This window comes from Urtica dioica, chromosome 1, assembly GCF_054948205.1.
Source record: "Urtica dioica subsp. dioica isolate 48M chromosome 1, U.dioica_male_clone48M_v1_H2, whole genome shotgun sequence".
NCBI lineage: Eukaryota > Viridiplantae > Streptophyta > Magnoliopsida > Rosales > Urticaceae > Urtica > Urtica dioica.
This window is the reverse complement of record NC_142756.1, coordinates 10,548,762-10,609,709: the sequence shown is the minus strand read 5'-3', so window position 1 is coordinate 10,609,709 and position 60,948 is coordinate 10,548,762. Positions and strand designations below refer to the sequence as shown.

Sequence of the window (60,948 nt, the reverse complement as noted above, 5' to 3'; positions counted from 1 at the left end):
AAATAAAAAAAAATTTAAAAAAAATACAGGGATGATAGCTAGAGAGAGAGAATGAGATTTAGAGAGAGAAAGAGAATTCTCATTAACTAACTCTGATCAAATGCAGAGTATATATCAGTTATCAGTTACAACTGATTATCAAAGCGTAATTACAAATATGCCCTTAGGCTATTCTATCATTCCCCCTCAATTTGAGCGTCTCCAGATTCTCGACCCTGAGCCTTGACCGCCAGTCAACGAACTGACTGCTTGGAACAGCTTTCGTCAGGACATCAGCAACTTGAGCATGGGCAGGGACGTGACGAACATCAACCTCCTTGCGTGTCACCTTTTCCCGGACAAAAAACAAGTCAAGTTCAATATGCTTGGTGCGAGCATGTAGAACAGGATTGGCTGAGATGAGGACAGTGCTCAGATTATCACACCACACGACAGGGGTACGAGTCAGTGGCAGGCGAATCTCAGAGAGCAGAGACTTCAGCCAAGCCAATTCAACGACGGTGACAGCCAAGCTACGATATTCAGCTTCAGTGCTTGACCTTGACACAGTTGGTTGCTTCTTCGAGTGCCAGGAAATGAGATTATCACCAAGAAAAATACAGACCCCTGACGTAGAGCGTCCATCATCAGGATCATTTCCCCAATCAGCATCACAGAAGGCTGTTAAATTCAGATCAGTGCAACGACGGAGATGAAGACCACTCTTGATAGTGCCTTTCAGGTACCGAAGTATCCTCTTGACAGCCTTCCAATGCTCTTCAGTTGGAGCTTGCATATACTGACACACCTTGTTGACAGAGTAAGAGAGCTCAGGGCGTGTGATCGTGACATATTGAAGAGCCCCCACAGTACTCCGATAAGCTTGAGGATTTTCCAGTAGTCGACCACCGTGCTTTGAGAGCCTGTGATTACTAATCATTGGTGTGTGCATACTTTTAGCAGTGAACATGTTAGTTTTCTTGAGTAGGTCCGTGATATACTTGGACTGTGTAAGCAACAAACCCTCATGAGTTTTAGTAACTTGTATGCCAAGAAAGAAGTCAAGCTCGCCTAGATCCTTGAGAGCAAATGACTTGTGGAGATTCTGAATAAGAGCTTTAACTTCTTCAGCACTTGTGCCTGTGATCAAGATATCATCAACATACACCAAGATATAGAGAGCCGAAGACTTGGTGTGTTTGATGAAGAGAGATTTGTCAGACTTGGCACTTTCAAAACCAAGGGAACGAAGTGCTGCATAGAGAGTTTCAAACCAAGCACGTGGGGCTTGTTTGAGGCCATATAAAGCCTTGTGCAGCTTACACACTTTGTGTTCCAAACCAGGTACTTCAAAGCCAAGTGGCTGATGCATATACACTTCCTCAGTAAGAATGTCATTCAAAAAGGCATTATTGATGTCAAGCTGATCTATACGCCACCCTTTTGAGAGAGCAAGAGTGAGGATAATGCATATGGTGGCCGACTTGATAACTGGACTAAATGTCTCGTTGAAATCAAAACCTGCAGTTTGATTAAACCCTTTTGCCACCAATCGAGCTTTAAGCTTGTTGAGTGAGCCATCAGCATGTTCTTTAACACGATACACCCACTTACAGCCAATGACACTCCTGTCAGAGGGAACATCAACAAGAGACCAGGTCTTGTTGAGCATTAGAGCGTTGTACTCCTCATGCATGGCTGTGGACCAGCCAAGATCAGCAAGAGCCTTAACTACAGTGTCAGGCTCATGAACAGCGGCCAAAAGGACTCTGTGCTTGTGAATACCTGCCTTTGCCCTGGTGCACATTGGGTGAGCATTGACAGGAGGAGCAATGGCTTGCTGAGGCCGCAGACCAACCTCCAAGTTAATACCAGGTGGTGAATGAGCTGAGGAGTCTGAGCTGGGGGCAGCCAGAGTTGGAGAAGAGGGACCTAAAATCTGGTTTGATACTGATGTGCTGGAAGTAGGGTGAGGAATTCTGACATCAGGGGAGCCAGCTGGTGGAGAGGCAGCAAATAAAGGCCTTGGAATTAGAGCTGGAGGTAAGGAATTGTCTTGGGCATGAGACTGAGTTGCAGAGTCTGAGAGAAGTAGTTGTGTGTATGGAAAGGTACTCTCATCAAACAAGACATTCCTCGAGATGAAGATCTTGCCAGTAGAGTCAAGGCACTTGTAACCTCTGTGATTATAACTATAACCAAGGAAGACACACATCTTTGACCTGAAATCCAACTTGTGAGCATTGAAAGGTCTCAGGTTTGGAAAACAGGCACAACCAAAACACCTGAGAGAACTATAGTCTGGTTTGGCTTTGAACAAGACCTCCAATGGTGACTTAAGTTTGAGAACATGTGTTGGCAACCTGTTTATTAGAAACACTGCAGTTCTGAAAGCCTCATCCCAATAATCAAGTGACATCTGTGCACGAGCTAGTAAAGTCAAACCAGTTTCAACAATGTGCCTATGTTTCCTCTCAGCCAACCCATTATGCTGATGAGAATGGGGACAGGACACCCTGTGTTCAATGCCTTGTTCAGTAAGATAGCCAGTGAATGCTCTAAATTTACCACCCCAGTCTGACTGAATAGCTTTGATCTTAGTGCCTAGTTGCAGTTCAACACGTGCTTTGAAGTGCAGAAAAGTAGCAAAGGCTTCACCCTTGTTATGCAGCATATAGATCCAGGTAAACCTGGAGAAATGATCCACAAAGTGAATGTAATACCGGTATCCACTGGCAGAACAGGCTGGTGATGGACCCTATAGATCCGTGTGAACAAGCTGCAATAGATTAGTGTATTGAGTTGTACTAAGTGGATACGGAAGATTATGAATTTTGCCAATGCTGCAGGAAGTACAGAATTCAAAGCTCTCTTTATTCAAAATAGGAGACAGTTTGTTACAGCTAGCCATGACAGACTTTACAATGGGAAATGCAGGATGACCAAGACGATCATGCCAAAGAGAGAGAACTCTGGTAGAGTCCTGATCTGAGGGTCCTGAATTCGGTGCAGAAGTCTGGGCTGCTGAGTTGACATGGCACATGAGAGCTGTTGAGGAAAGCACTTGTTGAGCAGAGAAAAGACTGGGATCCCTGAGCAGTTTGGTTGCCTCAGTAGGAAAGCAGTAGAGACCATTGATGACTCGTCCCTCAAGAAGAACATCATGCGTTCTCAGATCCTTGACAAAACACACAGTCGGATGAAACTCAAAAAACACTTGGTTGTCCCTAGTAAACTTTGACACACTAAGTAGATTCTTAGTTATGTCTGGCACATGTAGTATATTATCCAGTTTCAATAGCTTAGTTTGGCCTCGAGACATGAAATTTGAATTTCCAGTAATAGATATAGAAAGAGCTGTACCATTACCAACAAAAACCTTGTCTGAGCCTGTGTACTGATTCTGATTGACCACATTTGAGGCTGAGGGCGTAATATGAGTAGTTGCACCAGAATCAGGATACCACATCGGGTCATAGGTCACCTCAGGAGTGGCTAGATAGGTTTGTGACCAAGGTAACTGGGAGTTGGAGGGTCCAGTACCAGTATAGAAAGCTTGAGGAGCCGGAGAGTGACCGAAAGCATTCTGATGTGGTTGAGAGTGACCAGCGTACACCGAAGGAGATTGAGATTGACCAAAGTACACCTGAGGCACCTGAGATTGACTCGGCAGTGAAATTCCACGACCAGTGCCAGGTGTTTGTGAAAAGTCCTGTACATTTCCGGTGAAGTTTTGATCAAATCTGTACCAGCAACGCATAACTAGATGGCCTAGCCGGCCACAGAGCTGACATTGAGGACGATTTGAGCTGTTGTTGTTGAAACCACGGCCACGGCCACGAGATTGACTCCGACCACCTCGATAGCCACCACGAGTGTTGTTGTTGCCAGGGAACTGTTGAATCTGAGGCGATTGAGATTGAGATCGTTGCTGAGAGGATTGAATTGTTGCTGCATTCGCTGAGTGTTTGTTAGAGTCAAGATTGCTGTTGTGTTTGGCGACTCGACGCTCTTGAGCTAAGAGGAGAGCTTCAACCTCAGAGACAGAGTAAGGTTCCATTCGTGTTTCAACAGACGTGACAAAGGAATCATATTCTGAACTGAGGCCTTCAAAGATTGCATCAATGTGAGCGGAAGTAGAAATTTCTTCACCAATGGAGCCAAGTAGATCAACGATGTTCTTGATCTTCAGTAAATACTCATTCATGGACAGATTTGCTTTGGTTGTTGCAGATAGCTGACTCCTGAGCTGTTTAATTCGAGCTTTCGTCGTAACTGTGAAGTATTGTTCAAATTTTGACCAGATCTTGCTTGATTCATCACATCCGATCATCCTCGTGAGAAGATTTTCGGACATCGACGAAAGAAGCCAAGAAAGGAGAAGCTGATCTTGTTGCTCCCAATCCACGAACTCCGGATTGACTTTTCCAAGAGCTTTGTCTGTGTCTGAAAGAAATTCGACAGGTTTCGACGCGTTCTTGATAAAGTGCATCAGACGATGACCTTTGATTGCTGCGAGAACTTGATGACTCCATAGCAGGAAATTGTCGTTGGTGAGCTTTACTGACAAAGAATGCGTGAAGAAGACCGGTCCAGATCGTGAAATCGAAGAAGAGGAGGCTCCGATTGTCGCCGGTGAGGAATTCTCCATTGCCGACGCATCGTGCTCTGATACCATGATAGCTAGAGAGAGAAAATGAGATTTAGAGAGAGAAAGAGAATTCTCATTAACTAACTCTGATCAAATGCATAGTATATATCAGTTATCAGTTACAACTGATTATCAAAGCGTAATTACAAATATGCCCTTAGGCTATTCTATTAAGGGAAACCATCAAAATACTTGAGAATCTTTTCGTTCAAGCTTCAAAGTACATGATAAGTGAGCATGAATTGCATTTATCCTATTAAAAGAAATTGTAGCTAAAATTACCATACTAGATCATTGATTTTTATTTATTTTTTAACGAAAATTTAGAAAGATAGGAAAAAAAAAAAAGATAAAAAAGACCCTTGAGTCCTCAAAAGAAAATTAAGAGATATATTTAAGGCATGCTTTAGTACCAGTGTAAATTCTATACCCAACAAGTCTACAGTTCCTAGGTTATTGTTAATCAACTAAGTCATATATGATAACAAATAACAATTATTCATATTGACTAAAACATAAACCTTTATCAGATCTCAAACATCCCAAAACATATATGGAGAATATACTTCAATATTTTCATCATGAATATTGAATCAGTCAAGAACAAAGTTGGGGAAAGATGGACCACAGAGTCTCAGCTTTTTTCAATTTGAATTCGTTTTTCATGAAGCAAATTGTCTCCAGGTAGCTGTACATATATATATACTGATTTATATTCTGATGGGACCATATATATTCTATGCTGATCATCTATCAAAGTTTAGAGTCTTTATATTATATACTAATATATATACCATAACTTTCGTTGGCACTGAATGTTATCTATAACAGGTTGGATTAGTAGGAGGAATAATGATAAAACCGACCAGAAAAGGAAAAAAATAGAAAAGGTAGAGAAAAGTAGCATAGAAGCAACTAAACCCACAAATAATAACTGTCCCAATAGAGCATTTTTTAAATGAAGAAATGAATAACCACATTTTAATGTCATAAAAATAAACCAAATAACATTGACTGAAACATTTAAATGAAATTTACCAAAATGAACAACACTGTTTCTTTTTTTACCCCAATGATCTAATTTAGATGACGCTATGCTTATTATTGTGAGGTCGCGCGACTTTTATGTGAGGGCTGATGGAGAATTTCCAAGGAAAATTCACACAAAGCAAGTGCAAGTGTCATCAAGTAATACTTATCAAGGGCTTGAATTTAATCCCCAAATCAGTAAAATCTCTTCATTAATTGTGTTAAAATATTCAATGTAATCGATATACGTGTGTGATATGAACAATAAATAAATAGTAAAAAAAACACATTGGCTTTTGTGCCATAACTTCTAATTAACCATGTTTTGAAAAGAAAAATCCATTGTGCTTTCCTAGTTTTGTTTGACTTGAGAAAATTAAGAGAGAAATTGATTTTCACACAAAGAATTTTGATATTCCCATGTTCATTTTCCTTCTCTACCCTTTTTCATTTTCCTTCAAATTTTCACTTTCTCCCATATTTTATGGGTTCAAAGTGATAAACGGTTTCCATATAAAGAAAAAAGTGTGCCTTGTCGGTCTGTTGATTCTTCTTGGACTTGGGATTGGGACTGAGAATTGGAGCGGTGATGGCTTTTGGCTCTCAATGTCCTTCACCGGCTCCGGTGAAGGATAATAAAGAAAGATTTTGTATTATGGATGACAAATTCATGCGGATGGAGGAATAAAGGTAGTGGCGTTGTGTAGCGGCATTGTCGATAAGAAAATGTGGGCGAAATTCTTTGTCGGTGATGGTGTGTCGGTGTCATGGCCGGTGGTGCAACGTGTTTTTCCGCTTCATTCGTTGTTGATAGTATCAAACTCGATGGTTTGGGATTTAATAACGGGTAGCATGGGCAGAGCTCCGAAGGTAGCGGGACGCTCATAGTCGTCGAGCTCTCGTCTTTATGGCAGTTTATGTCATTGTCTACGATACTTTCGGCACAATAAGTTGTCATAGTGGTGACGACCTCTGATTTTTTCCCCTTTAATTGTATGGTATCTGTTAATATTTTATTTTACCGTAGTGAGATGGTTGTTTTGTTTTAAGAGATCAAGGTAGTTATCTTCCAATATCCCGTAAAGAAAAATACACGTTATCTTCTACATCATCACGACGGACGCGTCAATTTTGGATGCTTCCATCAACTTCTATGAATAGTGAGGTACTTGTTCTCCATCATGCCAGAAGCATGTACATAATAAATAAAGGGTCCAGTGACTATTTAGCTATATGAAACGTTAGAAATTTTGAAATAGTTAATGTTTCGTTAATTTTTTGTAAATAGCCACGTAAATCTATTTACGCCATCAAAATAATAAAAAACGCAGAATAAATTTCTAAAAAATATGACTATTTACGAAATATTTACAATAGTTTTTGGCTATTTAAGAAAAATTTACAAAACATTGGCTAAAATGCAAACGCTTATGCTTATGTGGCTTATATCACTAAATTTTTTATAAATAAATATATATACTTAGATTTGAATTAATCTGGATATATGTTGTCTCTTGTGATATCTACATTTGTATTTGTGGGTGATATAGTCATATCTTAATAGAAAGTTCCGTGCAATGTTTTCAAAACAAAATATGTCGGTTTGTATATGTTCACTTAATTATCGTCATATAATACATATTATATCTACAATAATAATATGCTGACAGTGGATCGACCTTATAATCGGTGAATATTCTTACATTTAAACTTATAAGTTTTTTAATAAACTACTTTCACTATTACAAATTCACATTTCTGGTGCGAAATGATATTAGGTGCGACGTGTCGCACCTAAATGTCGTACCTAAACACATATTAGGTGCGACATGTCGCACCAGATACTCATCCACTAAATATTTCGGTAATGTTATTTTGGAAGTTTTGAATTTCATTCAATAAAAATATCGATATTTAATTCTATCATTCTTACCATAGTTTCATTCAACGTAGTCTTTTTCAATTTCATGACATTCATATAAACTTCTAAAATATGTCAAATAGTTTTTAAGATTTTAATTCATTTAATTTATATAAAATTTTTGTAAATTAAGCCCCTCGAATAAATAATAAATAGCTTAAATTTTCATCAAATCAAACTCTTAACATTTTCACATTTTTTTAAGTTAATTACCGGACGCTTGAATTCCATTTCCATACGAAACGGAGTGTGCCCCCTTCCAAAATAGGATTTATGTTATGTCCGGAAGCTTAGATTTAACTATCACCTTATGAATTACTCTATGAGTGTGTTTCTTTCTTTCCATATGAAATTATTATTGACACTTCACATACATATGCAATGTTTGAAATGCCTAGATAATTCGATGAAAAGTCGTCATAATGGCGTTTTTTTGTCACCCTCCATTCACAGTGATTTTTATTTTATATTTTATGATTATAATATTTTGTTAAAATTTCAAGTGAAACTTTTTAAGGCATCCGACGATGTTTTAACATTAATTCCATCAACATGTTAAGAATGAAATTTAAATACATTTAAAAAAAATGACGTATAAAGTTTTGGCAAGATTTTCAAACTGCTATATTATAATTTTTAATGGAATTTTTGTCACGATCCTAATGGGCTCATTTTTGGAAAATAAAATCAACGGTCAATTATGAGGGCAACAATATATTGAATCTTGTACATTCTTACAAGACACTGAATAATCTTGTATATATGCGTGTATGCTTATATCGATATGTCATCTCATCACACTATCGTATATATGACATCTCACTGAGATGATCTCAGTATATAAACTTTTAGCATGGTCAAAATGGAGGCACAAATTCTGAGAATTTGAAAGGCAAGTGCTGGTTTTACGAATTATTTTAACCTATTGCTATGCACACACAAAATTTTAAAAAAATCAGCTTTAAATATTTGATTTTTTATTTTCGAATTTTTTTGGCACTAGTGTATAAGTGTTGCTAGAAAATCATTCTCCTTTATGGGCACAAAAAAATACTGGCTTATATTAACATTATTCTTTGCTGTCACCTAGTATATAGTGGGAAGCAAAAGATAATGTAACACAGAAATAAACCTACCAAAATCCACTTTTACATTGAAAGTCTTATTTCCATCACACAATGAAATCTGACATTCCATTTTCTCTGAGAAAACACTCCATATTTTCTTTTATTGTCTATTTTTTTTTCTTTCGCATAAAAGCCCAAGAAAGAAAGAAAAAAGTATGTCAAAGATGAATGTCCCCACGACGTTGAAATTTCAATTCATTCTCAAACCCCACTTTTCCACTTACTTTATTTTACTCGAGTATAATTATTTCTTCTCCTTAGAAAAGCATCAACATCCATGCAAATTTACAATGACATAAACCAGATATTTTCTAACAATTCATATGTAAATGGTATATTTCAAAAAATCTATTCACATAATTTATTTAACTAATATATTTAAATTAATTTTCGGTACGCTTGGTATTTTTATAATATGTTTTATTTTAATATATATATATATATATATATATATGTGTGTGTGTGTGTGTGTGTGTGTGTGATCAGCTTACTGATGACATTGAATCAAAGTGAGTCCAGTAAAAACATATCAAGATTAATGTCTAAATAATTCTTAGAAAAAATATGATTTAGGGTTGTAATTAGAAAAGCAATACGACAAAAAAAGAGAAAAATTGCTTTTTAAAATAAAATCACGAGAAAGAAAAGAAACTTGGAAGAAACTGGTTGAAATAATATATAGCAAAAAAAAAAAGTTTAACCACCGTGAATGCAGTTTTCCTGTTTGAACGATGGTAAAAATAAACTACAAAACAAACTGCCTTTTCCAATAAAAACAACACTTAGATTTCGTTGGAAGCCAAATATATGCTTGAACGGAAATCGTTAAGAGAACCAATTTTTTATTACTAAATTTTAAGGAAGTCGCACTTTTTCTTTCCATTTTTCTTCATAGCGAACAAGCCTATATGCCTTTCCTTTCGGAAGAATATATATAGGATAATATATACATATATTTATATGCTTCTCTTCTCTGCTGATAACACAAAGACTGGCCATTCTGAGAGAGAGAGAGAGAGAGAGAGAGAGAGAGAGAGAGAGAGAGAGAGAGAGAGAGAGAAGGCGTGTCACTGTTTATTTCTTCACAGAAACCGAGTGTATTTAGACTTGGCTTCTTCCACGGATTCATCGACTGGAATATATATAGAGAGACATATTTTTTTTAGCAGAGAGAGAGAGAGACGGAGAGATTATATATGTATATATAGTGCAGTTGGAGAACCATAGCCGTTGGTTAAAAGACAGAGTTAGAAGAGCTTTTGGTCTCAGCTCATCAAAATCAATAGTGAGGCCAAAGAAGATCGTTTCATTGTTTGCTCAGACGAGTTTTTATTTTCTTATTCTCTTACCATTTGCCAGACCATCTCAAGATCAAACATGATGATCGACGACGGAGACAAGGTATAATTAATTATTTTTTATTTTTTTTTATCTCTAAAATTAGTATATTGTTAAGAATAAATTAACGAACGTGGACTTGGATAATTTATTTTGAATAAATGCTATTTTATTGCGTGAAATAGGTACAGATGAGTCCTAAACTGTTGTTTGAGATCACCATCCATGGATTTCTTCTGTGGCTTTCAATGGGCCTTTTGATGCCTATTGGAATCCTCACTATAAGAATGTCAAACATAGAGGAATGTGGAAAAAGACCTAAAACACTTTTTTTGATTCATGCCATTACACAGGTGGGTATTATAATTATATATATATATATATATATATGCATATATATAATTATATTATTGCATATGCATATATGGTGTGTCTGATTAGTGTTAGCTTAAAAAACAAATAGTTTTCATTTCATATATAGTTTTACTAGGCAAGGAATATCTCTACAGTAATCCTGATAAGAAAACATTTAGACTAAAATATTAAAAATTAGAAAAATAATAATTAACTCATAAAGTTCAGTTCCAACTTTCAATGATCGTGCAAGAGAAGTTAATTAGAGGGAAAAAAAATTAAAATTAAAATTAATTCATGGGCTATCGAATATTTTAATAATACTTCCCCAATCCCCACAGAAGATTGCCCATATAACTTTTCGAATATTGATTAAAGTTTTCTGATCTATAGAATTATAATGAATCTTAGAGGGCAAGTAAGGACAGCGCTTTCTCTTGCACCATTTGGAGATCCTAAAAAGTTCAATTTATCAATTAGGCTCTGTGATCTTATTTCAGTGTTAAAACAACTACAATTATGATGTTAGGTGCCAGATTATCATTATTTACTCAATTGAAAAACATATTTATCAAACAACCAATGAGTAATTTAATTTTTATTATAATAATTTTTTTTGGGGTGGATTTACAGATGCTTGCTGTAATAGTTGCAACATCAGGAGCGTTAATGTCTTTCAAAAACTTCAATAATTCTTTTGACAATAATCACCAAAGGATTGGTGTAGCTCTCTACGGCCTTATTTGGCTTCACGCACTCACTGGCTTATTCAGACCACCCAGGTAATAAATACAAAAAAAAAAAAAAAAAAAAAAAAAAAAAAAAAAATCAATTAGTCAATTTCCATCACTTTTTTTTTTTATTATTTTAATAATTTCAAAAACCATATAATATTAATTTGATTAAGCTAAAGGATGATCTCACAAAAAAAGAAAGATAACAAGGTTTATAAGGTTACTTTATATGATATTAAAAAAAAAATTAGCCAAATAAGCCATCAAAAATCTAAAAATTGCTAGATAGCCAACTTTTTTGTAAATAACCATCTCAACTTATCTACGGCACTCAAAAAGACAAAAATACCAAAAAACATTCGCGTCTATTATGGGGTTTTTTTTAATCTTTTTGAGTGCCGTAACTAAGTTGAGATGGCTATTTACAAAAAATTGACTATTATACAAAACGTTATAAATCAAATGAATATATATCCAAAGTCCGAAAAACATGGCTGTGATATCGAGTTTTCTGTACATGCCAAATCATGAATTAATCAATGCATTGAATTGTTTCAAACTTTCTCTTTTTGTTTTGGTTGAAATAGGACCAAAATTTCTGAATGAATTAATAAATGCATCGAATTGTTTGAACGTTCTCTTTTTTATTTGGGTTGGAATAGGACCAAAACTTCTAAATCATCCACAAAACCAGTCCATAAATGAATGAAAAAGTGAGATACAGGGCAGTAATAGAGTACAAAACATTCCTGCGATATCTGTGCTGAATTGGCTGATAAAAATAATGAATTGTGTTCGTACAGAGGATCGAAGAGAAGATGGACTTGGTATATCATTCACTGGATACTCGGGACAGCCGTGTCGCTGATGGGAGTGTTTAGTATATACTCAGGCCTATTGGCCTACCACGACAAGACCTCGAGAAATATTACCCTCTGGCTTTCACTTTTCACCGCCCAACTCTTCCTCTTCTGCTTCATTTACCTTCTCCAGGAGAAATGGAGTTACATCCAAACCCAGGGCTGCGATACTTCTGCCGACTCGAATACACCATTAAAACTATGTAACCAAAGAGATAACATAGCACCTTGAGAGAGTCATGCTGTTTTTTCTTTTGCTTATCTGTATCTATACTAGTACTAATTCTTTTGTTCAGCTTATTGTACTGTACTGTGTGTACTGAGATTTTGAGCCCCTTTTGCAGTGGTAGAGATGTAGAGATTTCTAGTGCTTTGAGAGAGATACTGTGATATAATTAAAGAAAAGGCTATACAGATAAACTTTACTTCGCCTAATCCAATACGACTCGACGACCATGAAATCTCGGCGAATTCATGGGAAGAGTTGGACGTATCCGGTGAGAATCGCGATGGCTAGAATGGCGATTGGCGGGAGAAGAACGAAAGCTCCGACTGTGGCAAAGAAAGCTGAGTCGTTGCGCTTCGAGACTTGGTCCATGTAGGCTTGTCTCTTGATGTTCCTCTTCTGCGAAGTGGTCAGAAACTTGGCGCTCATTCTCTTCAGGTTTTTCTGGCCCAACGCAACGCTGAAATCCCCGTCTCTGTCACCCACCAGCTGAGCTAGCTGATCGCGGATCGTCAGCTTCCAAGACCCGCCACGAACGCCTTCGCTGTCATTACCTGTTTTCCGAAATCGACTTCGTTATTTTCTTTTCACTAATAATTTGGTATGTATAATCATTGTTCATGGAAGAAATTATCTGCCATGCCATTTCTTCAACCAAAATACAATCCCATAAACACCGATTGCCAACAGTTTTTGAATCGTAGTCGGTTAAGGATTGTTTATGGTTTCAATTCAAAACCAGTATTTGTGGAAGTTTTTGGAAGTTGGTATTCTTGGGACGGGCACACAAAAACCGATATCTGTGGAATTTCCCCTTGTAATAGCTGAAATATTCTCTAATCCGTTTACTTTGTGACAATTTGGCCCCTCTGGTTGAGATCCAAATGGTAGATAGTCACTAAATACATAGAGCTAGAGACATTTTAGAAGTGACAAATAAAGATGGCTTACTGAAAGGTTATAGACTATTGTAGTTACCGATGTGAAAAGATCCATCTAAATTCGAATCAAGATAAAATGGTTAGAAAATAATGATTCGGTTTAAGCTAAAGAAAAATTTCCAACCGGAGGTTCGAATTTTATAAAACAGTGTTTCTATTCAGACTTAAGACACAATATGAATTTGTTTATAAATTATATGTAAAGTTCACATACCGTCGGAAGATGGCGAGCTTGAAGTAGAGGTGAGTTGATCTAGGAGATCCAGCTGTGCACGCGCAGATGATGATGAACCTTCAACAACAACAAAAAAAATTTAAAACAAATATGAGCATCAGAAAAGTACTTCAAGAGTCACTTCCAACACACCAATAAATTCCTTGCAAGTTTCCAGCTAATTTTTCTACATTGGCCAATCATTGAACTCATAACTTTTCTTGCTCTAAGAGAATAATCTATTGGAGAACTCTTCCTCCGTATTTGGAGTTATAGAGCTCTTCATTGGAGATTCTTTAAGGCTATCAATTCTGAGCCCTGAAAATACTTTTATTGCTCAATCAAGTCACACTATGTGCGAACAAATGATTTCCTAAATATATAAAAAAAAAAAAAGGGCTTAATCAAATAAACCATTATATTTTTTATTTGTTTATTCAAATGTGACACTGTTTTTTGCTATTTTATTTGGGCATATACAGTCCATGTGTGACATGCAGTTAGTTGTATACAGAAGCTTGTAAATAACTGATTTATGCTTACTTATTGTACAGTTATTAAGCCACAGAACCATATCAGCTGTTATTGTAAATGAATTGCGACCCCAGAAAGTAAATGAATTGCGTGCTTACCAGAAAATGAAAGAGGGGTTTCCTGGTCAGTGAGTCCAGTTTCGGTCTTCTCAGACTGTGCTAGAGTTTTAGAGGAATTAAGGTATCGCTTTGAAAGCTGTTTGTGCTTTGGAATGAGAAGTGTAGGTGTAGAAGGAACTCTGAGATTCAAGGCCATGTTTTTCTGGGTACGTTCTACTTCTTCTAACTTCCATCGCCTTCTGAGGCTATTATTCGTTTTTTTTTTTTTTTTTCCGCCGATTATTATTGGATTTGACTGCCTTTAATTATCGTGGCCACAAATAATGCAATTTGGAATGACTAACTTCCCCAAATATTCCAAACCACGAGATTTTTTATGTTTCCCTTTCGTTTTTAAAACTTTAAGGTTGTGTTTGGTAGTTAACTCAAACTGTTTTTTGTTTTCTGTTTTCTAATTTTTGTAGTTGTATTGAAAAACTGTTTTGTAGTTGTTTTCAAAAAGCTGTTTGGTATAATTTTCAATTTTGTTTTTGAAAAATTGAAAAAACTGTTTGGTACAGTTTTCACTTTTGTTTTCTAAAAAAATGAAAACGGTTTGAAACATGGAAACTATTTCTTAAAATCAATTTTTTTCTAACATAGATTTAACTACATAAAATATAAATACGACGTTGTTGTCTAAATTGAATACAATCATTTTTTTTCATCATAAAACTACTTTTCTCTATTATTATAAGTAAAATAAGTGAAAGTGTTCGGCATATGATTCTGTTTTTTTTTTCCCTCAACACATCATAAGTAAAAAAAAAAAAAATTTAAAAAAAGGCATTTTCACATAGGCATTTTCTCGAACAGGGTATGTGCACAACCTCCATACACACAACTGTACAGTTTCTTCACAATTTTTTTTTTCCAAAGTCATCAAACAAACCTCTAATTCTATTTCTCAGCATCACATATATGCATATAACTTCATAATCACTAAGAAGCTTGAGTGTAAATACTATTAATAAGATCAAAAAGATGATAAAGTGGTTCGAGAGACCAAGGCTTTGTTTGGTACGAAGGATAGAAATATGGGTGGATGGATTGTTTAGGATGGAAAAGAAAGGAAAGGAAATGAGTGGATTGTAACTTTTTTAAAAGTTGATTGGTATGATGAGAGGAAAGATTAATATCAATCCGTCATGTTGTTTGGTATGAATAGAGAAAAAAATAGAGTGATTAATTTTTAATATGGTAAAGTACAATAATACCCTTATATATTATCAAATTGATATTTAATTTGCACATATTTTATTTATATTATAAAAGCCATATGCATGCAATTACGTAGCTGAATAATTATATTATATATATAATGTTATTAAATGCAAAATTGCATATATTATAAAGTATTTAAACAAAAGTAATTGCCCTACAAAAATTATAAATATTACAACTTCTTGTATTTTTTTTTTACGTTCACAAGATTAATATTTTAACTATTAATATCCCGTCTTAATAAGCAAAATAAATTTATGGACTAGAGCAAAATAGGCAATTACTAATAATTTTTTTACAAAAAAGTGTTATATGATGTTCTAGAATCACATAAGCACAAAGTTTCACTCCTTGTTGTTTGAAGGCATCATCTTTTGAAGAAGTTCAAGACGACGCTCGCTTGGGACGGCAAAGAAAGCTCGGACTTTAGAGGAGTCCTTGATTAAAAATAGAAAAGCATCAAGTTGAATATGATCCGGAACATCAATCTTCAATAGTTCGGCATAAACTTCCTCCTCCGAATAAACTTTTGGCCTTCCTCTCTCAATTGCATCAATTCCTTTTTCGGCTATGATGTTGCTCTCTCGAATGACGAGATTACCTTCTTTCATTACATCAACAACGCCTCCTATGCTTGATTGCATAGCTTCCATATGTTTATCAAACGAATCCATCATAGTTAATTTTCTTTTTGTACCTCTAGATGAGTTTGGAGTTTGGGAGGCTTGTTGTGAAGTCTTTTGTTGGGAGATGTTAGTTTGGGTAGTCTCGTCAACCTCAAGATCAACAAATTCATTTTCTTCAACTTCATCTTGCCATTTCTTAGCCTTCTCTTTTGCACTTATTGCATGTTCCCCGGTCGCTCTATCTTTGGCAAATAACTCAAATAATTTATCATAATTTTGAGTTGCACTATATCTCCACTTGTTTGCTTTAGGATTTTTCTACACATATTCACAACAACATGACAAAAAAATAAATAAAAAAGAAGATAATAACAATAATAATAGTGATAAAAATGCAAGACCATTTAAAAATATTAACAATCTACGATTACCTCTATAAGAGCGTTCCAAACTTCGGGTTCGGCCTCAAATAACTTTGTCGTTGGGTTCCAAGCAAAGCCACTTAATCCTTTGAAAAGATCATGAATTCCATTGAAATTACTTTTCAATGTTTTGATTCTATTTTTGAGGTGGTCTTTATCAAATGGATATATCAACTCCTCTTGACAGATTTTGAGAACATTATTATATGCACTTGTTGTAAAAGTTCCATCAACCCTATTTCCATTAACATGTTGCTCCAATAAAGCATCGATAAGTACAACATCCATTTGTTCCGTCCATTTCACCGTCTCTCTCTTTGTTTGTTCAACCTCAAGTGCACTCTTTCCTTTTTTCGTCATATTGATTATATGTTCGAATATCTGCATGAATATAAATTATAAAGATGATATTATAACAAAAATAATCATAAGTCTCATTATATATATCATAAGAGTATCATAGTAGTCACTACCACAAAAGTACAAACATACAAGTAGGAAAATAATTCACATAGCATAAAACAAAATAAAAATTATTCCCTATTCATTAAGTAGTCATGCCACATGACTTGTGCTATATTATCCCTCAAGACGGCTCCTTTTCTAGCATCTTCTCCATCATTTGATATGTTATTAAACTCTTCTACTTCCGGTTCTCGGTCCATAAGTTCTCGATCTACTTGTCTAATTAATTCGTCATCCGGATCCACGCCCATTAGATAGTTATGCAAAATAAAACAAGCTAATACAATTTCCGTGAGTGTCTTGATAGGATATTGAGGCTCGGTACCACTCGATATGATTGTAAACCGTTTTTTTAACACACCAAAGGCTCTCTCTATGACATTGCGTAATGACGCGTGTCGAAGATTAAATAACTCTTCTAGATTTTCCGGACCACGTTGTGAGTACTCTTTCAAATGATAGCGCACTCCTCTATATGGGGTGATAAGCCCGCTTCGTAACATATAGCCCGCATCAACTAAATAATATTTTCCTATACAAAAGAATTTTGTGTTTAGTTAGTTATGTTAGCATAAAATTATATTTATATATATGAAAATAGTCTACTTGTCTACCTTTAGGAATCATTAGTTTATCTTCCCTTACTAAAGCATCTTTGATAATCCTTGAATCCGACGCCGTTCCTTCCCACCCGGGCAAAACATAAGTAAATTTCATATCAAATCCACATGCGGCCATTATATTTTGTGTAGGATATTCTTTTCTTCCTCGATATCGCGAAGCCTCATTTCGAGGCACTTTCACTCGGACATGAGTTCCATCAATCGCTCCAACACAATCCTGAAATTAACTTATACTTCAATTTCTAACTAAATATTCCTATCAAGTCAATTATATGAATTATATTAGTGGTAATGAATACCTTAAAATAAGGGTAGAATCTGAAGTTGTTGAGTATTTCATCGGGTATTTTTTCTCCATCGGGTTGCCTCAAAAAAGTGTCTTCTAATGATATTATTGCTCTTAACACTTCGTGGAAATGTCTACTTATTGTCTCACCACTCCGACGAAAGAAAAATGATACAAGACGATTTTTAGCACAATGTGATATTACATAGAGGAACTTAGCCACTTGTTCCTCTATTATTGAGTTTTTGTTATCCTTGAGGCGACCCGATTGTCGAAGTAGATCACACAACTTAACAAATGCAAATGGACTCATTCGTATGACATCACGGCATTTCTCGTCAACACTCATACGGTTTATAAGTTGATTCCTAATTGTTTCACTATCGACACTACTATTACGTAAGCCCGGATCTACGTAATTGGAGCAATAAAACAATTCCATCATGCAAATCATCTCCACTATGTAGCACACGAGTTGGATAGTAGCTATGCGTCTTTGTCTTTCCCATTCATTCTTGAACCTTCTAATATTTTCTTGGAATGTTACAATGACATTCTCTCCTAAATTCTCATCTCTTGAACTTATCTCCCAATCATTTGTTGAGTTTTCTTGTTCATCCATCTATGTAAAAAAAATAATTTTTAACCATATAGCAAATAAGTTGTATTACCAAATACACAAAATTCAAGCAAAGAAAAATAAATCGATATGCAAAGTGATAAAAATATTCAAACTTTTGTTCGAGTAAACAATTATTTGATCATGACAAAAGAAAAGCTAGTCATAAATTGGTGATGAAAGAACATAACCACACAATGAAAATGGAAATAAATGTACTTAATAAGCAACATAAAAAAAAAAAAAAGACTAGAATGCACATAAATTTCATATAGATATATAAAAAAGAGGAAATCAAAAGAGATAAAAATACATACCAATGAAGCAATATATTATGAAGAGATTAGAATAAGCTCAAGACCTTGATTCTAGTAACATACAAGAATTTTATTAAGCATTAGATAGTTAAAATATTTAAAATAAAAAAAACTTACTTGTGAACTCAAGTTGTCAATGGTGGAGAAACTCATTCACCAAACTCCATTGTTATGTGAGATGTGTGAGATGTAGAAGATGAAGTTATGGAAGTGAAAAAGTCATTTTTACTCTAATATATTATATAGATATTATAAGTGAAGGTTAGTTTTGTAATTTTATAAAAATTTGTTGCTCTCATTTCTTCATCCGTGCAAAATGGGGGGGGAGCATTTTTGGTGGGTCCCATGGATTTAAATCCATCCCTCCATACCTCACAACATTTCCCTCTTTAATACCAAACAACAAATAAATACAATCCATCCTCTCAAATCCATTTATTCTAATCCATCCCTCCAAAATCCTTCATACCAAACAAAGTGCAAAAGGAAGAACGACGGAGTTTGGATTTTGCTCTTCTCTGTGAACTTGAAGGAGATAGAGAGAGGAAACGAGCAGGGAACGACGGGTCCCCTGGCCGCCGGAGAGAAGCAGGACCACCAGTTTCCCGTCGGCGATCGCCTTGAGGCCGGACTTCCACCATTTTTCCCGGTCCTCGAGGCGGCGCGAGTCGACGGTGGAGACGGCGGAGTCGGGGACGGGCTCGATGGCTGCGGCGGCGGCGGAGTGGGATTTGAGAGATCGGCGGAAGATTCGGTTGATTCTGGAGACGTCGAGGGTTTGGATGTCGGAGACGAGGGCGGCCCGGTCTTCGGGGGAGAGATCGTCCCACTGAGAGAACGCGTGTTCTTGCCCGTGGTCTTTCAGTCTCTCCACCAAAGCCTGTGGCGGCCGAGACTCTCGAGATTTCACGATTTCCATTTTCGGATCTTCAATGTTGATGAATTCGGGTTTCTTTTTTTTTCAGTGTCACTACTGTAAACAAAAAATGGATCATTGATGAATTCGGATTTCTTGCCTCTGCTCTAGTGATTGTGATTTTGACGTGTACGTAATGAAAATTAAATCGACACAACTTGAAGGAGAATCGGTGAAGATTCTGATGACGACGGTGGATCGGAGGTCGGAGTCGTGGTCGGCGCCGTGGTCGGAGTCGTGGTCGGCGTCGGTGTTGACAGACAGGCCGGTGGATAGGTCAAAGGTAAAGAAATGATAGAAGAAGAAAGAGATGTCGAGAGAAATAAAATAGGAGAGAAAAAAAAAAATTGAGTGAAGAATATAGAAAACAGGTTTTTGTTGTTTTTCAAAATCCTTCGTAACAATAAAATAGAACTCAAAAAAATTTTCAATAAAATTTCTCAGTAGTAAAACAAACAGCACATTCACTTTATTTGAAAAGACATTTCAAGTTGAAAAAGTGAAAAACACTTTTTGAATTACATACCAAACAGGACCTAATATTTTTTCCTTCGAGGAAAACTATATTTTGAACATGTTTTTTGTTTTTCTTCTTCCAATTAATTATCCAATGATAACAAAATCTTAGCATTTATGGGAATATTTTAGTAAATAGTCATTTCAAGAATTAATTAGTTAGACAGATGTACAACGATGAATATATAGACTTAAGTATTTATCAACTTGATCACAAAATAAATCGGACCCATCATTAAAATTAGTGAAATTATCCGAATCATCTCATTATAAAAACCTTTTTCGATAACATTTTGTTTCTCATTCTTATTTTAAGAATGCCTCGTTAAATTCTAAAAATACTTTCTTTTTCTATAATTTTTTTCTTGTCTTTTAAAGTTTTACTAGGCTTATTTTTTGTTGTTTTAATTTTAAAAGTTCATTTCAATTTTTATTCATTGTTCATACTTTCATTAAAATATCGGTAAAATCATCTAAAAATAAAATAAAACGAGGTGTCTGAAATTTATATTCGAAATATTCATAGAATCACCATCTTCAAACAAAGTGTCTATGAAATTTTCCCATAAAATTATGTAATGGTAACAAATTATTTGAAAGAGCTTGCTCTATGCTTATTGTGCCTCTTGTGCACATTTCGACATATTATTTGTTATTGGCGTTAGTGGTAGATATTTATGATCTATGTCTCTATGTTCTTTGAATGTTTTTATGGGGGGTTACCCTCATTCACTAATATATGGCTCTGGGCCCTTTTCTCAAAATATATATATATATATATATATATATATATATATATATATATATTATGTTATAGTATATATTATATGACTTTCAAAATTTGCAAAACCCAAGCTCAATGACAAAAAAAAAAGGTTGAATCAAATTCAATTCTAAAAGAGTCTTAGCGAACATTTCGAAGTTTAGGTATGGACCAACAATCTCTTTATAATGAGCATGAAGATGAAGTATGGGAAAAAGTAATTAAGAGATGACTAATCAAATATATATTGATCATGAACTCTCAATTTTCTCTTAAGGATGAAAAGCTTGGATCTTTCAATCGCAAGCACTCAACAGCTCGACCATCCACATCTAATTATCTACATCCCCAAAATACTTATTTTATCGATATATAATTACACTGACACCCTTGAACTATACTCATTTTGTTCAACGATTGATTCATACTTTCTTTCATTATCGATATACATTCTAGTAAAAAAAATATTCCTTCCAGTAATATTCAAACTTTTGCATAACAAAAATCTTCTACAATCACTTCACGTGCATCCTTCAAAGATATCTCTATCAACACAAATATCGGGTGCCCACAAATCAAATTTTATTGGAGATCAAGAATCTACGATCACATATATTTCAATAGTGGAATATCAATATTGAACACAAAATATCAAGCACGACACCAACTCAACTGTTTGGCAAAAATCTATGGAGCTCATGATCGAACCACATAAACCAAGACAATGGAGACCTCAAGCTACATAAACTTAAATTAATCTAACAGAGACTCCACGAAAGAACTTTACAAGCTTGTTATCCTTTCATTATTAGAAATGCAAGCAAACATCACACAAAATAAAGCGCATAAATAATTGCAAATAAACTTTATAAAAATTGAATCCAACTTCCTAAGAACGATGCACTAAGAGGATAGTTAAACACGAACGGGACGACATCAATATGGACTCATGCACCAATGTCATTACAGTCATCACACCAACACCGAGGGCCGCCGGTCCTCCGAACATGCTCCCACAAACACTCGAACATCAAAAGAAGATCCACGCTCAAGGAATCACCCATAAACTACACACATTGACCAATCCTTCTAGCATTCGAACAAAATCAATCTATAGAACACGATTTTTTTAACGTTCAACGTTCTTTTAATGACATCATTGACATGTATAGTTTAATTGATAATTTCATACACACTTCTATTAGAATCTCTTCAGAGAGAATTCAAGAACAAAGAATGAAATTGAGAACTGAAAAGAATATTCTCATTACTTAACTTTGCTATCGATTACAGCTTATATACATTGAGTGATTGTTATAACCAACTCCTAACCAACTTGCCACATGGCATTACATGAGTGGTTTGCATACACATAAATACAATAAGCTGACTGTAGCCTATCCTCTGCTCTTTCTCATGCCGCGCGAGTGTGCCTTGCTATGCACGTCATCTCATACTCTAATAGTCCCCTTCAATTTGAGCGCGGTTAGATCTTCCACTCGGAGTTTGTCTCGCCACGATAGGAATTGGTTACTGGAGATAGGCTTCGTGAGGACATCTGCCACTTGTGCTGACGCCGGAATATGACGAACTTCAATCTCCTTGCGAATAACCTTCTCTCGAACAAAGAAAAGGTCCAACTCTACATGCTTTGTTCTGGCATGTAGAACTGGGTTGGCTGAGAGGAGTACTGTGCTGAGATTGTCACACCAAACCACAGGAGCACATGGCTGAAGCACACACAGCTCGGAGAGAAGTGACTTTACCCACGACAGCTCTGCAACAACTCCAGCAAGACTTCTATACTCAGCTTCCGCGCTTGATCGAGACACCGTGTGTTGTTTCTTGGACTGCCAGGCAATGAGGTTGTTGCCAAGGTATACACACCAGCCTGTGGTAGAGCGTCTGTCATCAGGATCACTGCCCCAATCAGCATCACAGAAGGCAGTGAGATTGAGAGAAGCACTACGTCGAAGATGCAGACCAAATTTTGGTGTGCCCTTGAGGTATCTGAGTATCCTCTTAACTGCTTTCCAGTGAATCTCAGTTGGAGCTTGCATAAACTGGCAGACTTTGTTCACTGAGTAAGCAAGTTCAGGGCGCGTGATGGTCACATACTGAAGTGCACCAACTACACTTCTGTAGTGATGAGGATCCTCTAGTGGTTTGCCTCCAAATTTTGAGAGTGTTTGACTACTCATCATGGGTGTGGTCATCCCTTTTGCAGAGCTCAAGTTGGCCTTTTTGAGAAGATCATTCACATACTTGGTCTGACTGAGTAGAAGTCCTTCTGAGGTGATCGTTGCTTGAATGCCAAGAAAGAAATCTAGTTCCCCTAGATCCTTAAGAGCAAACATAGCATCAAGGTTGGCAATTACAGCCTTGACCTGTGCTGGCTTGTTTCCGGTGACCAGAATATCATCAACGTATACCAGGACATACATGGTGTCTGAGTTGGATTGCCTGATGAACAGAGACTTGTCAGATCTGGAGCTTTCAAAGCCAAGAGACCGAAGTGCTGCATGTAGAGTCTCAAACCAGGCCCTGGGAGCTTGCTTGAGGCCATATATTGCTTTGTGCAGCCGACACACCTTAGATTCTGCACCAGTGACTTCAAACCCTTGAGGTTGCAGCATGTATACTTCCTCAGTGAGCTCTCCATTTAAGAAAGCATTGTTAACATCTAGCTGAGCAATTTTCCAACCTTGTGACAAGGCTAGGGTGAGAACAACTCTGACTGTGGTAGGCTTGATGACCGGACTAAAGGTCTCAGAAAAATCAAACCCAGGTGTCTGATGGAACCCCTTAGCAACTAGTCTGGCTTTTAGCTTGTTAAGGCTTCCATCTGCATTTTCCTTTACTCTGAAAACCCACTTGCAGCCAATAGCTCGTCTATCTGAGGGTAGATCAACTAATGACCAAGTGCCATTGTTGATGAGTGCTCCATACTCAGCTTGCATAGCCTTTGACCAGCCAGGATCTGATAGTGCATCTGAGACTGTGTCTGGTTCTTGCATGGTAACCAAGAAGGCCTTTGGTTTGTGAATACCAGCTTTAGAGCGTGTGCACATGGGATGAGCGTTTGTGGGGATGTTTGTGGTTGGTAGTGTGTTTGTTTGTATGGTTGTGGGTTGGCTGGGAGAAAGCTGCAGCTGGGAACTGGATGAGGTTGCTTGAGTAGGTTGTTGATACCCCTCAGTGGATAGTGTGTGACTTGATGTATGTGAATTTGGTGTGAGGGTTGATGGTGGTTGTAATTTGTGGTGTAATGGTATTAGGGATGGGGTGTTGTTGGGTAGGGTAAGGGTACAGGTATTTTCATTGGTGTTGGAGAGGAAAATGGATTTGTAGGGAAAGGTGGTTTCATCAAACAGAACATTTCTAGAGATGATTATCTTGCCATCAGACCCTAGACACTTATAGCCCTTGTGATTGATGCTATATCCCAGAAATACACATAGCTTTGAGCGAAAATCCAGTTTGTACCTGTTGAAGGGTCTCAGGTTGGGAAAGCATGCACAGCCAAAGCTACGCAGAGTGGCATAATCTGGATTGGCTTTGTACATGACTTGCAGAGGACACTTGCCACGTAGGACAGGTGTGGGCAGTCTGTTGATCAGATACACGCTTGTCCTGAAAGCCTCATCCCAGAGATCTATAGGCATTGCAGCTTTAGCCAGTAGAGTGAGTCCAGTTTCCACAATATGACGATGCTTGCGCTCAGCAAGGCCATTTTGCTGATGTGCATGAGGACAAGAGACCCTGTGATCAATGCCTTGCTCAGTGAGATAAGTGGTAAAGGCTCTGAACTCTCCTCCCCAGTCAGTTTGTAGTGCCTTTATTTTGTGTCCAGTTTGCAGCTCAACCTTGGCCTTGAAGTTGAGGAAGGTTTGAAACGCCTCTGACTTTGACCGAAGAAGGTAAATCCAAGTGAACCTGGAGTAATGGTCAATGAAATGAATATAGTAGCAGTAACCATTTGTGGACTCCATGGGTGCAGGGCCCCACAAATCTGAGTGAATTAGCTCAAGAGGTGTGCTATGAGTGGTGGTTGAGCTTGGATATGGAAGATTGTGTATTTTTCCTTTACAGCAAGCTTCACATACCAATGAGTCCTCTTTATTGATCTTTTGAGTTAGTTTATTACAGCTAGATAGTACAGACTTTACAACAGAGACAGCTGGGTGACCAAGTCTGTCATGCCATAACGAGAGAGTGTTTGGCTCAGTAATGGCTTGTTGTGACTCTGCAGTTGGCGTTGTTGTAGCTGGATCAGAGAAGGCACTGTAAACTCTTGTAGATGAGGACTGAATTTGAAGAGGCTTAGCTCCACTGGTTGGCAATGTGTAGAGTCCGTTCTTGAGCTGGCCTTCAAGAAGAACTTGCCTGGTGGCTTGGTCCTTAACATAGCACACAGTTGGGTGAAATTCAAAGAACACAGCATTATCACTTGTGAAACGTGAAACACTAAGTAAGTTCTTTTGGATAGTTGGAACATGTAGAATATTTTCTAGTCTTAGCACCTTATTAGACTGTAAGGACTGTAAGCTAGTTTGACCAGTAAAAGAGATAGGGAGTGCAGTTCCATTACCCACTACCACTTTGTCTGAACCTGTATAGGTTGTGTGATTGCCAAGATTGGACATGTCTGGGGTGATATGTGCTGTGGCACCAGAATCAGGATACCACGTAGGATCATATGCCAGTTCTGGTGTAGCATGAGCCAAGTAATTCTGATACATTTGAGCTGAAGAGGCAGTAGTGACAGCATCACCAGGTGTTGATGACGGCTGGACTTGACCGTAGTACGCCTGTGGTGCAAATCCTCTACCAGCAACATTTTGCACACCACCTGTTTGAGAAGCAGCCTGAGTCGGTCCTCCAAAGCTTTGGTCAAATCTGTGCCAGCACTGCGGGGCAAGATGACCTGTGCGGCCACACAATTGACACTGAGGTCGATTGTTGGAGCTCCAGCCACGTCCACGGCCTCTACCGTTGCGTCCACGACCTCTGGTGTTGTTGACGAAGGCCGGTGAAGGCGAGTTCGAGCGAGCTTTTCCTTGAGCAGTGTCTGTAGAAGCAAGATTTGCCATCTGTTGAGTTGCCGAATCAAGATCTTTGTTCTGCTTTGTGATCCTTCGCTCCTGGCTGAGTAGCAGAGCTTCAACCTCAGCTACGCTGTAGATCTCTTTCCTTGTCTCAATGGAGGTGACGAACGAGTTGTACTCAGGCCCTAGTCCTTCAAAAATTGCATCGATGTGCGCATCATCCTTGATATCTTCACCAATTGACGCAAGCAGATCAATTGTAGTCTTGATTTTGAGAAGATAATCATTCATCGACTTTGATCCTTTCTTCGTTGCAGCAAGATCACCACGAAGTTGTTTGATCCTTGCCTTGGTAGTGACGGTAAAGTACTGTTCCAGTTTAGACCAGACTTGGTGCGATTCATTGCAGCCAATCATCCTCGTGAGAAGATTCTCAGACATAGAGGAGAGAAGCCATGAAAGCAGTAGTTGATCTTGTTGTTCATGTTCCAAGAATTCAGGATTCATCACCTGATTTTGCCGATCTGACTCTGAAAGATACTCTGGAGGTTTGTCCGAGCTCTTGATGAACCGAAGAAGCTTGTGACCTCTGATGGCAGCCAAGATCTGGTGACTCCATAGCAGAAAGTTGTCCTGTGTGAGTTTGATTGAGAGCGAGTGCGAGAAAGCGATTGGTCCTGATCTTGTAGACGAAGATCCGATCGTTGCCGACGAGGAGTTTTCCATTGTCGGCGATGAAAGCTCTGATACCATATTAGAATCTCTTCAGAGAGAATTCAAGAACAAAGAATGAAATTGAGAACTGAAAAGAATATTCTCATTACTTAACTTTGCTATCGATTACAGCTTATATACATTGAGTGATTGTTATAACCAACTCCTAACCAACTTGCCACATGGCATTACATGAGTGGTTTGCATACACATAAATACAATAAGTTGACTGTAGCCTATCCTCTGCTCTTTCTCATGCCGCGCGAGTGTGCCTTGCTATGCACGTCATCTCATACTCTAATAACTTCTAAAATAGAAATTGTTGGTTCAATCTTCACTGACGACAAAGTTGCCTTTCAAAAAAGAAAAAAAAAATGAATCGTTAAAATGAGAGGAAAAAAAAGCTTGTGAATTCCTTCCTCGTTAAGGAAAATACCGTGATCTAGACCGTCAAACACTGATCGGACGGCCAATCAGATCGTGATGTGAAGAAGGACGCGCCTGTTAAGGTTGTTAAACTCCTTTTTGACTTTGTTGACTAATTCACAGCTAAATCCAACTCGTATTCCCCACTTGCAAGTGGACCGAACCCCTACCCTAATATTACCAAAATAGCCATCTCGTTTCTTGCGAAAAATTATCGAAAGATGAATGAAAAACCACGATTTTAAGGGCATTATGGTCATTCCTTATATCTACTAGACAACGCCACGCAAAATATATGACCGTTGGGGAGATGTAAACAAAACCAGGCGTTTTCCAAAAGCCATAATCATTAATTTTTCTATTAAATGAATTAATTAATTGAGACACTTCATAACTCTCGTAGAATCTGATACCAAATAGAAACCCAAAGCCTTTCAAATAAACCCAAAAACCTTTCCATAATCCAAACAGCTTTCATCAACCTTCATTCATGCCTCTCTTGCTTTAACGTGCTACCAAAGCCCAAACGGAAACACAGAGTGAGGGTTTTTCTGCCCCGTTAATGGCGGATCGCGAGGTTTTGAAGGTCGTCAATGGAGTTTCAGAGCAGCAAGAACAGCCTCAAGCTAAGGTTCAACTTCAGCCCCAAGCTCAGTCTCATCCTTATGCCTTTCACGTCTCTGGACCTCGAAATGTGGCGTCGCCGAACTGGAGAGACCTAATCAATTCTAGTTGGTGAGTCTATGAACATTTCGCTTTCATTTGATCGATAAGAAATCTGAAATAAGAGCAATGTCAGTTATTTCTGAGAGATCGAGTGAGAGTTTGTGTTGTTTTAGAGGAGATGACTGATTTTAGACTGTTTCATAGCGACGAATTCGCTTGTTTTAGCATTTCCAAATGCCTTTCCTTCGTTATTAATCTGTGATTTGTTTTTTTTTTTTTCATGTTCTAGAATTGGAAATCAAATTTGTTGCCTAATTTGGACTTTGAAGAAGTTTCCTTATTTGGATGTTTCTTCAATTCTGCTATTAAGTACTGGATAAATTTGATTGATGATGTTAAAAAGCAAATAGTTTTTAGGTTTGTTCTTATATTCTGTTTGTTTCCTCTCAATTCTGTTAATAAGTAGTGGATAAATTTTGGCGTGGTATATGAAATCTACAATGGTACGGAAAATTGGGTTTGATCGATGACATAAAAATGTAAAAGGTTCTCAGATTTGTTCCGTTTTATAATCACAGGAAGGACGGTAATTACAAGAGAACAGTGATCGCTTGTTTCATCCAAGCGGTTTACTTGGTAGAACTGGACAGGCAAGAGAATCGGATCGACGAAGAATCGGCTCTCGCCCCAAAATGGTGGATCCCATTCAAGTACAAGCTGTCCCAAACCCTAATCGACGAGCGAGACGGGTCGGTCTTCGGCGCGATCCTCGAGTGGGACAGGTCAGCGGCTCTGTCGGATCTTGTCCTGATCCGGCCCAGCGGAGCCCCGAGAGCCGTGCTGGTCCTCCGCGGGACTCTCCTGAAGAGCCTCACGATTAGGAGAGACGTCGAGGACGACCTCCGATTCTTCGCCTGGGAGAGCTTGAAGGGCTCGGTGAGGTTTAGGGTCGGTCTCGAGGCTCTGAGGAGCGTGGCCGAGAGGTTCGGGAGCGGGAACGTCTGCGTCGCTGGACATTCTCTCGGGGCCGGACTCGCTCTGCAAATAGGCAAGGCTTTGGCTAAGGAAGGGGTTTATGTCGAGACCCATTTGTTCAACCCGCCCTCTGTCTCGATCGCGATGAGCTTGAGGAGCATCGGAGAGAAAGCCGGGTCGGCTTGGAAGAGGCTTAAGTCTATGCTTCCTTCGAAGGAGAACGAGAACGCGAACGAGAACGAGAACGGCGCGTCTTCTACTTTGTCTTCTTCAGGATTGACGAGTTTGATGTCGAAATTGTATGGGCTGAAGAATCCGGGGAAGTGGGTCCCGCATCTGTACGTGAACAACAGCGACTACATTTGTTGCTCTTACACCGACCCGGATGCGAGCGGTCAAAACGCGGACGAGAGCGGCGACAAAGAGAACGTGGGTCCGCCCAGAAACGGGCATATGGCGGCGAAGCTGTTTGTGATGTCGAAAGGGAACCAGAAGTTTATGGAGGCCCACGGGTTGGAACAATGGTGGTCCGACGGGGTCGATCTTCAGTTGGCTCTCCATGATAGTAAGATCATGAGCAGGCAGTTGAAATCTTTGCATAGCCTTCCCGCGCAACCACCACCATCACAGGGAAAGCTCGGACAGTAAAGAGAGAAGCTGAGTTTCCTCGTTGAGTTATTGCATTGACAAATGGTTGATTCAATATTTGTTTATGATCCGAGTGCGAAGAAGTCAAGTCTGTTTGGTGTATAGGATTTCAAAGAGTTAATATTAATATACAGGATATGAAAGAGCAGCAAACTTCTTGATGCAGTGAATAAAAAAAAGTCCTCTCAAGTGTTTTTATTCGTTTATTTTATGTTTTCATATTGTATTGGTTCAGATCAATGACAGTGGTTTGTTTGTGTAACGCAATCAACACCATGAAAAATGTTGTATTGACAAGAATGTTATTCACCACCATCACAGGGAAAGCTCGGATAGTAAAGAGAGAAGCTGAGTTTCCTCGTTGAGCGATTGCATTGACAAATGGTTGATTCAATATTTGTTTATGATCCAAGTGCGAAGAAGTCAAGTCTATTTGGTGTATAGGGTTTCAAATAGTTGATATTAATATACAGGATATGAAAGAGCAGCAAACTTCTTGATGCAGTGAATAAAAAAACGGTAATGATTTCTGACACGAACTCACGACTCTCACGATTACCCAATAAAGCAATAAAGCCTAAAAATTGTTTAAAAAAAGTCCTCTCAAGTGTTTTTATTTCTTTACTATATGTTTTCATATTGTATTGGTTCAGATCAATGACAGTGGTGTGTTTTGTGTAACACAATCAACACCATGAAAAATGTTGTATTGACAAGAAGATCCTCCTGAGCATTGTTCGTTATCTTGAATTATTTGTTCGTTTTCAATTTGAATGGGTAAGCTAAAAAAAAAAAAAAAAAAAACCCAAGTAAGTAGTAATTTTGCATGTTAAAAACTTAAAAGCAATCTCGGATTTGAAATTGATTTTGAACGGGGTTTGTAAGCATTGCCTTCTTATTTGGGCGTGAAGAAAAGCAAAGTTGTAGTTGTCCGTGTCCCACATGGGAAGGGAATGAGGAGAATAGGGAAGGAAAGAGGGTATAAAGAAGGAAGGAGGTGGAAGGAGTAAGGTACTTACCTGGGCGGGGTCAATGAGCGATCATGAAGGCTCATGGCCTGGGCCAATGGCCTCCATTGCACACTAAGGAGGTGCGTTGGGCTATGATCTCCCCTTGAGGGAGAGTCAACGTCGTTATTTGTGGCAGCGGGGGCCTGCGTTCGCGCGGCCCCCACCCAACACCCCAGTCTCAAATTTCGTTCTATTTTTTCATGATTTATTTTTAAATTATTCTATTTTAAAATTTATGATGTGAAATCACCTGAACGTGACATAATCAATTATTACATGGGATATACGCAACACTTTGGTTACGCAACGCCAGAGCACTTTTTATCATAATAGCTTGTTCTTTATTACTCCTTAAACATCATAACCTCGAGCAATCCTGGTCTCTAATCGTCAAGTAAGCTGAAAAACTTCATATTATGGCGCTTTCTATACTTGCCTTTTGAGACTTACTTCGAAACTTTAAACGATACTTGAATCACAAATTATCCTAGCACGGCCACAAATTCAGTGTTTAACAAGAAACAGTGGATGTAAATTCAACAAGATATGGGAATGAAAGTGTTGTTTTCTACGTATCTGTAAAGAACTTGAAACTTATTAAAAATTGAGTCTCTAATAGCTACAAGAGAAGGGTGAGAATATATAAGAACCACAAGTATATGAATGAATTAATATTGAACAACAAGCACCAAATAACCCCTTGCTCAGATAAAAGCTAAAGATCCAGTAAAATGACATGTAAATAATTAAAAAATCCCGGCAAGACTTTGTCCTCAACTCTCTCCACCAATCTTGATCCAAAAAAGATACTCTCACCGTTGCTGAGTCACTGAAGCGTTTTCGGTCAGGGACGACCCGATCAGAAGCATGAGAGGATACACGGGGCTGAACTCTTTGTCTCCTCTCGCCCTAACTCTCGAAGCGTAATCGTCCAGAGTGGCTTTAACGCCCTTCCATATCTGATCCTCTCCCTGAGAATCAAGCCACAGAGAGTACTGCAGAGGCGTGAGCTTGTTCCTCTGCATCGGCGACTCCAATTCCTCGGGTCCCCGTGTGTAGAGATGGTGAAGCACGATGCTCGGAGGCAGATCCTGGAGGAGCGGAGATCCCGCCAGCTGTGACGTCTCCAAGAAGACGAGAGGCCTGAAGGCTCGGAGAGCTCTGTACGGCGCTCCGAGCTGCTCAACGGGGAAGAGACTCTGTCCCACGGCGAGCTCGAGCTCGGCCATGTCCCGGGCCATCCTCAGCTTCCCCGACTCGGAGAGAGGTCGGACGAGAGAGGCGTGTCGGATGAAGAATATCAACACCCTCGACGCGGTGCTCCGAACCAGCCTCGTGCAGATATTCTCCGAGGGACCCAAGAGCCGGGAGAGAAACTCGGAGCGGAAGTGGAGGACGCATTTCTGGAGCTCGTCCATGTAGGACGACCCGTCGTTGTTCTCCATCGCGGAGTCCAATCCGACGGTCCCGAAGTTCTGTTCGTGGATCTGTAATATGCAAGACTCGAGGCGGTCGAGCATGGCTTGGAAGAGGGGCGTCAGGGAATCGCAGGCGACGCCGTAGACGACTCCCAGAGAGGGAGAGAGCACGTCCGAGGCGATCGCGGGGAGTGCTGTGATGATGGACGATACGCGTGCATGGACTTCTTGAAGGTGATGACACAGAGCAAAGTTCCTGAGTTGCGCCGAAGTCGCTGGTCCGCTTACTTGGCGGGCCTCGGGACCTGTTGATATCTGCCACGTGCATTTTGTATCGTGTTATTCTCGGCAAAGTTCAAACCTTTTTGTTCAGTTTTTTATTTAGTAAGATACTCTGATTACACCCCAACCAAGGTTTAAGTTTGGAATAACAGTGATTCTAAGCAGATAAAACAGCTCAAATGTTAAGCTCAAATATGATTGACCCGCTGGCAATAGAACGCTACCAAACCAAACAAATTTAAAAACATATAGCAAGTAATTAGTGTTGTCAGAAGATAAATCAAGCTTACTTGGTATTCAGCTCGTTCTGCGAGGAGGAGCAGAACCTTTCCGATTTCACGCAAGACGAGAAGAGTCAAGCGTCCATCCAATTGCACGGCTTCAATCTCTTCTTGAATCCGCGATATTACTCTCGAGATCTGTTCTTTCGACGGAACGCTTCCACGGCTTGATACGGGAAATATAGAATTCACGAGGTCTGAAAGGCGGCCAAGACAAAGAGCTAAGAACGCTTGCTGGAAGATTTCAACGGCTGCGATCATCCGCTCTTTTCCTTCTGAATTTATAGCTGGTAGAACCCCTTTAACGTCTGTGTCAAGTGAAATTCTTTCGAGAAGATTCTCGATCATAGAATACAGTTTTGGGTACCCCATGGTAAATATCTCCTTAACGAAACTTGAAGCCGTGAAAACAGACTTCATTTGGTTGGCAAAGGCCTTCGTAATGGCTTCCCAAACACGATCTGTCAACATGGTGTCGCCTTCCTAAGCAAGTAAATCTTATGTAAGCAAAAGCAAAGAGATCTACCAAAAAAAAATAATAAAGATACCAACTTAAAGGAAAAAGGCAAAAAATCCCCTAATTGAAGCAATACTCGCTTTAAAATAGAAAAGTTGCCGCCAATTTCTGAACTAGAAAACTTAATTGTTATCGCCCAAATGGTAGTAAGCTTGAGTTTCAGTGTAATTCATATGGTACAAAAATGGAATACTCATCTAAGCAAGCATGACCAATTAAAATCTACAGTTGAGAACAAGCGAATCCAAAATGCAAGTCTTTTATACCTCCTATCTTATACGAATCTTACCAAGAGATCAACAGATCTACAGTGCTCAGTTCATTCTCCACTACTTGACCTTCCAACATGCTCCAACAACAAAACAACCATACATCTTCTCTTCCAAACTAAATCTCTCCACCGATACCTCTCCTCGAAATATCGCCTAAACTAGACTTCAAATGTTCGAAACCACTAATTCAACTGTGTTCACTCACAAATCATTGATCTCTCCTCGCCAATTACTTCCAGGCAACGCACTCAGACTCAACACAAGACATACAAACAAACAAATAATTCAATGTGACTCGACTCACCCGAATGACTTCGTCGAGCAGCAAAACATGCGTGAACGGGTCGCGCTTCTTGGACAGGACTCTCTGAAGGTGCCAAACCGCGACGAGCACCGAGTGAAGCTTGTCCATACAGACCGACATCCTCCCCCAAAGAGCCTCTCTGGCCTTACCCCCACCGCCGAGCTGAGGTGTCCCGCTGCCCCTCACACCACCAGGCCCAAACCCTCCTCCTCCGCCGCCGGAAACCGCCTTCATGTCCAGCGCCGTCGCAACGCTCTTCACCGCTGAAGCCTTATACCTCTCGACCATCTGATCCACGGTGATCCTGAGCTCACCGAGATTGTAGAAAACCTGAAGCCCCGTCCCGACCTCGGCCTGGTTCAGCCCTTCCATTCCCCGCCCGAGCACCTTCATCGCCTCCGCTCTCAGCCTCTCTCCGGTCTCCCTGACCCACGCGACTTCCTGATCTACGACCTCGACTCCGGCGAGGTCGTACTCGGCGTGGAGGTCGATTATCTCGCGGTGAAGCTGCGCGGCCTTGGCTAGGTCGAGCTTCTCGAGATCGCGATCCGGCTCGAGATCGCGGAGCTTCCTGGAGAGGCGGAGCGCGCGGACGGAGTGGTGCAGGAGCTCGGAGGCGCGGTGGAGGTTGGAGAGCGTTAGGGTTTGGGATCGAACGGCGGCGAGGGGATCGGAGAGCTCGGATCGGAGGCGGCGGAGGGAGGATTGGAGAGTGGAGACGGAGGATCGGACGGCGGAGAGGGAGTGGTCGGCGTGTTGGAGAGAGGAGAGCTGGGCGAGGAGGTCGTCGTGGCGGGAGAGGACTTCCGATCGGAGCTGGGAGTCGAGGAGGCGGACGGCGGCGTGGAGCTTCTCGGCGGTGGAGGCAGGTGAGCCGGAGGAGAGCGCGGCGGAGGAGAATGAAGCGGACGAGAAGTCCGGCGAGAGGAAGGCGGAGAAGATCGGGTCGGAAGCGAAGGAGTCGAGAGGTGATGACGCGGCGGTGGTGGTGGTGGTGGTGGAGGGAGGGGATTTGAAGGTGGAGAGGCGTTGAAGAGGGGAGGTTGGGGAGGAGGAGGACGTCGGAAGCGGAGATCGGGGGATCGCCGGCGACGCCATTGTTGATGAGCTTTGGGATCTTCAGGGAAGACTAATGACTACGGAATGTGTAAAATGTAAATCTCTGCCGACTTTGCTTTGTTGCCAGAGAATTTCCTTGACACGTGGCGTTTTTTGGTTTGTTCTAGGCATTCGGTGAAATCAGCTTTCTTATTGCGTGGGTAAACTGTAACATGTAGTAATGCACGGTAAAACTGAAAACTGCCGTGCCATAAAAGATATGAGGGTTAAGTTTTTCTGAAGAGGCAACCAATTTAGTTTATTGTCCGTGGAAAAAAAATATTTGTCAATCCATAAATGATTACATTGGCCTCTCTTAAAATACATTGAAAAAAAAATGACTATTTGAACCGTCGTTTTTGCCCTTGATTTTAATACGCAATTTCACATCAAATGTTCATATTGAGTGAAGATTTTGAATAATACTCTCTACTTTGGTTGAGAGTATGTCTGAAATTTGGCAAGGATCCGAATCTCAAAAGATAATCTTAACGACGATGCAATTGCAAATTTTCTACATCGACCTTGTAATCTCCTTGTACTACATGTTTTCATTTTAGATTTCAAATATTATATTTGCAAGACCTTCAAACGTGAACTTTCAAGGAATTTTATTCTCCTGTATTTAAATTCATCCATCGCGTTTTTCATTTATGTATAGTATACACAGTACACACACACACACACACGCAAATATACAGGGTATATATACGATCATCAAATCAAAGTGTATATATTGCTCAAGTATTGTACATAATCCGTATGGATGGCAAATAAAGGTGTTCTTCAAGACAAGAAATGTCAGCTAATAACCATTTTCTTTTATTTTCGCAATCACTCTATTTTTATTCTTCTATGAAACACCTCTTCTAATTTTTCTGATCATACATACAAATTTATACCTTAAAGAGATAGAGAGAGCATATTGGAAGGCAAAAAAAAAAAAGTCACAAAAAATATATTATAGTTACAACAAAGCTTTTGTTTGTATACATGTTTAGTTATGGCTGGAAAAATATATGGTTAGAAGTGACAGCCACAGCAGAGGAAGAAGAAGCAGAGGGTTGAGACGAGAACCACAGCCTCGACGACATACATTATCCTGAAAACGACATCGTCTATGATTGTCGTCTGAAGATTCACTCGTTTCCATTTCAACGCAGAGAACAACTTCTTCGACGAAAACCCCTTAACGATTCCCATTCTTGTTTAATTACACAAACTCTCTCTCTCTCTCTCTCTGTGATGAGCTTAACAGAAGTTTGCGTTGGTTTTATATATAGAGAGAGTGAAAGTATGGTCGATGATTGGAGAGGGGTATTATTGGAATTTGATGAAGGGAATAAAGAAGCTCAGTTGTGTTTTACAACAAGAGGCTGTATTATTTAGACCTGTCAGTATTCACTAGATTCGTTTTTCACTTGTTTTCTCTACTCGTTTTTTTCGAGAAAAATAAATATATGTAACAATCAAAAACATCTCTTCGGTAAGTTGAGAAAAAAAAATGTGTTTGTAATTTCATTGTTCAATTCAATTGTCCATTCGTTAGACCTGCTTATGTGCTTTTGCAACAAAAAGACAATAAATAAATAAATAATAATAAAAAACTAACATGAGTGATATATGATAAATAAATATATATGTATATTTAGTATATATACATTGATTTTTCTGAAAGCTTTTGTAGCTTGCACCTAAAGAAAAAGATACGATGGGCTGGCTTTTGATCTACCAATTATAACCCAACTTTGTCTCACCTTTATATTAACGGCTCACTAAAGAGTGCAAAAAAGTGGTATATAATTCCTTCTTTAAATATTTAATTATGATCTTAACTTAGTATCTGGAAACGGTCTGTTAGTCTGTATCCAGCTTTGCAGTTGACCCTGTCAACCAAAATGATGGTGCCTACGTTAAAGCTGTGTATAACGGCTATTCTAATTAAAATATTGTTCAATTAGCTACTATATACCTTTCAAAGAAATTTATCTAGTATAGAATTAACTCATAAATTTCTCAGTTAATCGAAGTTGAGTGGGATTTCAATAAATAAATAATCATATCGTTGGCATTTTGACAAACAGATAGAAAACGCGGGCAAAATTTGAATTTTTATACAATTACTTACTATTAATGCAATTTCTCGGATAACATTCACAGGAAACGTGTCGGGGTGCGAACTTGCGACGTGTCTCGATCTTGTATTGTCGGGGTCACGTTTCCTCGGGTCTCGAAGGAGTGGTGAAGGTTTGCTTCCTCTTGAAAGTCTTTCGGATAAGTGATTATATTTTTTTTCGCCTTTTTCATTATTTTCATCGGATTTTTCGCTTTCTCTTCGTTATCTTTTCTTCATCTTGACTCTTTCTTCTCTTCTTTCCGTCTCCGTCTTTGTGTTTTTCTTGATTTTTTCTCCGTCTTCGTCTTTATCTTTTTCTTAATCTGTTTCCGTCTTTTTGGCGTATTAAGTGCTTTGAGAGCATTTGGAGCTTTGTGGTTCTTTTTCTCTTGAATTTTTTGGGTGTTTGGAAATAAATCTTTTGCTTTTGTATTGGGTTTTTTCTAAAGAGAGAGAGATGGAAAGGAAGAGATAGAAGTTGTAGTTTTTTTTTTTATTTCCTTAGACTTGGTTTTTCTCTTCTTCATCATGGATGGTATTTATAGGAAGAGTTAGTTGTCTCAAATTGTGGTTTCACACTCGTGTGAGCATTATGGGCTCAGAGACATTAGGGGCTCTGTCTTCAAAGTAGTTTGTGGCTCAGCCTCCAAAGCTGTTTTGCGACTCAGCGTTCAGAGCCGCTTGTGAGAACATTGAGGGCTCAGAGCCGTTAGGGGCTCTGCCTTCAGAGTGGTTTGTGGCTCAGCCTCCAGAGCCGTTTAACGGCTCGGCGTTCAGAACCGCTTGTGAGAACATTGGGGGCTCAGAGCCGTTAGAGGCTCTGCCTTCAAAGACGTTTGTGGCTCAGCCCCCAGGGCCGTTTCGCGGCTCAGCATTCAGAGCCGCTTGTTAGAACATTGGGGGCTCAGAGCCGTTAGAGGCTCTGCCTTCAAAGTTGTTTATGGCTCAGCCTCCAGGGCCGTTTTGCAGCTCAGCATTCAGAACCGCTTGTGAGAACATTAGGGGCTCGGAGCCGCTAGTGGCTTTGCCTTCAAAGTCATTTTGCGGCTCAGCCTTCAGAGCCGCTTGAGTCGTTGGGCATTTTTCTTGTCGTTTTTGCTCTAGGGACGTCGTTTTTATCTTGTGAAAAATGACAGCATAACATTAACCCCCAAGTTTCTTGTGCGACTCGTCGCGCGGGAAAATTAATTGTCTTGAATAACATACGTATACATATATATATATATATATATATATATGTATGTATGCATATATACACATTTACATATATTTTCTGAAATAGACATTTTTTTTGTAGATGCACGTGAGTGACTTTTACTCATCTGGTACTTCTTTTTCCAACTTCACATTTCTTTCTCCTTTTTTTTATTCAATGTCTCTTTCTTGTTCTTTAACTCGTTTCTTTCAAAAATAAGGAAACATAAAGGAAAACCCATTTCTCCCATTGATGTCCTCCAACCAACAAGGGGTCAACGTGCCCACCAGCCCCGACAATGTTGGCCCTCCAAATTCACGTGATTTCCCCGAGCCTTTACTTCTTTTTCTAGAGAGTTACTTCACCATCCATGAAATTTCTAATACTCTTGACTTTGAAGAGAATATTGAGAAACTTTTCTCTTTCTCTAAGTAAAGACAGAGACTTTAAGGACTATTTATTTGACAGTCTTGATATGAGCGGAAATGAGCCGGAGATCGTTCCTTCAGTCGAGGGTGCGGCATTGTCTTCAAGTAGCGGTAACCGCTTGCTGGTCTCGGGTGTTCTTGACGGTGGGGCCTGGTGCGACGAGGGAGTTCCGGGTTTAGGCTTAGGACCGCGGGAGTCGCCTCGGTCTAAGGCTTCGGCCTCGGGTCCTCCTTGTTGCGGTGATTCGCGACTTCCAGATCTCGCCAGCGGGGTTGCGTTGCGAGGGCCGAGGACCGTCGACTCGGGCGGTGGCGGAGTTAGTTGGGACGTCGTAGGTTGGTGCGAGGAAGATCAAGTGGTCGTGGCTCCCGGTGTAGAGCAGGTTGCAAGTGGGGGCTCGGCATGCGTAGGCAGCTCCGTTCCTCGCGATTTCCTGGTGATCGGTGCTCTACAAGGTGGTTCACAAGTTGGCGAGGCTCCGTCGAATGAGCTAGGGGATTCGGTGAGCTCACCAGTTGGAGTTATCGACTCAACGGGCTCCGGCTTTGGTTCTTTGACACGTGGAAGTGTGGTTCTTCGAGACCATGGTGCAAGAGCCTTGGCGGCGTCCGCAAACGAGGTTGACGAGGGCGAGGCCAACGAGGCAGCGTGTTTTGACTCTGATTCTGACGAGGCGGAGGTCCTGGTATCTCTTAGCCGTCCTGTCTGTGGTACCGTGTCTCCCGCGGTTTCAGCGAGCATCGGGTCCTCTTTGATAACAAAACTACAAGGTGTCAAGGCGCTCGGTGATGCCCATGGACCGTGGATTGTGGACTCGTCCTCCCGTTTGGCGCCGAAGGATCCGAGCATTGTCAAAGATGTAGACGTTTTTTCCCTCGGGGTGGGCTCTGTTGATGGTTTAGGTGCGGCTGCCCCTTGCGGTGGTGTGGGCATGGTGATATGTGACGACGATTTGGTCAAAGACTTGATTCCGATTGAGGATATCCTAGCGATCGAAGAGTATGCAAAGTGGTTGAAGGCCTACGTCGTAGGACTCGGCCCTAAAGGACCGTTCTCCGGTCTTGATGTGATGAGTGTGACGACTCTACGGCGGATCGAGATCTTCCGGGAGCGTTTCGGGATTCCGCCGGGTATTTCCATCATCGTACCTTTGGTCACTAATGTCCCAAGCCAGCCACCGCCCGATTACACCACCGTCCACGTTGATAGCTTGAAATACGGTCTTCTATTTCCTGTGCATCCCTTTATCCAATCGTTTCTTGAGAGGACTGAGTTGGCCCCGGGGCAACTAACCCCAAAGAGTTACTTGATCATGATTGCTTGCTATGCCCTTAGGCCTCGAAAGAAGCATAGAGAGATGTCCATTGTTGATTTTCTCGGGTTCATGACTTTGGCTCGGAACCCCCGCACCAAAGGGTCATTTTTCTTTCGGAACAGGAACAAGAATGGGCAGGCGCTCGAGGACCTTCGGGATAGGGACATGGGTTGGCCGGACGAGTGGTTTTACACCCGTCTTAATTATTTTGGAAAATTCTCTGGTTCCTTTTGCGAGAATCCGGTCCGGACCTGCGTGCCTCTCGACCCCTTCATCGACGAGTTTTCTCACTCCGAGCGTCTCATGGCTCAATATCGGGACGAAGGCTTGTGGGCAAGGATTGGTTGACATCCTTATAGGTCACCAAGAAAGACTCCGGGGTCTTCGGTGTTGTCACCTCTATCGGCATCGACGAAGGCTTCGATTTGGCTTCATTCGATGGTACCGGCTCCGCCAATTTCTCACCCCCTCGTGGTGGATCGAGATGGTATTTTTGCCTTTGGCTGGAGTCTAGGCGGCCTAGATATTTTTATTTTTTATGTTTTCTACTTTTGGTGTGCTTCCTTCTGTCTTCGTGTGGATGGGTCTTTGTACATGGGCAGCGGGTCTGTGAACATGTTTCTATGTAATGAAAGGATCCTGTCAGGTGTAGTTTTGAGCGGAGTAAAGTCTGCGTTTCTTTGGAATCTCTCAACCAGGAGAGGTCGCGAGATTGAAGGCGGACGAATGTTCGAGACTGCAGTTGTGGTATTCCAACTCCTCTTTCTTTGCGAATCGATGTCGAATTCGTCATCTTCACTCCGACGACTTCCCTTTTCGCCGTTCTTTCTACTGTAGAGGTATTCCTCGACGGAGATATGCTGGGTGGCGTGAGTGATGAGTTCTAACATAGACATTGGTCGTTGCTTCACCAGTGATATTAGAAAGTTGTTGGTTCTGAGCCCGTCAATGAAGGCAAAAATGGCGTCGCTGTCGTCGTAATCATCTACCTTATTTGATTCTTCGATGAATCTGTTTAAGTAGTGCTGAAGGGTCTCGTGGTTCCATTGCTTGATTGTTAGCAGGTACGACGTTTCTTTCCTTCGAACGCGTGATGCGGCGAAACGCGTGATGAATTTTTCTTGAAGGTCTTCAAAGGATTGGACTGATCCCCGTTTTAGCCTTTGGAACCATTCGAATGCGGTTCCAATGAGCGTTAAGCAGAATGCTTGGCACATTGTCGAGGGTGCCTGTCCTGCCATCTTCATATTTGTTTGGTATTGGTGGATTTGGTAGAGCGGTCAGTGCTCCCATCATATAGCGCCATGATGGGTGGACGAAAGTTTCCCACTGGGTCTTCGGCGAGCATGTTTGCAAAAAACGGTGAGGCTACGCCTTCGATCATGCTTCTCACGATTGGAGTCCTGGTCTGTGATGCCTGCAACTCTCGGATTTCCTTTCTAAGTACGTTGAACATGTTAGTTACTTCTTCGTTTCAATCTTGGGTAGCGGTAGGTGCAAATTTGGTAGTGCGTCCTCTCTCGTTTGAAGCTTGATCGATTAGAGTGACATGTGTTGCAGACGGCGTTGCTCTTGCCGGAGGGGCGACCTCTAGTGGGCCGCGTGCTTCAGGGGCGGCTTGGTGTCTCGGGATCTCCCACTGGGCGTTAAGGTAACGTCTCAGATCCACATTGGGCTCTAGGTGCCCTGGCGACCTCGCACGCCGGGGCAGTGAAAACCTTCTGACGTCCCCGCTGTCCGCTACCTCTTTTCCTTGTCCCAATCGATCAAAAACAGACGTTCGTGATTCGGCTCTGGCTCCTATTGCGGAGCGAGCTGCTTGAGGGATGTGTTGTTGGGGGCGCGGGTCCCTCTGTCTCTCGATTTGGTCGACGCCTGAGCGTTGCGGTGCGCGTTGATCTTGGTCCCGTGCGGTTCTTTATTCCGCCTGGTGGTGGCGAGTGATGTCTCGGATACTTGGGTCAAGCGCATCGTCTTTGTTGTTGGGTTCCGCGTTGGGTATCTGCTCTTGCTTGCGCCTTTGACCCCTTGAGTGGGCATTTTGTGGGAGCCCTTCTCTTTCTTGGGCATGTAGTGTCATGGCCCTCTCCTCTTGGTCTCTTGCAAACTCGCTTGCCAGTAGGAAAATGCTATTCTCGAGGCGCTCCATGCGATCGTCCCGCTCAATGAAGACGGTATCGGGGGCAAGATTTCTCATGTCGGTAGTGTTTAGGTGTGGTGGTGGAGCGGTGCCTGCTCTCGAGATGGCATTCGGTGGCGAGGTTTCTTGTGCCTGACCGTGCCTAGCTTGAGTTCGGGCCCGTGTGTGAAGTGCTATGTTTTCCGCCCTTTGAGGGGCGTTGTTTCCGAAAGTGATGGCGCGGTTGGACATCTTGGGAGATTTCCCTGTGGCGCCGCTTGAGTTAGAATTCCTAGTTGTACGTGAGCTTTCTTCAGGGACGAAAATAATTGTCGGCGGGAAAATTGTGGTTGTTCTCGAGATCCCCTCCTTCTATCACCAAAATGTTAATGCGATTTCTCGGATAACATTCACGGGACATGCGTCGGGGTGCGAGCTTGCGACGTGTCTCGATCTTGTGTTGTTGGGGTCACGTTTCCTCGGGTCACGAAAGAGTGGTGAAGGTTTGCCTCCTCTTGAGAGTCTTTCGGATATGTGATTATATTCTTCTCGCCTTCTTCATTATTTTCTTCGGATTTCTCGCCTTCTCTTCGTTATCTTTTCTCCATCTTGACTCTTTCTTCTCTTCTTTCCGTCTTCGTCTTTGTGTTTTTCTTGATTTTTTCTCCGTCTTCGTATTTATCTTTTTCTTGATCTTTTTCCGTCTTTTTGGCGTATTAAGTGCTTAGAGAGCATTTAGAGCTTTGTTGTTCTTTTTCTCTTGAATTTTTTGGGTGTTTGGAAATAAATCTTTTACTTTTGTATTGGGTTTTTTTTTCTAAAGAGAGAGAGATGGAAAGGAAGAGATAGAAGTTGTAGTTTTTTTTATTTCCTTAGACTTGGTTTTTCTCTTCTTCATCATGGATGGTATTTATAGGGAGAGTTAGTTGTCTCAAATTGTGGTTTCACACCCGTGGGAGCATTATGGGCTCAGAGACGTTAGGGGCTCTGCCTTCAAAGTGGTTTGTGGCTCAGCCTCCAGAGCTGTTTTGCGACTAAGCATTCAGAGCCGCTTGTGAGAACATTGGGGGCTCAGAGCCGTTAGGGGCTCTGCCTTCAAAGTGGTTTGTGGCTCAACCTCCAGAGCCGTTTTGCGGCTCAGTGTTCAGAGCCGCTTGTGAGAACATTGGGGGCTCATAACCGTTAGAGGCACTGCCTTCAAAGACGTTTATGGTTCAGCCTCCAGGGCCGTTTTACGGCTCAGCATTTAGAGCCGGTTATTAGAACATTGGGGGCTCAGAGTCGTTAGAGGCTCTGCCTTCAAAGCCGTTTATGGCTCAGCCTCCAGGGCCGTTTTGCGGCTCAGCATTCAAAGCTGCTTATGAGAACGTTAGGGGCTCGGAGCCGCTAGTGGTTGTACCTTCAAAGCCGTTTTACGGCTCAGCCTTCAGAACCGCTTGAGTCGTTGGGCATTTTTCTTGTCGTTTTTGCTTTAGGGACGTCGTTTTTATCTTATGAAAAATGACAGCATAACACTTACAATTAGAAAATATTATATAAAATAATTATTGAAATACAAGAAATTAACATTGTCGCAATTTTCTTATATGGCTTTGTTGGGAAGTATTCCCGGAAAGAACGTCACATATGTAAGTGATAATTCAAGAAATTGTATGCTAACTAAATTTCTTTTGCAAGGCATGGGAGCTATTTACCAGTTTAGTGGCCGCATTATGTTAAATTAACATTCGTCGCATGGCACGGGTATGAACATTAGTGGCTGCATCAAAGTGTATTGGAACAGAACCATGAACAACATCTCATACAACAAGTTGAAGAATCATCCCAGCCACCTTGTCGAGGGTAGCTCGGGCTATGCCCACATCATAAACCGGAGATTTTGAAGTCACACATCTTATTTACGATGATGTCATAGTTGAGAGATGAAAGAATTCAAACCAATGATATTGTCAATGCCTGAAAATGGATCAACACTAAAACCGGTTCGCGGTTCGGTCTAGGGTTGGACTCTATGACCGTGCGGTGGTCGAACGGGGAAGTTGTCTTAACACTTGTCGCTTCGGCCGTACCGGAAAGAGATTTTCCAGTGGCTCTTCACCTGAAAAAGAGAGAAACGTGAGCTAGAGAGGCGCGGATGGGTTTCTTCCGATGCCGACCCTCCCTCGTCAAAGAAACCTCGTGGTCCGACCGCTTCCGAGCTTAGGGACCGCCTCGGCCAGCGTTGCATCCATGATCTAGGAAAGGTTCGCATAGGGGACTTCAAATCGGTGGCTTCGAAGGGCGGTCTCCAAACGATGCGAGATGCGACAGTGCTTTATCGCTCGGTAAGTCTTCTTCCCTTGCTCCCCTGGTTGGTAGTATTAGCTTCTTGACTTTGTTGTTTTTTGTATTGCAACTTTTTATGGTGAACGAGCATAACGAGCAAGTATACCGAGCCGCTCGCGACCGACTACAAGAGATGGGGGGGGGGGGGGTCTGCAAGGAGAGGGACTTCCTTCGCGAGGAGGTGGAGCGGCTGAAATTGAAGGCCCAGACCGCGCGAGTCGTCAGCTTCGATGAGGGTAAAGCGGCTGCTTGCGTCAAGGTGGCGCAGCTGAAGAAGAAATTGGAGGAGCGCGACTTGGAGCAGAAGGAAGCGGTGTTATCGTCCGACGAGCGATCCGTTGAAGTGTCTCGCGCTCGTCATGAGATTTTCGATCTCAAGGAGCAGGTGACGCGTCTCCAGGGCGAGGCGGGACATAATGCCGATAAGCTTACTTCTATGCACCCCCGACTTGACAAGGGTAAGAAGACGATCGAGTCTCTTCGCGCTGACCGGGAATGAGGGTAGAGATCGACCCTTGTCGCCGAGACGGAATGAGCGTAGAGATCGACCCTTGTCACCGAAACGGGATGAGGGTAGAGGTCGACCCTCGTCATCGGGATGGAATGAGGGAAGAGGTCGACCCCTGTCGCCAAGACGAAATAGCATAGAGGTAGGGGTCGATCCCCATCGTCAAGCTAGGAGGGCGTCGCCTTTGCAGGGTTAAAGGCGAGTCTGGTTTGTCATAGTCTGGACTCTTCGACTTGCTTCTTGGGCTGGGCTCGCCATGCTTCTTTGTTTTTGGGTTGGGCTTTAATGTTTTTTGGATCAAGGAAAATCCCTCATAACAGATATCACGGGTGAAAAACGTATTGTCGATGAAGAATCTAAATTTTTTTACATAAATTTAATTAAAAAAAATTACTTTAGAAAAAAAAAATTTAGTAAAAAAAAATTATAAGATTTTTTTTATATAATATGCCCCTCTGAAGTTTTTATTTCATAGATGTCCGCTTGATTTGAAGTTTGGCTCGACAATAAAGCCCAAATATCGCCTTTCGCCGCCCTTGCAACAAAGATGCACTGCTCTCACTCTTCCTTATGGACACATTACATCTGGCATGTGATCTTTAACAAAACTCAAGAATTGATTATACTCCTAGATATGATGCTGATTGAGAAAGTGTATATTTTGTTATAGTTATTACCAAAGCTAACACGTAGCATGACACGAGCCACACTAATCTTCACTTGTAGGGAAGAATCAGCAACTTTAATCATTATCAAGCGTCGTCTTTGGCCTTACGGACGATCAACTTTCAAGGTTAAGCCACAATTTACAAAGTTCATTGCTAGTGTAAATAATTGAGAATGGCAAAGTTCAAAATTCCAAACAAGCTATCAAATAGGTAAAGAATTAGTTGAAGTATTCAGCAATGATTAAATATCTTTAAGAATTGGTATGGTTATCTTTAATTTATTTAATGAACTTAAATCAATCTCTCTAAAATTCAACTAAATATATTAGATAAAGATTTTAATTTATTAATTGCAAAAAAAAAAAAAATATATTCACAACATTTAATAAAAATTAAAGCTAATTATTAAAAAAATAACTTAATTAATTACAACATCTTCATTACTTTTAGCAAAATTCAAGAGTATACGAATTAAATAAAAAATTATGTACATCAAAATTGATATAAAAATAATATCATATATAACACTTATCTTACTTTCATCAAAATTTATCGAATATAACTGATACAAACTACTCTTATATACAAATAAATTAATTAAATTAATCAAAATCGGTTGGCCTCCGGTTTTTTATTGCATTCCGTTTACCGAAAAAGTCGGTTAAATGGTTACTATAACGCTAAAGCCTCTACCACCATATCGTATTTCTTCCCGCCGCATTGCTGGTTGGGGTCTTCTAACCGCCTTATGGTATGAAATCGTAGTTTGTTCTTTTTTTTTTCCTCTTCTCCTTCAGAGATTTTATCAGGGCCATCTTTTGTATATATATATATATATATATATATATAATTTACTAGTTAAAGAAATAAGGAGATTTCAAAACCTCTGTTAGATCAAAGTCTCCTTGTTCGGGTAACCGAGGGAAATTCAAGTTGGGATACGTCTTCTTAAAGTTCTCCAACATCTGCGAACACACAGGAATGAAAAGGAATTCAATCCCTCTCGCTATATAGCCAGTAATTTTGGGCAGAGCATAAGAGAAAAAAAATTTGTTAAAAGAGAAAAAAAAAAAAAAAAATCATCGAAATGCTCACATTCTCCAACAACGGTGCATCATAGAGTTCGACAAATTTCTCGCGCAAAATCCTATTCATTGTATCAACGTCACAAGCATGGGTCCAATATGAATCATGGACTCCTGAAACAAAGTTTCGAGTCTGTTAGATACACATGAGCAGAGAGAGCGAGAGAAATCGGAAAAGGAAAACAGCGTTTAAAAGAAAACCTGCAAAATCTAGTCCTGCTTTTCTGCAGGCTACGGCAGTCATCATCATATGGGAGCCATCGAGAGAGTGAACGAAATTCGCAGGAAAGGCCGTCCTCTGCCACCTAGGCATTATCTGAAATTCAACAAGAACGCAAGAATTTCGTAATGACAATCTGAAACTGGAAAAAATAAGATGTCGGGAGCAAAAACTAAACTGACACGAGAGAGAAAAACATACGTTGTCTGTTTCTCTCTGTAATGAAATCGATTGAAGAGAAGTCTCAACCTGAAGATGATGCCATGGAGATTAGTGAACAGAACAAGAAAGCCATCAATTAAGATAAGAAATCAGTTCTAAAAAAAAGGGCCATGGGAATATTACACGATGCCTGGTAAATTTTCGGTACGGTTGAACAACAGGAAGCCCAAGTGGAGTTGTCCACTGTACTGCATGATTATCCGACGCAATCACCTGTTTTGTTGTTTATATTGCAAATTCTTAGTTGTATACCCATATATATATATATATATATATATATATATATATATATATGTTGGAATTAATAAGGTGTACCTTAGCACAGTCACTGAGCCAGGCCATAATGCTTCTTGCAGCTTCAAACATCTCTCCAATAGCCGTTAAGGTTGTCTGGTCATGGAATAACTAAACTAGTTAGATATCGGTTATTGCTAAGACATGTAATGCAAAATCCACATGACCTACTTTTGCAGCATAACACGCGGCAGCAAAGAGCTCAGAATCATCAGCAAAAGCATCACGTTCCTTTAACCTCTTTTTTATTTGATCACGAGCACCGACATAGGTAACACCATACACAGACGTCATCACTGTTTGCTTTACCAATTTACGGTCCACCTGAATGGAATAGAACTTGTCAGCTATTAATTTTGTTCTTTTTGCTTCATCTCTCATCTATTACAAAAACATAAGATACGATAAAAACCTGATTGATCATACTCCTAGCCCGCAATGCATTCGGATTACTTTCTGGGCTATCCTTTGCATCACTGCGCATGATATCAAGAACTCTGAAAGCGTAACATGATGAATATACCGATTAGATAAACAGAAAAGGATTCAAATTTGACAAACCTCAGTTAACTAGAATACACGTTTTAAGGCACACGCTTTTTTTTTTTTTTTTTGGCTAATGAACTAATATTTTTTTTAGAGGGTTTGGTCTCTAGGTCCCTCGCCTGACCTTACAACATTTAAAGAATTGGAAACGATAGCAATTGCTAGGTGAACTACTCTAGAGGGGCTTAAACATAGAACCTCTTGGAAATAAATTAAGGACAAATGAACACATAATTTTTGTACCCCTCAAAAATATTCCTTGGGTTGAATACGAATTAAGATAACCATGATTATAAAATTGAGCCGTTTCTTGTAAGACAGAGTTAAGAAGTTTTATGATATTGCCTCAAATTCGTATACCTGGCAGCGACCCCCGAGTAAACATCAGTTGGTTTATCTCCCCCAATAAGATTTACAACAGCTGCTCCCAACTAGAAATTGAGAGGTCAACAAGTAATTAGGTTTATGAACAAGTAAATTTTTCATTATAATATTGCGGTATTAATTTCCTTCATAATAAAGTCATTCATGTGATTTAATGACTTTTGTGATTGAAATATCTCTATGAAAGAGAAAAGACAGCCCATATAGAAATTTATGTTATCTTACAGGTTAAGCATACCGCATTTCAATTTAGAAGTCCAATACCTTGTCCCTTCCGAGAGCCGCATAGTGTTGTAAGCCATTACACGAACCATCCTTGCAAATTTTGTCAAAGAAAAATATCAATATCCTCTGGCTGAATTCTTCATCGAAGTATAACTGATAAAGTCTCGCAGCATGATTTATTTGGGTTGCTTTCCATATTCCTTGAATGGCAAAACAAAGAGTGTCCATGGTGACACAAGATGTTTAACCCTTTTTACGTAAACATGCCATGAACTTATAAACTATGTCATGCTCTACATGAAGCTTCAGAATTGCATATCACATCTACATTACTTCATTTTAAATTAGACATTAGATCAGCCCTCATCGGTTTTCTTCTCAAGTGCAAATGGAAGTGGTTAAAAATTCAATAAACGCAGTTTTCTAATGGCAGGGTGGCAATTTGATTCGCTGCTTCATTACCCACATAGACCATACTGATGGGTTCATAGGAGACTGATGATTTCAGACAAGTGGATAACTCAAACCCAACGCCCTATACATGACTATACCACTGAATGTGATTCGCAGAAGAGCTCCAAGATATTTCGCAGAAAGATTTTGTTTTGAGTTTTGACAACTTTGGGTCATCCTGAATCGCATTGATTGCTCGGATAATACGCTAACTGATGACAACAATTGGAAACACAATAAAAAAAAACTAATAATAATAACAATAACAACAATACCTGATGGACCGGCATATGCGATAGAGTACTCTCTGGAGAGGGGCTTCTTAATGCATCCGATAGATTAATGCAAGTTGCCAAACACTGCAAAGGATCTTCTGCTTCCATCCACCAGCGCGTCCCTTTGAGAGGTCTGTCTGCCGAATCAAAAATATCGCTGATGTGGTCCTCAGCAAATGATATTCGGCCATCAAAAGATAGCTTGTCGACACCACCACCATACACATTTGCCAAGTGTATTTTTAGCCATTGTAAGCCGGACTTTCCCAGAGGACGCCCCTCTGCAAACTCCAAGATGCCTCGGCAAAGATCAGATCCCAAGTGGTTCAAATGTGAGTGCATGGGATAAGCACGCCCCCGAAAATCTATGTTATGGGGATAATAGAAGCCTTCCTCGCCCTTCATCTTTCGTGCAACCTTGTCTCAGTCAACAGAATTTAGCCTCTAAGTTGTAGACTATTAGACAATACTTGGTTGGTCGTTTCAAATGAATAAAGACAAACAAGCTCATTACCGCTAGTTTAAGCTCAATATCACATTGCTGCGCATGCCTCTGCTTGTTATCTTTATGAGCAACTTTTACTTTCCACCTCCATTTGCGAATTTCTGATTCATCTTCAGTTTCTGGTTTTATGGGCAGGGGAATCTACTTGAAAGATAAATTTGTTACTTAATTTACTATTTTAAAAAAAAAAACTTAGTATTACGTAGCAATGAACATAAAGCTGAAAACCCCAACTATGCTTGCAAATTATAAATTCCCCCACTGAAAAGAATTAAGCTATTTTTAAAACAGTCTTTTTATAACCGTGGTGTCCGAGTTAAACCCCGACTAAATCCACGAGGCCCCTGGCATCATCGACTAGTAGACTCTACCCCAGTGACCCCCACTTGTTTTTTCCAGGAGGAATCGCCTCACAACTAGACCAACCTCATGTGGTTGATTTTATTGAGACAAAAAAAAATTCAAAAAATTGGCTACGTAAGCCACCTAAACTATATGAATTGTAAATTAGCCAACCTTTGGTAAATAATTTGTAAATAGCCAACTTGCATACGTGGCAGCCTATTAACTACCTAAAATATATGTTTGGTTGTGTTAAATAAGGCTTTTATTAATCTGTTAATAAGTTTACTTGACTATTTACAAGAAATTAACCAAAGGTGGGCTATATCTCAATCCACTATATCCGTGTGGCTATATAACTTAATAACCCAAAAAAATTCAGGCATGCACTTAGCTACATGCAAGCACCAAATAGTGGGAAGTGGGGATGAATCAATTAAATGTAACATACCTCGCTACAGCTGATCAATCCTGCAAGAGAGCCTCCACTGGACCATATCCTGTCTATTACGTCAAGCATCCGTATATTTACCCTCCATTTGGTACTCCCAAGTGAGTTCAGGGACTAACATTCAGAATATGCATGAATCAGTAAAACATAGATACAAGAGACCAAATCTAGTTATAAGATAATAGTGATTGTAACCCAAAAAAAAAAAAAAATCTGAAGTCTCCCGGCTGATAATGCCAAGGCCTCGTGGATTTTAGTTGGGTCTAACCCAGACACCGAGGTTATTGAAAAAAAAAACCTTGTGATTGCTGGTTGTGCAGTACTGGTAATGCACAACAAAAGGAAACAAAAATAAAATAAATCTAACAGCTTGCGGACCTCAAAAACTGGTTCCAGCTGCTTCTTGGGTGTCCTCTTAAGTGAATTGCTTTGTTGTCTTGCACCATGTGTCCGCATAACATACGACGGCAAGTACAAAAAGCCTCCTCTGTCATATCTACAGAAGATTGAAATTTTAAAACAATAATGATTCAATAAATAAGTATGATCCTGAAAGTAATGTCACAAGATTCATAATACAATTTATAATCTGAAAACGGGGAAGCATACCCAGTCCATTTTTTAGGAGGCACCAGCATTGGCATGTAAGGGATGACCGTGTGCCTAGCCTGTGATTTAGACCATTTCGTAAGGAGATGAACACACAACAAACAAAGTGAACACTTAACTTATAAACCCAGTTACAATATTTCAGTAAAGAAAAATGAAATCGAAGCTGAAACAAATGACAACATACAAGTCCAAAGTAACCCAAATATACTTACAGCTTTCTCCAGGCCTTTTAGGATAAGTGGATGGCATTCAATAACACCAAATCTCCTGCTAGTCTTCCTGTTAAAAATCAAAACGCACGCATGTAACGAAACGAATTGTGAGAGAGAAGGAGGGAGGGAGATCTGCAATATTTCTTACTGTGTAACCATAGTCACTGTCTTAAGGTTATGATTAAATGCGGGGCGTAAGTCTGGCGGAACATCTCCTATTCGATTGACCGGAAGATGTATATATGCAGTTTCCATCAACAATTGAACCAACCGAGCTCCGACCTATATCGAATGGAAATTATTAATCCCGAATCAACGAGAATAGTAATACAGACAAAATAATCCCATTGCAAAATGAAAAATGTAATGCAGACCTTGATCTGACCATCCAGACCCCAAGGCTCCGAATCATCTTGTTTCTTCACAATTTTGCTTGCTTCGATCACCTTCTTATTTCCCAGCAATTTAGTAACTTTTTTCCCTACTCTCTGCAGTTCGGCATCACTCTTCGATTCCTTCGTTCTCTCCAAAAACCTGTGTAACCTAGCCTGAGTCACAGGAGAGAAAAGAAGGAGATCACCAATCTGATATAATACCTACTCTATTATTGCTATCAGTTCAGAAGGTCGAACGCCTCATCCTCTGAAAGCATATAATCCAAAGGTGCCAAAGAAAGTTCAATCTTTGGGCTGTTGATGGCTATTAAGAAGGTAGTTATGGTGGAGATCATCCAAAGAAGGAATATTTGTGTGACATTAATGCCTATCTGCTTGCTGTGTAAAACGCCTTCGGAGGATATCGAGCATCTATTCTTTAGCTGTAGATATGCCACAGAATTTTGGTGATTTTTTAGTTCGAGACAAGGAATTTGCTACATTCAGATTCATTCCATTCCCAGTAAGAGTGCGAAATGGCTGTCTGCTGCCAAATTTGCGTCCTTGCGGAAGTCTGGGAAACAGGAATGAGTGTAATTTCAAACAACAAATAATGTCCTCTTGGCGATAATTGAGAAGGAAAAAAATGAACGTCAGCACGGCTCTCTCTCTCTCTCTCTCTCTCTCTCTCTCTCTCTCTCTCTCTCTTCCCTGTTATTGTCGATTATGGATTCGCCTAGTGCCTTGTAGCCTCAGCTCTGATCAGGCAGGTATACATTTTGTAACTCAATGCCTTGGTACTTCCCAATCATTTTTCACTACACAATCTAATCTATCTTTCACTTTAAAAAAAAAAAAAATAAATAAAAAGTCTAAGCACAGCATCTGAGAATATAAATCTCCAACTCACCTCTTGCTCGACAGCCTCGCCTATCTGAGACGCGGCCTGGACAACACGGACAGAGCCGACGGCGTCGGAGCTTGTCATGAGCAGAGACATTAGCTTGTGCATGGTGACCACGGCGGCCATGTCCGGCGGCAAGGTCGAGATGTGCTCGTATGTGCACTTGCTGACCTTCTTCTTATCCCACCCCTTCTGGTCCCCAACTATGGCGTCCCTCAGCGGCTCAAACCACCCTAAAAGAAGCGACTTGAAGTACGGCAGATTCGGAGCCAGCTTCTTCTGGCACATAATCTCCGTCAACTCCATGTACTCATCCACCGCTTTCTCCCACGCCTCCGTCTCCGCCTTCACCTGCCTTAGCCGGAGATCGCCGAACTTTTCAGCAGATATCCTCCGATCGCCGGTATCCTCCGCCGCTTCCGCCGCAGCAGCCGTGGCGTAGCGTCGGAAAGCGACGGAATTGGATAATCCCGATCTGAGCGCGCGGTGATTCTTGAATTCGGCGAGTTTGAGCGCTCTCTTGGCGAAATGCCTGAACATCTTTGACTTTCTGAGCTTCCTCTCTCGTCGTCCCCGGCGAATCCAGTGGATTGAGAGGCTCAGGAGTTTGGAGGCGGAGACCGAAACATGATCTACCGGAGAGCTTGAGAGAGAAAGCGATAATGGCGGAGAGGTGAAGAAGAGAAGTGGCTTGGCTAGTTTGTGTAGCCGCCTTTTTTAAGTACTCAGTCCTTCGAACCTGCGTTTCTTTCCCTTTCTATCTCGCTCTCTGTTTTTTTATTGCTCTTTTTGTTTAGGGTTTAGAGTTAAACCACCGTTCAGAGGGTTTTAGAGTGCTTGTGTTTGATCTTTGATGACGTGGATGATGGTCTAGACTTTGACTTTACCTCGCGAGGAACCGAGATATTGCATCGATAGTGTTTAAAATTTGGATAAATATAATCTTTTGCCCCAAAAGTATTGGACCTGTAACAATGTATATCCTACTTTTTATCTTTTTACAACGGTTTACCACGTACTTTTGAAATCTTCACAAATCATCCTTCCGTCAATTTTTGCTCGATTCAGTTAGTTTTTTGTGTACCTCATTTAGAGGGTATTATCATAATCCTAATATATTTATTTATTTTTTGTTTTTATTTATTTTTCATTTGTTTAATGATAAAACAAATGAGGTACACGTGTGTCACACGTGCTAAAAAAAACTAACAAAATCGAGCAAAAATTGACGGAATGATGATTTGTGAAGATTTTCAAAAATATGTGATAAACGATTGTCAAAAAATAAAAGGTGGGATAAACATTGTTACATGCTCATTATATATATATATATATATATATATATATATATATATATATATATATATATATATCAGCAGACCTCATTTGGAGGGTATTATCATAATCCTAGTATATTTATCAAAAAATTGGCTGCTTAAGCCACAGAATGTGTATCAATTTAAAATTGGCCAACCTTTCGTTAATTTGCTGTAAATAGCCATATTGCTTACGTGGCAGCTTATTAATTAAATTAGGTTTACACTTTTGCCCTTATTTAATTCGCAGAAACCGAATAGGGAAGTTTTCAAATTTGAAATTTGAAATTTCCTGCAGATTTTGAAAATTAATAGCCTATTTATTGTTATGTTTTTTGGAGTTTTTAGCGTTGACTTTAGGTAATTAGTATCTATTTTCGTGGTTAAACTCTGTAAATATATTCTTCATTTATTAATATTATTTTGTCTTCCATATATTCATAATTTCCAGAATTTTCGTGCTCAAAATATTTCCATAATTTTTTTCAGTTCAAATATACTGTAAATATGCTTTGTATTTACAGTGAATATACTGTAAATATGCGTTGTTTTTACAATGAATATACTGTAAATAAGCTTCGTATTTACACGAATATACTGTAAATATGATTTCTATTTACACGAACATACTAAAAAAAAAAAAAAAAAAAAAACTGTTCTTCGCGGAATCCATAATATCGATCGGGACCTTTGGACGCAGATTCTTCTCTTCTCGGAAAATTCAAACAGGGAGCACGAGAGAAAAAAAAAAAATCAATCTCTTGAATTCCGACGGTTCTCTTTGATGAATACCTTCTCAATTTGATGAATTTTCACGGAAATACCTTCTCAATTTGATGAATTCCGACGGTCCTCTTTGATTCCAGTCGAACTCCTCGTCAATCTCTTCTCGGCAACTCCCGACGACTCCCCGGTCCGAGCGCGCGCGGGTTTTGGGTCCGATCATGACGGGGTGTTTCACTACTACAAATTTGGTTTTCTGATGCGCATGACTATCAGGTGCGACTAGTCGCACCTAAAAGTCGTATCTAAATGACTTTCGGGTGCGACTAGTCGCACCAGATTGTCAACCCGAAGTATAAAAAATTTCGCTAAAAATTGTTTTTGCTTTTGAGTATCAGGTGCGACTAGTCGCATCTGATAGTAAAAAAAAACTATCCGGTGCGACCTGATAGTTTAAAATTTTAAGCGGGCCAATTCTCCCCCTCATTTTTTCATTCAGCATTGACGTGGCATTCTAGGTTAATTTTTTTTTAGATATTATCTGATGCGACTAGTCGCACCTGATAAGTTATTGGGTGCGACTAGTCGCATCGAATAGAGCTTTCAGGTGCGACAATGTCGCACCTGAAATTTAGGTTTTCTATAAAATAAAATCGTCTGCACTTCATCTTCTCATTTCACTCCGCCGATTTCAAAAAAAAAACCCTCTCTCCAGTTCTGCAACTGCGCTCGGCCCTATCCACCACCTCCGCCGCGCTCCACAGCCTCCTCCGTGCTCCGCCGCTTCTCTCTCTCTCTCTCTCTCTCTCTCTCTCTGCCACCAGGAAAAGAGGAAAAAAAACAGAGAGGATCGGCCAGCAGCCTCCGCCGCGGTAGCTCCGCCGCGCTTCGCCGTCTTCTCCGCCTCTCAACCGGTATTTCTCTCACTCCCTCTCTGCCTCGCTCCCTCTCTGCCTCGCTTTCTCTCTCTCAGTGTTTAAACTCACAACCTCGTCGTCCCGTGCCTCCGGACCTCGCCGTGCGCTCAGCCCCGGCCCCGCTGCCTCCGAGTCCCAGCCACCGAGCCGTTGTCCCCGAGTCCCAGCCTCCGAGCCGCTGTCCCCGAGTCCCCGGCCGGCCGTCCTAGGTTAGTGTATATATTAGTTTTTTTTTTTTATTATCATATATTAGTTAGTTAGCTAGGTTAGTTAGGTTGATAAATATATATTAGTGTATAAATATATATTAGTGTATATATTAGTTAGTTAGGTTAGTGTATATATAATATGTTAATTAATATGTTAGGTTAGTTAATTAATGTGAAATATGTAAGTTAATATATGTTAATAATTGTAAATGTTAATTAGATAGTTAGTAATTTAATTTTGATTAGTTTGTTTAATTTAATTTTGATTAGTTTATGTTAATTGTAATTGTAATTGTAATTAATTTGATAACATGTTAATGTTTAGTAATATGTTTAGGTTAGTGTTTCTATTAAATTATTTATATAATTATTAGTTTAGGTTAAAATTAAGTTTAGGTTAAAATTAGTTTAGGTTAAAATTAAGTTTAGGTTATAATAATGTGATTAGTTTAGGTTAAAACTAAGTTTAGGTTAAAATTAGTTTAGGTTAAAATTAATATATAATCAGCATATTAATTTTTTTTAAAAAAGATAAAGAGCATCAGATGCGACTTTTCGCACCTGATAATCAAGACTTTCAGGTGCGACTAGTCGCACCTGATAATCAAGACTTTCAGGTGCGACAGTCACACCTGATAATCAAGAGGATTATCCGGTGCGGACTTTCAGGTGCGACTTTGTCGCATCTAAAGTCGCACCTGAAAGTACTTTCAAGTGCGACTTTTGCACTTTCAGGTGCGAAAAAAGTCGCACCTGATGCTATATTTTGTACTAGTGTTTGGTGGTGGTCCGGTCGAGCGTTCTCTTCTTCCTCGAGCTCTCTCTCTCTCTCTCTCTCTCTCTCTCTCTCTCTCTCTCTCTCTCTCTCTCTCTCTCTCTCTCTCTCTCTGCTCTCTTTCATCTTTTTTTTTTTTTTTTTAACTATAAATGTGAGCGGCTGTGGTTAAGTGTGAACGCAGCTACACGTTTATAATTACCTCCTTGATATTCGCGAGCATTAATAACCAAATATTTGACTTGATTACGTGTAAATAGCCGATAGAAACTTGGCGGGAAAACAAAAGAGTAGTCTAGTCATATTTTGGCTGTAAATAAATCCTCCTGGCTATTTACCATTTATTAACAAAATGTGGGCTAAAAATAAATTGCCTATTTTCAGGAGGCTATATAGCTTAATTACCCTATATTTTTTTTTCATTTGTTTAATGATAAAACAAATGAGGTACACGTGTGTCACACGTGCTAAAAAAAACTAACAGAATCGAACAAAAATTGACGGAAGGATGATTTGTGAAGATTTTCAAAAATATGTGGTAAACGGTTGTCAAAAAATAAAAGGTAGGATAGACATTGTTACAGACTCATTATATATATATATATATATATATATATATATATATATATATATATATATATTGGTTAAGGGGAAAAAGATTAAATTTATCCTTAAAATTTTTACAAAATAGCAACGCTAACGCTGTTACAACTAGTCGATCTTAATCATAAAAGAATTTAGCCCAAATTTTATTTTATTATTTAAATAGTCTAATAGGTTAAAATTAATTAAATTAATTATTCAGCTAATTAAATCAACTCTAGTTATGTTTTAAAAAGAGAGTGAACTATTGGCCCAATTACCCCAAATAAGAATTTGAAATTAAATAAAAGTTTTAAAATTTTAGCAAAGTAACTAAAATTATATTGTTAAAAAAAATAATTGATGTCAAGATTAAAATAATCTTATTTATTTCGCAAATCCATTATTTAAATTAGTTATCTAGCTAAATTACGCTAGTGTATATCCATTATTTTAACTATATTAACATTGCCGAATTTGACGTTTTTATACAAATTTATGTAGAAACTTGATAAACTAAGGTTGTATTTGGACATTAAAGTATGTTTTGTTTATATGAGATATATCAAAAAAAATTCCGGTGTAGAAGAATATAATTTTCAAAAGTTTTACACTATATATTAGTTTAATTAAATTTTGAAAAAATATCAATTGTATCTCATAGGCTTTAGTCAAATGCTATGTCGATACCCTTAGTTTTCAAGTCTATCACAATCATCCATTTAGTTTCTTGTTCGTTATGAAATTAACCTTTTACAAATTACTAAAATATATATATCTTATGATAAATTATGGTTGATTTTTACCTGTGAAATCACCAAAATGACGTATATTATGTTAGCAATATTACAAATAATATTGATAGGAAATACAAGACACATGCAAGGAAAAATAAAATAGAAAGTAAACCGGAAATGAAAAAAGGAAAAATGGCAAGGAAAGGTCGAGGCCCGTTTGACGGTTTCCTTGAAGCTTTTATCGCCCTCCCACGGGTGCTGGATTTCGTGAGCGAAAGCCTCTCAGGATACAACGACTACAAGACGAGTAAAGCACCACAAGACTCGGCTTCGGCGAACTAGAACCCGAGCGTCAGAAGCTATCACCGGACTACAAAACAAAAACAATTTCAAAGAGAGGGAGAGAGGAGAGTTGTTCTGTGTGTTCAGAATGAGAGACTCGAAGGCCTTTTATAGCTGAGCAAGCATAGTAGGTTTCGAAATTTGAACCATCTAAAACGTTCAGACATAAACTCCAATTAATACACTAATGCTCACTAACTCTGCAGGTTATGAACGTGAGCAGCCTTGGAAGCTCGCTCAAAACGTCTCCATTAAGTCTCCTTTACTCCAGAATAAAGGCACGTCGTTATGCATTAAACCCATGCAAACCTTTGCTGAATAAATTTAATTCCCAACATAACACAAAAGTTATTTTATGGAATTAAAAGAAATCGTAAGTGAACTTCGCAATAAAAAGTTAAGGATAAGCCCAAGCCCGAGACCGAGACATTCCCGAAACCCGAAACCCGGGCCCGGGGACGGGCCGGCTCGGCTCGGCGCACTACAACAAATACGACAATTACTGACGATTTTTTTCGTCGCTAAAAACCCCATAATCGTCGCTAAATCTCTTAGCGACGATTTTAGCGACGAATATAATCGTCGCTAAATGTGCGTGCCTAAATATAATTAGTGACGATTTTTTCGTCGCTAATTATTTACCGACGATATTAGCGACGATAATGTCGTCCCTAAATGTCGTGACGAGAAGTTTTTTTCCATTTTGAAAGTCGTCGCTGATTCACGCACGAAAATTTCGCGCGTGAATTAGCGACGACAAAGTCGTCGCTAATTACTTCTGTGTAATAATATTTAGCGACGACTTTGTCGTCGCTAATTATTATTATTATTTTTTTATTATTTTTTTCGTCGTTAATTATTTCTTTTTTTATGGTTTTTTGTTTATGAAATTCTAAAATGAAAAATCAAATAAAAACTAAATTATATTATCCAAATCAAGAAATATATAAAATCCGGTTACGTACGTTTTCGGTTATCGAGAAATATGTATATAATAAGCTACTATACACAAAATATCTAATAAAACACTAGTCGCGACGTTTGCTTTGTCGTCCCGCCGCTCGTTTTTCCCGCCTCTGCTGCCTCTAGCTCCTGTAGCCGCAGCCATCTGAAATTCAAAACAAAATTTATTTAGTTATGCATTCGTAATGATTTAAATCAGTTAATTTAGTAAGTACATGAAAAACCTTATATACTATCAATCATCGTCGTCTGACAAATCATCTTCTTCCATCAATTCTTCGTCCTCAGTTTCTTCGTCATCGATAAACTCTTCTTCTTCAATATTTTCCAACAAGTTCACTGCGTCGTTGCTCACGGGCTCTGGTATTGCAGACTGATGACGCGTCGACAGTGAATCTAAATCTGACGGTTCTACAGACAACTGAACTGAAGACGAAGATTGACCAAGAATGATGTCAATATCAGGAAGATCCCACGCATTTCGATGATTACACTCTTCGACGATTCACCAATCAGGACCATTCAAGTTATCTTCCAAGTAGAAAACTTGTTTCGCTTGAGTTGCCAAAATAAATGGCTCGTCTTTGTACCATTCTTTTGCCACATACACGCTTGTCAAGTTATTGTCGTTGCGTGTCCTTTTCCTCGGATCTTGGTCACCGAACCAACGACATTGAAATAAGACGACACGACAATCGTTCTGATAAGTCAAGACAATGACGTTTTCTACTTGACCGTAGAAGTCGTGACCTCCTTCACTTGGTACACATACCCCGCTATTCTGAGTCGTTCTTCTGCTATCACGTTGACGGGAGATAAATTGAACTCCGTTCACTACACAACACGGATACGTCTGTGGTGCGAAATGTGGTCTCAATGCCAATGCATATAATTCGGAGGATACGGGTAATCCGTCTTGGCTCATGCGAAATACCTACATATAACCAGTAACGAGTCGGTTAGTGTCGAAGAGAGTTTAATCATATTCTTTAAGTTAGTCAAATACCTTTTCCCAAAACCATTTTGGGAACTCAAGTCGATGAGCTTCTTCAACATCTGGCCGACCTTCTAATTCCATGAGATCTATGTGTTCACTGAAATAAAATTCATGTTCATTTAATACATCACTTCGTATAAATAATTCAAGTTCATTTATTTCACTCATTTACCTCGTGAAATCGTCAATTTCGGGACAATTCCGTAAAATGTACCACTCAGCGAGCAAACGTATATTCTCATCTAAGCGTATCGTGCTCATCTTCCCGTAAGGCCGACAACTTGATGACTGAAACACCGATAACTCCCGTTCGACACCTTCGAAGTTTGACGCGACGTCTGTTCGTTGGGGCATGTTGAAACGATTCTCAACGCCTTCTAGATACCTTGAGCAGAATGTCAATGCTTCATCTACAACATAGGCTTCGGCAATTGAACCCTCTGGTCTAGCTCGATTACGCACAAAGTTCTTGAGCGTTCCAAGGTATCTCTCAAATGGATACATCCACCGCATTTGAACTGGATCTCCGTTAATTGCCTCCTCCGGTATATGCATTACCAAATGAACCATGATTGTGAAGAAATCAGGCGGGAAAATTCGTTCCAGCTTACACAATATAAGCTTCACATCCTCTTGCGCCTTCTCAATGTCTGAAATTACCAGCGTTCTAGAGAAAATAAGTCTGAAGAAGTTGCAGAGCTCTATTATGGCATCTCGAATTGTTCGATCCAGAAAATGACGAATAGCAGGAGCCAATAGGCGCTGCATAATCACGTGACAATCGTGAGACTTCAAACCCGTCAACCTCCCATCCGCGGTAACATTCTTCTTCAAATTCCCCGCAAAACCATCGGGAAATCTGAGAGATCTCAAGAACTCAGTAAACCGCTTCCGTTCTGAAGGTGTCAGAGTGTATGACGAAGGCGGTTTCATCCATCTATCTCCTTCTTGGTACAAATGAAGCTCGTGCCTTATGTTCCAGTCCGCCAAAGTCAACCGCGCCTTATCTGTGTCTTTCGTCTTCCCCTCGATGTTCAGCAAGGTACCCAGAAGATTGTCGCATACATTCTTTTCTATATGCATTACATTGAGGTTATGCTTCAGCGTAAGACTCGACCAATACGGCAACTCGAAGAAAATACTTTTCTTTGTCCAATTCAGCTCAC

The 60,948-nt window shown here is 39.8% G+C and overlaps 6 protein-coding genes, 1 non-coding gene and 1 pseudogene across 8 annotated transcripts; 3 read left to right on the top strand and 5 right to left on the bottom strand.

Annotated features, from left to right (window-relative positions):
- The first annotated feature begins 9,467 nt into the window (after positions 1–9,467).
- Positions 9,468–12,225, top strand: LOC149407152 (cytochrome b561 domain-containing protein At2g30890-like). Its single transcript, XM_089611491.1, has 4 exons — positions 9,468–10,108; positions 10,231–10,398; positions 11,033–11,181; positions 11,937–12,225. The coding sequence occupies exons 1-4, from the start codon at positions 10,085–10,087 to the stop codon at positions 12,223–12,225; spliced, it is 630 nt and encodes a 209-aa protein (XP_089467617.1). The 5' UTR covers positions 9,468–10,084.
- Positions 12,226–12,465: 240 nt separating this feature from the next.
- On the bottom strand, positions 12,466–14,263 carry LOC149407151 (myosin-G heavy chain-like protein). Its single transcript, XM_089611504.1, has 3 exons — positions 14,007–14,263; positions 13,375–13,452; positions 12,466–12,773 (listed from the first exon to the last, which is right to left on the bottom strand). Exons 1-3 carry the CDS (start codon positions 14,161–14,163, stop codon positions 12,466–12,468), a joined length of 543 nt encoding a protein of 180 aa, XP_089467630.1. The 5' UTR covers positions 14,164–14,263.
- Positions 14,264–19,051: 4,788 nt separating this feature from the next.
- On the bottom strand, positions 19,052–19,736 carry LOC149407150 (UDP-N-acetylglucosamine diphosphorylase 2 pseudogene; annotated as a pseudogene).
- A 7,565-nt stretch (positions 19,737–27,301) lies between these two features.
- LOC149407149 (alpha/beta-Hydrolases superfamily protein) lies at positions 27,302–29,500 on the top strand. The gene is made up of 2 exons (XM_089611479.1): positions 27,302–27,706; positions 28,216–29,500. The coding sequence occupies exons 1-2, from the start codon at positions 27,534–27,536 to the stop codon at positions 29,258–29,260; spliced, it is 1,218 nt and encodes a 405-aa protein (XP_089467605.1). The 5' UTR covers positions 27,302–27,533; the 3' UTR covers positions 29,261–29,500.
- A 771-nt stretch (positions 29,501–30,271) lies between these two features.
- LOC149407148 (U1 spliceosomal RNA) lies at positions 30,272–30,434 on the top strand. The gene has a single exon (XR_016301812.1). It is a non-coding gene; the product is annotated as a U1 spliceosomal RNA (small nuclear RNA).
- Positions 30,435–30,817: 383 nt separating this feature from the next.
- On the bottom strand, positions 30,818–34,565 carry LOC149407147 (Golgi transport complex protein-like protein). The gene is made up of 3 exons (XM_089611468.1): positions 33,345–34,565; positions 32,261–32,734; positions 30,818–32,003 (listed from the first exon to the last, which is right to left on the bottom strand). The coding sequence occupies exons 1-3, from the start codon at positions 34,440–34,442 to the stop codon at positions 31,083–31,085; spliced, it is 2,493 nt and encodes an 830-aa protein (XP_089467594.1). The 5' UTR covers positions 34,443–34,565; the 3' UTR covers positions 30,818–31,082.
- A 678-nt stretch (positions 34,566–35,243) lies between these two features.
- On the bottom strand, positions 35,244–35,689 carry LOC149407146 (uncharacterized). The gene has a single exon (XM_089628000.1). It carries the CDS (start codon positions 35,643–35,645, stop codon positions 35,466–35,468), a length of 180 nt encoding a protein of 59 aa, XP_089484126.1. The 5' UTR covers positions 35,646–35,689; the 3' UTR covers positions 35,244–35,465.
- Positions 35,690–45,958: 10,269 nt separating this feature from the next.
- On the bottom strand, positions 45,959–53,053 carry LOC149407145 (DNA-directed RNA polymerase 1B, mitochondrial-like). 2 transcript variants are annotated; one of them, XM_089611452.1, is made up of 19 exons: positions 52,228–53,053; positions 51,318–51,491; positions 51,092–51,225; positions 50,944–51,010; positions 50,729–50,787; positions 50,498–50,615; positions 50,120–50,233; positions 49,336–49,467; positions 48,822–49,238; positions 48,133–48,183; positions 47,845–47,915; positions 47,351–47,435; positions 47,110–47,262; positions 46,960–47,034; positions 46,768–46,857; positions 46,624–46,671; positions 46,404–46,518; positions 46,213–46,316; positions 45,959–46,082 (listed from the first exon to the last, which is right to left on the bottom strand). In XM_089611452.1, exons 1-19 carry the CDS (start codon positions 52,759–52,761, stop codon positions 45,972–45,974), a joined length of 2,652 nt encoding a protein of 883 aa, XP_089467578.1. In that variant the 5' UTR covers positions 52,762–53,053; the 3' UTR covers positions 45,959–45,971. The 2 variants fall into 2 exon arrangements, with proteins under 2 accessions (XP_089467578.1, XP_089467585.1); XM_089611459.1 differs by lacking the exons at positions 45,959–46,082; positions 46,213–46,316 and having other exon boundaries at positions 46,425–46,518; positions 46,770–46,857.
- Positions 53,054–60,948: the final 7,895 nt, after the last annotated feature.

Excerpts from the sequence above, each read along its gene's own strand:
- LOC149407146 (XM_089628000.1), bottom strand. The coding sequence starts at position 35,645 with ATGGGAATCGTTAAGGGGTTTTCGTCGAAGAAGTTGTTCTCTGCGTTG.
- LOC149407149 (XM_089611479.1), top strand. The coding sequence starts at position 27,534 with ATGGCGGATCGCGAGGTTTTGAAGGTCGTCAATGGAGTTTCAGAGCAG. Across the intron at positions 27,707-28,215 it reads GACCTAATCAATTCTAGTTG|GAAGGACGGTAATTACAAGA; the intron begins GTGAGTCTATGA and ends TTATAATCACAG.
- LOC149407147 (XM_089611468.1), bottom strand. The coding sequence starts at position 34,442 with ATGGCGTCGCCGGCGATCCCCCGATCTCCGCTTCCGACGTCCTCCTCC. Across the intron at positions 32,735-33,344 it reads TGCTCGACGAAGTCATTCGG|GAAGGCGACACCATGTTGAC; the intron begins GTGAGTCGAGTC and ends TTACTTGCTTAG. Across the intron at positions 32,004-32,260 it reads CAGAACGAGCTGAATACCAA|ATATCAACAGGTCCCGAGGC; the intron begins GTAAGCTTGATT and ends TGCACGTGGCAG.
- LOC149407152 (XM_089611491.1), top strand. The coding sequence starts at position 10,085 with ATGATGATCGACGACGGAGACAAG. Across the intron at positions 10,109-10,230 it reads TGATCGACGACGGAGACAAG|GTACAGATGAGTCCTAAACT; the intron begins GTATAATTAATT and ends TGCGTGAAATAG. Across the intron at positions 11,182-11,936 it reads GGCTTATTCAGACCACCCAG|AGGATCGAAGAGAAGATGGA; the intron begins GTAATAAATACA and ends GTGTTCGTACAG.
- LOC149407145 (XM_089611452.1), bottom strand. The coding sequence starts at position 52,761 with ATGTTCAGGCATTTCGCCAAGAGAGCGCTCAAACTCGCCGAATTCAAG. Across the intron at positions 51,011-51,091 it reads ACAGTGACTATGGTTACACA|GAAGACTAGCAGGAGATTTG; the intron begins GTAAGAAATATT and ends GATTTTTAACAG. Across the intron at positions 46,317-46,403 it reads AGCAGGACTAGATTTTGCAG|GAGTCCATGATTCATATTGG; the intron begins GTTTTCTTTTAA and ends ACTTTGTTTCAG.
- LOC149407151 (XM_089611504.1), bottom strand. The coding sequence starts at position 14,163 with ATGGCCTTGAATCTCAGAGTTCCTTCTACACCTACACTTCTCATTCCA. Across the intron at positions 13,453-14,006 it reads AACCCCTCTTTCATTTTCTG|GTTCATCATCATCTGCGCGT; the intron begins GTAAGCACGCAA and ends TTGTTGTTGAAG. Across the intron at positions 12,774-13,374 it reads AAGCTCGCCATCTTCCGACG|GTAATGACAGCGAAGGCGTT; the intron begins GTATGTGAACTT and ends TTCGGAAAACAG.